The 71128-nt window shown below is 43.8% G+C and overlaps 4 protein-coding genes across 11 annotated transcripts in view; 1 reads left to right on the forward strand and 3 right to left on the reverse strand.

Annotated features, from left to right (window-relative positions):
• Nucleotides 1-4121: 4121 nt before the first annotated feature.
• LOC139377203 (large ribosomal subunit protein eL43) lies at nt 4122-10854 on the reverse strand. Its single transcript, XM_071120204.1, has 4 exons — nt 10727-10854; nt 9024-9152; nt 8818-8900; nt 4122-4278 (listed from the first exon to the last, which is right to left on the reverse strand). Exons 1-4 carry the CDS (start codon nt 10727-10729, stop codon nt 4215-4217), a joined length of 279 nt encoding a protein of 92 aa, XP_070976305.1. The 5' UTR covers nt 10730-10854; the 3' UTR covers nt 4122-4214.
• A 10249-nt stretch (nt 10855-21103) lies between these two features.
• On the forward strand, nt 21104-27477 carry LOC139375768 (cilia and flagella associated protein 410). 3 transcript variants are annotated; one of them, XR_011627844.1, is made up of 8 exons: nt 21104-21528; nt 21625-21643; nt 22290-22336; nt 24250-24479; nt 24642-24822; nt 24911-24992; nt 25831-26625; nt 27202-27477. XR_011627844.1 is itself a non-coding variant. In XM_071117599.1 (7 exons), exons 1-7 carry the CDS (start codon nt 21452-21454, stop codon nt 26095-26097), a joined length of 903 nt encoding a protein of 300 aa, XP_070973700.1. In that variant the 5' UTR covers nt 21122-21451; the 3' UTR covers nt 26098-27477. The 3 variants fall into 3 exon arrangements, 1 of the variants encoding a protein (XP_070973700.1); XR_011627843.1 differs by having other exon boundaries at nt 21129-21528; nt 27177-27477; XM_071117599.1 differs by having other exon boundaries at nt 21122-21528; nt 25831-27477.
• Nucleotides 27433-41344, reverse strand: LOC139375767 (uncharacterized). Of its 6 annotated transcripts, XM_071117594.1 has the most exons (8): nt 40999-41331; nt 40451-40491; nt 38972-39506; nt 38784-38859; nt 38616-38708; nt 38353-38515; nt 33757-33974; nt 27433-28854 (listed from the first exon to the last, which is right to left on the reverse strand). In XM_071117594.1, exons 1-7 carry the CDS (start codon nt 41015-41017, stop codon nt 33771-33773), a joined length of 1131 nt encoding a protein of 376 aa, XP_070973695.1. In that variant the 5' UTR covers nt 41018-41331; the 3' UTR covers nt 27433-28854; nt 33757-33770. The 6 variants fall into 6 exon arrangements, 5 of the variants coding, with proteins under 5 accessions (XP_070973695.1, XP_070973699.1, XP_070973696.1 ...); XM_071117598.1 differs by lacking the exon at nt 40451-40491; XR_011627842.1 differs by lacking the exons at nt 27433-28854; nt 40451-40491 and adding an exon at nt 32181-33028 and having other exon boundaries at nt 33083-33974; nt 40999-41341.
• Nucleotides 41345-48481: 7137 nt separating this feature from the next.
• The window catches only part of LOC139375769 (collagen, type VI, alpha 2), a 38285-nt gene continuing 15638 nt past the window's right edge, over nt 48482-71128 (reverse strand). Inside the window, exons 13-28 of the mRNA XM_071117600.1 lie at nt 70629-70682; nt 70503-70538; nt 70275-70337; nt 70006-70131; nt 69732-69794; nt 68620-68670; nt 67577-67738; nt 67314-67349; nt 66881-66926; nt 61117-61269; nt 60851-60945; nt 58824-59005; nt 58433-58611; nt 58304-58342; nt 54771-55105; nt 48482-49693 (exon numbers count right to left, since the gene is read on the reverse strand). Coding sequence (XP_070973701.1) covers nt 49427-49693; nt 54771-55105; nt 58304-58342; nt 58433-58611; nt 58824-59005; nt 60851-60945; nt 61117-61269; nt 66881-66926; nt 67314-67349; nt 67577-67738; nt 68620-68670; nt 69732-69794; nt 70006-70131; nt 70275-70337; nt 70503-70538; nt 70629-70682 — 1887 coding nt within the window. The 3' untranslated portion in view covers nt 48482-49426. The remainder of the gene's footprint in view (nt 49694-54770; nt 55106-58303; nt 58343-58432; nt 58612-58823; nt 59006-60850; nt 60946-61116; nt 61270-66880; nt 66927-67313; nt 67350-67576; nt 67739-68619; nt 68671-69731; nt 69795-70005; nt 70132-70274; nt 70338-70502; nt 70539-70628; nt 70683-71128) is intronic.

Consider the following 71128-nt stretch of genomic DNA (forward strand, 5'->3'; position numbering starts at 1 on the left):
CAGGGTGATGATAGTTTGTAGAGTGATTACCTTTAAGGGCACGGTGATGATAGTTTATAGAGTGATTTCCTTAAGGGCATGGTGATGATAGTTTGTAGAGGGATTACTTTAATAAGGGCACGGTGATGATAGTTTGTAGAGGGATTACCTTAAGGGCAGGGTGATGATAGTTTGTAGAGGGATTCCCTTAAGGGCAGGGTGATGATAGTTTGCAGAGTGATTACCTTTAAGGGCACGGTGATGATAGTTTGTAGAGTGATTCCCTTAAGGGCAGGGTGATGATAATTTGTAGAGGGATTACCTTTAAGGGCACGGTGATGATAGTTTATAGAGTGATTCCCTTAAGGGCAGGGTGATGATAGTTTGTAGAGTAATTACCTTAAGGGCAGGGTGATGATAGTTTGTAGAGTGATTCCCTTAAGGGCACGGTGATGATAGTTTGTAGAGTGATTACCTTAAGGGTACGGTGATGATAGTTTGTAGAGGGATTACCTTAAGGGCAGGGTGATGATGGTTTGTAGAGCGATTACCTTTAAGGTCCATTGAGGTACTTAACACTGTGTTACGGTCTCCATAATGATTTGATAATTTGTTGCCTGTAAGTTCAATAAATTGGCATAAATGTTTTCGAATAAGTATGTATCATCCTGATTTGGACCATATAGATTAATGAGCCAAATCTCTTTTTCGTCCACTTTCATATTAAAAAAATATCCACCTTCCTTGTGAATCTTTCCTGACTATTTGAACATTCAGATTGACATTTTTGTTAATAAATATCATCACACCTTTTGAGTTCTTTTGTCCAAGACAGAAAATTATTACCCCATTCGTCTAAGGACGTAGAGTGAGTTTCCTGTAAACAACTTTGTCTAAGGACGTAGAGTGAGTTTCCTGTAAACAGTATATGTTATATTCCTTTTACAACCGTTACAACTGGCTATGCTTATTTCACCCCTTACCATAACTAGATACTATTCTCAATCTAAATTGACCATAATTAGTGCTTGTAAAGTTCCTGCCATCAGAGGTATTATGGCGGTCAAAACTAGAGCTTTCAAATGTCTGATATTTAGAATTCAAGAAATATTTGTTTTATTCCGTTGCCTGTTTGCCTGTGAGCCAGTGCCACAGATGGTAGAAAATTGAGACAATATATTATGTGTGTAGCAAATCTGAGTAGGTTGATGTGTATGATATTGGATGTGATATAGTGAGAGTGTGTATGATGTCTGTATAAGAGTAAGACGATAATGTGTGATGTCCAAATAAATAATAACTCTGCCAATTTGCATGGTTGAGTGTCTATGTGTGTATTGCCTTAATATTCATAATTGTAATCCATGTCGTATCACCATCATAGTTGCAGCATAATTACCTTTAACATCATTGAAAAACACATCCCAGCATTTCCATAGCAATTGACGTTTCACATGATCATCAAAGAGACCTTGCATTACTCTGGAGACGGCTTCACTACAGTACAAATGTATTCCGTACAGTATGTTATTATTCCCCAATGCCCCTATTCTGATATCTTCCCCTTGCTTGTTGTAAACATTTATAAACTTGTAGACGAATACATAAAAAATATAGACAAACAAGAAACATGTTAAATTATAAAACAGTTCTCCACAATAGAGAGGGAGAGAAGAAAAAATAGTGCATATAGCCTTAATATTAAATTATACACACACACCTGATCTCGCTCTCTTCAGTCACTCTCTCTTTCTCTCTTCTATTTTTTCTTCTCTCCCTCTCTCTCTATTGTCGAGAACTGTTTTATAATTTAACATGTTTCTTGTTTGTGGCGCTATCTGCTTTGCTTAATATAAGGAATTTTAAATGATTTAACTTATACGTATACTTTTGATACCTAAGTACATTTAGAACCAATACTTTTATAATTTTTCTCAAGTAGTATTTTACTGGGTGACTTCCACTTTTACTTGAGTAACATTTTATTACAGTATCTATACTTTTACTACAGTATGACAATGACAAATATTATTTTCAATGGTGGGGGAGAGCCGAGATGGAGGCACGGTGGCTTCAACATAATGGTGGGGGAGACCCGAGATGGAGGCACGGTGGCTTCAACATAATGGTGGGGGAGAGCCGAGATGGAGGCACGGTGGCTTCAACATAATGGTGGGGGAGAGCCGAGATGTAGGCACGGTGGCTTCAACATAACGGTGGGTGAGAGCCAAGATGGAGGCACGGTGGCTTCAACATAATGGTGGGGGAGAGCCAAGATGGAGGCACCACGCCCCCTATCAGTCATCTAGTGTATACAGTGCCTTCAGAAAGTATTTACACCACTAGACTTTTTCCACACTTTGTGTTACAGTTTAAAATGCATTAAATTGAGATTGTCACACAATACGCCATAAAGTCAAAGTGGAATTATGTTTAGACATTTGTAAAAAATGAATTACAAACTGAAAAGCTGAAAAGTCGTGAGTCAATAATTATTCAATTTGTGCCAAGCTTAAATAAGTTTAGGAGTAAACATTTGCTTAATAAGTCACATACAGATCATTGGAAGGTCGACCAGTGAATTTCAAACGCAGATTCTACCAGACCAGGGAGGTTTTCCAATGCCTCACAAAGGGCACCTATTGGTAGAAATAAAAAAGCAGACAATGAATATCCCTTTGAGCACAGTGAAGTTATTACACTTTGGATGGTGTGTTCACTGGTTCTAACATGTACTGACTCACAGATGTGTTCACTGGTTCTAACATGTACTGACTCACAGATGAATACTTATGTACATTAGATATATTTCATTTAATAAATTGGCCAAAATCGTCTAAAAACACATTTTCACTTTGTCATTATGGGAGTGTGGTGTAGTTGGGTTAGACATTTTGTTGTTGTATCCATTTTGAATTACGGCTATAACTAAATGTGGAATAAGTGTCAATGGCACCTTGATTGAAGGACAGGCTCGTGGTAACGTCTGGAGCAGAATAAGTGGAACGCTATCAAATACAAACACATGGTTTCTATGTGTTTGACACCGTTCCATTAGCGCCGTTCCAGCCATTATTGTGAGCCGTCCTCCACTCAGCAGCCGCCACGGGTCAAGGGTCATGAATACTTTCTCAAGGCACGGTATACAAAATCATTGGCTGGAATAAGGAGGACAGCAGCGTCCCTCCCTGCCCATCCTAGCTCTTCAAAGACCTACATTAACCCCACCTACTTTGAGGAAAAATGTACTTACGACTGATGTGGTTGTCTCACCTTGCTATCTTAAGATAGATGCACTAGCTAAGTGGGTCTGGATAAGTCTGCTAAACGACTCACTAATGTCGTGGCTCTTGAAAGATTATCAACCAACCGAGCCACTGCCTGTTCACCCCGCTATCATCCAGAAGGCGAGGTCAGTACAGGTGAATCAAAGCAGGGACCGAGAGACTGAAGAACAGCTTCTAACTCAAGGCCATCAGACTGTTAAACAGCCACCACTAACATTGAGTGGCTGCTGCCAACACACTGACTCAACTCCAGCCACTTTAATAATGGGAATTGATGTAAAATATATCACTAGCCACATTAAACAATGCCACTTTTATGTTTACATACCCCACATTATTCATCTCATATGTATATACTGTACTCTATACCATCTACTGTATCTTGCCTATGCCGTTCTGTACCATCACTCATTCATATATCTTCATGTACATATTCTTTATCCCTTTACAGTTGTGAAATTGTTAGGTTACGCGTTGGTTATTACGGCATTGTCGTAACTAGAAGCACAAGCATTTTGCATTAACATCTGCTAACCATGTGTATGTGACAAATAAAATTTGATTTAGATAAGTCTGCTAAACGACTCCCTGCTGTAGTGGCTCTGGATCAGTCTACTAAACGACTCCCTACTGTAGTGGCTCTGGATCAGTCTGCTAAACGACTCCCTGCTGTAGTGGCTCTGGATCAGTCTGCTAAACGACTCCCTACTGTAGTGGCTCTGGATCAGTCTACTAAACGACTCCCTACTGTAGTGGCTCTGGATCAGTCTGCTAAAAAAGTGGCTCTGGATCAGAGTCTACTAAAATGTAGAAATAATCAGCAACACAACATAGTAACAGAGACTCAGGCGTTCCTCTCTTGACTGCTTTTTATTGTGGTGGATGTTTGATGAGGCAGCGTCCAGCTCAGGATAAACAACACAACAGTCTGGTCCCTCCAGTAACCCTCTACTGGTCCTTCAGCTCCTTCAGTCTCCTGATGGCCGACTTCACTGTGACTGCAGACGTCGTGCTGGAACACAAAGGGGAACAATGATTCAGTACAGAGAGGAACAAGTTACACTGAACAAAAAAATTAAAGCAACATGTTAAGTGTTGGTCCCATGTTTCATGAGCAAAAAAATCAATCCTGACATTAACTTTACGCACAAAAAGCTCTCGTTTTGGGCACAAATGTGTTTCCATCCCTGTTAGTGAGCATGTCCAAGATAATCCATCCACCTGTCAGGTGTGGCATATCAAGAAACTGATTAAACAGCACCACCATTACACAGGTGCACCTTGTGCTGGGGACAATAAAAGGCCAATCTAAAATGTCCGGTTGTGTCACACAACACAATGCCACAGATTTCTCAAGTTTTGAGGGAGCGTACAATTGGCATGCTGACTACAAGAATGCCCACCAGAACTGTAGCCAGAGAATTGAATGTTAATTGCTTTACCGTAAGCCGACTCCATTGTTTTAGAGAATTTGGCAGTACGGGGTGGGGGGGGGCTGAGCAATGTGTGTGGGTAAATAAAGCCCAACATTCTGATAGGTCCGGCCGCTGGGGAGCCAGGTCCGGCCGCTGGGGAGCCAGACCCAGCCAATGCCCCCCAGGGCACACCCACGGCTGCACCCTTGCCCAGTCATGTGAAATCCATAGACTTAATGAATACATTTCAATTGACTAATTTCCTACATACTGTAACTCAGTAAAAAAAAGTTTAAATTGTTGCGTTATAGTATTGACCTTTTTGAGGAAGTGAACCCTGGAAAAAAAAAATACAAAAATCAGCATTTCTGACCATAGTATTCACGGGTGGAATGGTCCTTATGTCGGGGCACGAATCATTTTTTAAACATTTTTGATACATTTCCCCAAACGTCACATCCGGGCGCATTACCTGCATGGATAGCAACCATTCTATACACTTCCCGCCCGTCCTTGGACACTGTGCTATCTAACCTCCAAACGAGCTTCAATGCCATACAACACTCCTTCCATGGCCTCCCAACTGCTCTTAAACGCTAGTAAAACAAAATGCATGCTTTTCAACCGTTCGCTGCCTGCACCCGCACGCCTGACCAGCATCACCACCCTGGATGGTTCCGACCTTGAATATGTGGACATCTATAAGTACCTAGGTGTCTGGCTAGACTGTAAACTCTCCTTCCAGACTCATATCAAACATCTCCAATCGAAAATCAAATCAAGAGTCGGCTTTCTATTCCGCAACAAAGCCTCCTTCACTCACGCTGCCAAACTTACCCTAGTAAAACTGACTATCCTACCGATCCTCAACTTCGGCGATGTCATCTACAAAATTGCTTCCAACACTACTCAGCAAACTGGATGCAGTCTATCACAGTGCCATCCGTTTTGTCACTAAAGCACCTTATACCACTCACCACTGCAACCTGTATGCTCTAGTCGGCTGGCCCTCGCTACATATTCGTCGCCAGACCCACTGGCTCCAGGTCATCTACAAGTCCATGCTAGGTAAAGCTCCGCCTTATCTCAGTTCACTGGTCACGATGGCAACACCCACCCGTAGCACGCGCTCCAGCAGGTGTATCTCACTGATCATCCCTAAAGCCAACACCTCATTTGGCCGCCTTTCTTTCCAGTTCTCTGCTGCCTGTGACTGGAACGAATTGCAAAAATCGCTGAAGTTGGAGACTCATCTCCCTCACCAACTTCAAACATCAGCTATCTGAGCAGCTAACCGATCGCTGCAGCTGTACATAGTCCATCTGTAAATAGCCCACCCAATTTACCTACCTCATCCCCGTACTGTTTTTATTTATTTTTTGCTCTTTTGCACACCAATATCTCTACCTGTACATGACCATCTGATCATTTATCACTCGTGTTAATCTGCAAAATTGTAATTATTCGCCTACCTCCTTATGCCTTTTGCACACAATGTATATAGACTCTCCTTTTTTTCTACTGTGTTATTGACTTGTTAATTGTTTACTCCATGTGTAACTGTGTGTTGTCTGTTCACACTGCTTTGCTTTATCTTGGCCAGGTCGCAGTTGCAAATGAGAACTTACCTAGCCTACCTGGTTAAATAAAGGTGAAATAAAATGTTTGTTTTTTTAAGTAAGTAGCGTTCGCAGCAGGTGCCAGGATGTGTAGCACACGGATATGTGGTTTACCATCTAGTAGGTAGATACATATAAATAGGATTGACAGCCACCCAAGTTCCCCCCCCCACACGAGTCTAAGCCAGGGGGGGGGGGGGGGGTTCTACTAAACTATATGGAATTGTTTTAAGGTCATTTCGTCTGAATTTTAAGATCCCTTTAGTCTCTGAATGTTCTCGAGTGGCCCAGCCAGAGCCCGGGCTTGAACCCGATCTAACATCTCTGGAAAAACATTCAAATAGCTGTGCAGCAACGCTCCCCATCCACCCTAACAAGGCTTGAGAGGATCTGCAGAGAAGAACAGGAGAAACTCCCCAAATACAGGGGTGCCAAGCTTGTATAATAATGGGGGTCAAGGTAGTTTTGAATGATATGTTTGTCAATGTCAGTAGAGTAGGCTACCCTGTAATGTGTGGTATTAAAACCAAGTTCAACTAACGTCTACAGTCAGTGTAGTAGAATTGCATTTAGTGCGTTTGTGTCACATTTCTCCCCATAGAAAGAAATGGCATATAGCCTAGGCCTTCTCTAAAAGCACTTAACCATGCATTGAACGCCCAGTTAACTTTATTAGCCTAAATCATGGCTCACAAATTATTAGTAGCCTATTCTCATGCATAGAACAAGCCAGCCGACTTGCCTGTGTAAAACAAATAGTTTTGTAGTGGATTTCACAATTGTGCAGCGCCACAGCTAAATGACTGCAGTGGAAACACTGCTAGAACTCAAAACCATTGGCACATCTTTCCTAGGACAAAACACTGAACTGATATGACTGGATAGATGGCGGAGTCCTTCCTACAAAACTTTGAAGGAAAAATGCGCTTCCAAACTATTTCAACAGGGCCCATGACTCCATCTTCTCCCAACAGTCATGTTCCAGAGGTACTGAACAAAAAAACAAGACAATTTCAAAGACTTTACTGAGGTAGGTCATGGAAGGAAATCAGTCAATTGAAGTAAAATTGGGTCCTAATCTACGGATTTCACATGACTGGGCAATACAGATATACATCTGTTGGTCACGGAAACTCTAAGGGTGTGGATCAGAAAACCAGTCAGTATCTGGTGTGACCACCATTTGCCTCGTGCAACGAGACAGACATCTCCTTCTCATTGAGTAGATCAGGCTGTTGATTGTGGTCTGTGGAATGTTGTCCCACTCCTCTTCAATGGCTGTGCGAAGTCGCTGGATATTGGTGGGAACTGGAACACGCTGTCGTACACGTTGATCCAGAGCATCCCAAACATGCTTAACACGTGACATATCTGGTAAGTATGCGGATCGTGGAAGAACTGGGACATTTTCAGCTTCCAGGAATTGTGCCCAGATCCCTGCCACATGGGGCCGTGCATTATCATGATGAAACATGAGGTGATGGTGGCGGATTTTTTCTGACCTTCTCTAAGAAGAGACATGTGAAAACAGCATTAGACTGAGGATGAACAACTGAGGGTGCAGGATTTAGTTCCAGTCCTGCTGTAACACTGTTTCCAGATCGGTGCAGATGACGGACAGGAAGCCACTAAACTATACCATACAGCCTTCCGATTCCCCCCCAGAGCAGCAAGAGGAACCTCTCTACCGTCAAACCCAACACATTAACCCGAGAACTCCCACGAAGCCAATCTCCTTTCTGTCCTGGCACCTCAATGGTGTTATCAGCTTCCTCCTGAAGCTAGGAAAGCAGAGTTCCTGCCCATCTTCCAAAAAGCACACAAAACCCTACCTCTACAAACAGCATGGTAACCCCTCCACCCCCCAGAAAGCCTCTTGGAACAGTCAGGTGCTGCACGTGTTCGTTCACCTCTTACTATGACTGACGTGGATTCCACCTAGCCATCGGAAGATGAACAGGAAGTTGCTCTGGATAGGAGCATCTGCTAAATGACTAAAACTTAAATGTTACCGGCTAGTTCTAGAGGCTGGACAGCAAACAGATCTGAGGGAGAATCAACCAGGGGGTGAAGAACACCTACATACAGTCCAGACCCCGTCACCCACCCACCGCCCAGACCCCCGTCACCCACCCCACAGACCCCCGTCACCCACCCACCAGACCCCCGTCACCCACCCACCGTCCAGACCCCCTCACCCACCCAGCGCCCAGACCCCCGTCACCCAGACCCCCGTCACCCACCCACCGCCCACACACCCCCGTTACCCACCCACCCCCGTTACCCACACACCCCCATTACCCACACACCCCCATTACCCACACACCCCCATTGCCCACACACCCCCATTACCCACACACCGCCCACACACCCCCGTTACCCACACACCCCCGTCACCCACCGCCCACACACCCCCGTCACCCACCGCCCACACACCCCCGTCACCCACCGCCCACACACCCCCGTCACCCACCCCCGTCACCGTCCAGACCCCGTCACCCACACATTGCTACTTACTTGTATGTCCAGGCACCTCCAGCAACAGTCTTCATGCAGGACCCGCAGTGCCAGATACCAACAGCCCTCCTCTTCATCTTAGTCTGAAGATTAAAAACAATTAAGTGCTGTGATTAACTTCCGCATTGTTATAACACATCAGTAACAGTTCTGTGGGACCGCACATCGGTGTACCTGGCTGTATATGTTAGAGGTGTGGACCGTACCTTGCCACAGAAGGAGCAGGTGTACTTGGCGTGCTGGCTGATCTCAATCTTCTTCACCATCTTCCTGAGCGACGCGCCGTAACGCGTGCCATATTTACCCACAATCCCCACCTTCTTGGTGCGCTTAGCCTGAGGAAGACCATCATTAATAAACACAATTATTCATACACAACTCTCTCAAGTTAGCAAATCTCACTTTACTGTGATAGGAAATAGCCCTCCCAAAACGCAGCTAGATATCTAAACAGAGGCAATGCCACAACACAGCTAGATATCTAAACAGAGGCAATGCCACAACACAGCTAGATATCTAAACAGAGGCAATGTCAAACCACCGCTAGATATCTAAACAGAGGCAATGCCAAAACACAGCCAGATATCTAAACAGAGGCAATGCCAAAACACAGCTAGATATCTAAACAGAGGCAATGTCAAACCACCGCTAGATATCTAAACAGAGGCAATGCCACAACACAGCCAGATATCTAAACAGAGGCAATGCCAAACCACCGCTAGATATCTAAACAGAGGCAATGCCAAACCATTCAGCCAGATATCTAAACAGAGGCAATGCCAAACCATTCAGCCAGATATCTAAACAGAGGCAATGCCACAACACAGCTAGATATCTAAACAGAGGCAATGCCACAACACAGCTAGATATCTAAACAGAGGCAATGCCACAACACCACTAGATATCTAAACAGAGGCAATGCCAAACCACCGCTAGATATCTAAACAGAGGCAATGCCAAACCATTCAGCCAGATATCTAAACAGAGGCAATGCCACAACACAGCTAGATATCTAAACAGAGGCAATGTCAAACCACCGCTAGATATCTAAACAGAGGCAATGCCAAACCATTCAGCCAGATATCTAAACAGAGGCAATGCCACAACACAGCTAGATATCTAAACAGAGGCAATGCCAAACCATTCAGCCAGATATCTAAACAGAGGCAATGCCACAACACAGCTAGATATCTAAACAGAGGCAATGCCACAACACCACTAGATATCTAAACAGAGGCAATGCCAAACCACAGCTAGATATCTAAACAGAGGCAATGCCAAACCATTCAGCCAATTTGACTAGCCAAGGACAGTCTCTTCCTAAACAACATTACAGAAGCATAAAGTTAGCGATTAGCCAAGTTGTAAAAGCATGCAATCAACTAGCGCTCCCGTTGACTTCTCGGTTTAAAGGCAGAAGACTAAGACCTCTGACAACCCCACTCGGGAATATCGTTAGTCGCGGTTACCGGTATTTCTCCGAACATTAGCCACGCCGCCTCTAGCGAAAGCAGCGAGGACGGACTGGGAGTTTAGCCTTTCCAGATGAGCATGCTAAAAACAGCCTAGTTGCTTGCTTATAACGAGTTATTGACACGGACCATGATTTGGGTCTGGTGACTGCTGCAATATTACAAAAAACACACTCCCCGCTGTACCGAGTACACCCGGTTTCAGCCAGAAACCTGACACCAAGCCGAAAGCCATGCACGTACTGGGCGGCCATTGCTACGACTTTCAAGTATGCGAACACAAAAAAATGTATATATATTTTGGCATTTTGTTCACAATAATATCTGTAATAATTTGTGGATCTAATTGCGAATTATATATACAGACCACCAGATCAATTATTCGCATTGGATTAGATAGATTGGTGTGGATTAAGACGGGAACATTTTGGGCTCACCATTGTTGCTGAGGAGACGTCGGTCCAAAGAGGAAGAGCTGAGGTCGCAGGCGCACTTTACCCCTGTGGAACGTGTTGCATTGTGGGATGTCGGCGCTGTCCTGGGCCTTTTGAGCCCCAGTTGAGAGGGAAAAGTAGTTACAAATTAAAGGTTTTAAATATTTTAAAATTTAGTTTTGGGTCTGTCTACAAGTGATACATCACTAGAGGAATATAGATCTAGTAAATGTTTTTTGTTTTCCTATAATTAGATAAAAACAGCCAGAGAGTTTCTTGAACCAAATGCAAATAAATTAATAAAATAACCAAACTGTCCATGTACATTATAGCCATAATACACAGGATTCTAATGTTAATAATGTCATAAAAGCTATATGCATGTATACACAGTTGAAGTCAGAAGTTTACATACACCTTAACCAAATACATTTAAACTCAGTGTTTCACAATTCCCGACATTTAATCCTAGTAAAAATTCCCTGTTTTAGGTCAGTTAGGATCACCACTTTATTTTAAGAATGTGAAATGTCACAATAATAGTAGAGATAATTATTTATTTAAGCTTTTATTTCTTTCATCACATTCCCAGTGGGTCAGAAGTTAACATACTCAATTAGTATTTGGTAGCATTGCCTTTAAATTGTTTAACATGGGTCACACATTTTAGGTAGCCTTCCACAAGCTTCCCTCTATAAGTCTTCCAATACCTTGACTTTGTTGGCCTTAAGAAATTTTCCACAACTTTGGAAGTATGCTTGGGGTCATTGTCCATTTGGAAGACCCATTTGCAACCAAGCTTTAACTTCCTGATTGATGTCTTGAGATGTTGCTTCAATATATCCACAATTTTCCTACCTCATGATGCCATCGATTTAGTGAAGTGCACTAGTCCCTCCTGCAGCAAAGCACCCCCACAACATGATGCTGCCACCCCCGTGCTTCAGTGTTGGGATGGTGTTCTTCGGCTTGCAAGCCTCACTGCTTCTTGACACAACGCACATCCAACCCGGAAGCCAGCTGCACCAATCTGTCGGAGGAAACACCGTACACCTGGCGACCTGGTCAGCGTGCACTGCGCCCGACCCGCCACACGAGTCGCTAGTGCGCGATGAGACAAGGATATCCCTGCCGGCCAAACTTTCCCAAACCCGGACGACGCTGGGCAAATTGTGCGTCACCCCATGAACCTCCCGGTCTTGGCCGGCTGTGACGGAACCTGGGCTCGAACCCAGAATCTCTCACCTTAGACCACTGCGCCGTATCTATATCCAAGGCCCCCGGATATAGATACGTTTGTACCTGTTTCCTCCAACATCTTCACAAGGTCCTTTGCTGTTGTTCTGGGATTGATTTGCACTTTTCGCACCAAAGTACATTCATCTTTAGGAGACAGAACACATCTCCTTCCTGAGCGGTATGACGGCTGCGTGGTCCCATGGTGTTTATACTTGCGTGCTATTGTTTGCACCGATAAATGTGTACCTTCGGGCATTTGGAAATTGCTCCCAAAGACGAACCAGACTTGTGGAGGTCTACAATTATTCTTCTGAGGTCTTGGCTGATTTCTTTTGATTTTACCATAATGTCAAGCAAAGAGGCACTGAGTTCGAAGGTAGGCCTTGAAATACATCCACAGGTACACCTCCAATTGACTCAAATGATGTCAATTAGCCTATTAGAAGCTTCTAAAGCCATGACATCATTTTCTGGAATTTTCCAAGCTGTTTAAAGGCACAGTCAACTTAGTGTATGTAAACCTCTGACCTACTGGAATTGTGATACAGTGAATTATAAATCAAATAATCTGTCTGTAAACAATTGTTGGAAAAATGACTTGTGTCATGCACAAAGTAGATGTCCTAACCGACTTGATAAAAATATAGTTTGTTAACAAGAAATTTGTGGACAGTACCGTTCAGTGCTGTGGCTGGACAGGACAATGATAGAGGTTAAACTGTAGGCTCAGTGCTGTGGCTGGACAGGACAATGATAGAGGTTAAACTGGGCTCAGTGCTGTGGCTGGACAGGACAATGATATAGGTTAAACTGGGCTCAGTGCTGTGGCTGGACAGGACAATGATAGAGGTTAAACTGGGCTCAGTGCTGTGGATGGACAGGACAATGATAGAGTTTAAACTGTAGGTTCAGTGCTGTGGCTGGACAGGACAATGATAGAGGTTAAACTGGGCTCAGTGCTGTGGCTGGACAGGACAATGATAGAGGTTAAACTGGGCTCAGTGCTGTGGCTGGACAGGACAATGATAGAGGTTAAACTGGGCTCAGTGCTGTGGCTGGACAGGACAATGATAGAGGTTAAACTGGGCTCAGTGCTGTGGCTGGACAGGACAATGATAGAGGTTAAACTGGGCTCAGTGCTGTGGCTGGACAGGACAATGATAGAGGTTAAACTGGGCTCAGTGCTGTGGCTGGACAGGACAATGATAGAGGTTAAACTGGGCTCAGTGCTGTGGCTGGACAGGACAATGATAGAGGTTAAACTGGGCTCAGTGCTGTGGCTGGACAGGACAATGATAGAGGTTAAACTGGGCTCAGTGCTGTGGCTGGACAGGACAATGATAGAGGTTAAACTGGGCTCAGTGCTGTGGCTGGACAGGACAATGATAGAGGTTAAACTGGGCTCAGTGCTGTGGCTGGACAGGACAATGATAGAGGTTAAACTGGGCTCAGTGCTGTGGCTGGACAGGACAATGATAGAGGTTAAACTGGGCTCAGTGCTGTGGCTGGACAGGACAATGATAGAGGTTAAACTGGGCTCAGTGCTGTGGCTGGACAGGACAATGATAGAGTTTAAACTGGGCTCAGTGCTGTGGCTGGACAGGACAATGATAGAGTTTAAACTGGGCTCAGTGCTTTGGCTGGACAGGACAATGATATAGGTTAAACTGGGCTCAGTGCTGTGGCTGGACAGGACAATGATAGAGGTTAAACTGGGCTCAGTGCTGTGGCTGGACAGGACAATGATAGAGGTTAAACTAGGCTCAGTGCTGTGGCTGGACAGGACAATGATAGAGTTTAAACTGGGCTCAGTGCTGTGGCTGGACAGGACAATGGTAGAGGTTAAACTGGGCTCAGTGCTGTGGCTGGACAGGACAATGATAGAGGTTAAACTGGGCTCAGTGCTGTGGCTGGACAGGACAATGATAGAGGTTAAACTGGGCTCAGTGCTGTGGCTGGACAGGACAATGATAGAGGTTAAACTGGGCTCAGTGCTGTGGCTGGACAGGACAATGATAGAGGTTAAACTGGGCTCAGTGCTGTGGCTGGACAGGACAATGATAGAGGTTAAACTGGGCTCAGTGCTGTGGCTGGACAGGACAATGATAGAGGTTAAACTGGGCTCAGTGCTGTGGCTGGACAGGACAATGATAGAGTTTAAACTGGGCTCAGTGCTGTGGCTGGACAGGACAATGATAGAGGTTAAACTGGGCTCAGTGCTGTGGCTGGACAGGACAATGATAGAGGTTAAACTGGGCTCAGTGCTGTGGCTGGACAGGACAATGATAGAGGTTAAACTGGGCTCAGTGCTGTGGCTGGACAGGACAATGATAGAGGTTAAACTGGGCTCAGTGCTGTGGATGGACAGGACAATGATAGAGGTTAAACTGGGCTCAGTGCTGTGGCTGGACAGGACAATGATAGAGGTTAAACTGGGCCCAGTGCTGTGGATGGACAGGACAATGATAGAGGTTAAACTGGGCTCAGTGCTGTGGCTGGACAGGACAATGATAGAGGTTAAACTGGGCTCAGTGCTGTGGCTGGACAGGACAATGATAGAGGTTAAACTGGGCTCAGTGCTGTGGATGGACAGGACAATGATAGAGGTTAAACTGGGCTCAGTGCTGTGGCTGGACAGGACAATGATAGAGGTTAAACTGGGCTCAGTGCTGTGGCTGGACAGGACAATGATAGAGGTTAAACTGGGCTCAGTGCTGTGGATGGACAGGACAATGATAGAGGTTAAACTGGGCTCAGTGCTGTGGCTGGACAGGACAATGATAGAGGTTAAACTGGGCTCAGTGCTGTGGATGGACAGGACAATGATAGAGGTTAAACTGGGCTCAGTGCTGTGGATGGACAGGACAATGATAGAGGTTAAACTGGGCTCAGTGCTGTGGATGGACAGGACAATGATAGAGGTTAAACTGGGCTCAGTGCTGTGGACAATGATAGAGGTTAAACTGGGCTCAGTGCTGTGGCTGGACAGGACAATGATAGAGGTTAAACTGGGCTCAGTGCTGTGGCTGGACAGGACAATGATAGAGGTTAAACTGGGCTCAGTGCTGTGGCTGGACAGGACAATGATAGAGGTTAAACTGGGCTCAGTGCTGTGGCTGGACAGGACAATGATAGAGGTTAAACTGGGCTCAGTGCTGTGGCTGGACAGGACAATGATAGAGGTTAAACTGGGCTCAGTGCTGTGGCTGGACAGGACAATGATAGAGGTTAAACTGGGCTCAGTGCTGTGGCTGGACAGGACAATGATAGAGGTTAAACTGGGCTCAGTGCTGTGGCTGGACAGGACAATGATAGAGGTTAAACTGGGCTCAGTGCTGTGGCTGGACAGGACAATGATAGAGGTTAAACTGGGCTCAGTCCTGTGGCTGGACAGGACAATGATAGAGGTTAAACTGGGCTCAGTGCTGTGGCTGGACAGGACAATGATAGAGGTTAAACTGGGCTCAGTGCTGTGGCTGGACAGGACAATGATAGAGGTTAAACTGGGCTCAGTGCTGTGGCTGGACAGGACAATGATAGAGGTTAAACTGGGCTCAGTGCTGTGGCTGGACAGGACAATGATAGAGGTTAAACTGGGCTCAGTGCTGTGGCTGGACAGGACAATGATAGAGGTTAAACTGGGCTCAGTGCTGTGGCTGGACAGGACAATGATAGAGGTTAAACTGGGCTCAGTGCTGTGGCTGGACAGGACAATGATAGAGGTTAAACTGGGCTCAGTGCTGTGGCTGGACAGGACAATGATAGAGGTTAAACTGGGCTCAATGCTGTGGCTGGACAGGACAATGATAGAGGTTAAACTGGGCTCAGTGCTGTGGCTGGACAGGACAATGATAGAGGTTAAACTGGGCTCAGTCCTGTGGCTGGACAGGACAATGATAGAGGTTAAACTGGGCTCAGTGCTGTGGCTGGACAGGACAATGATAGAGGTTAAACTGGGCTCAGTGCTGTGGCTGGACAGGACAATGATAGAGGTTAAACTGGGCTCAGTGCTGTGGCTGGACAGGACAATGATAGAGGTTAAACTGGGCTCAGTGCTGTGGCTGGACAGGACAATGATAGAGGTTAAACTGGGCTCAGTGCTGTGGATGGACAGGACAATGATAGAGGTTAAACTGGGCTCAGTGCTGTGGCTGGACAGGACAATGATAGAGGTTAAACTGGGCTCAGTGCTGTGGCTGGACAGGACAATGATAGAGGTTAAACTGGGCTCAGTGCTGTGGCTGGACAGGACAATGATAGAGGTTAAACTGGGCTCAGTGCTGTGGCTGGACAGGACAATGATAGAGGTTAAACTGGGCTCAGTGCTGTGGCTGGACAGGACAATGATAGAGGTTAAACTGGGCTCAGTGCTGTGGCTGGACAGGACAATGATAGAGGTTAAACTGGGCTCAGTGCTGTGGCTGGACAGGACAATGATAGAGGTTAAACTGGGCTCAATGCTGTGGCTGGACAGGACAATGATAGAGGTTAAACTGGGCTCAGTGCTGTGGCTGGACAGGACAATGATAGAGGTTAAACTGGGCTCAATGCTGTGGCTGGACAGGACAATGATAGAGGTTAAACTGGGCTCAGTGCTGTGGCTGGACAGGACAATGATAGAGGTTAAACTTGTGATGTTAAACTGCACGCTATTATTTCCGAACGGTTTGGAGCACAGTTGAAAAGTTAACGTGCTGACTGGAATACATTTCAATGCGTGAGATGTAAGAGTTGTCATACTGGAGAAATATGAAATTGAATGGAGAGTGTGTGTGCATTAGTGGTTGCGTATGTTTGTGTATGTATGTGATTATGTGTGTGTGTGTGTGTGTGTGTGTGTGTGTGTGTGTGTGTGTGTGATTATGTGTGTGTGTGTGTGTGTGTGTGTGTGTGTGTGTGATTATGTGTGTGTGTGTGTGTGTGTGTGTGTGATTATGTGTGTGTGTGTGTGTGTGTGTGTGTGTGTGATTATGTGTGTGTGTGTGTGTGTGTGTGTGTGTGTGTGTGTGTGTGTGTGTGTGTGTGTGTGTGTGATTATGTGTGTGTGTGTGTGTGTGTGTGTGTGTGTGTGTGTGTGTGTGTGTGTGTGTGTGTGTGTGTGTGTGTGTGTGTGTGTGTGTGTGTGTGTGTGTGTGTGATTATGTGTGTGTGTGATTATGTGTGTGTGTGTGTGTGTGTGTGTGTCTATAGGAGAGATCACCATTATGTCACAAAAGCAAAAGTTCCGGGTGCATGGTCCTCTACGTGGTTCTCTCCGTGGTCCTCTACGTGGTTCTCTACGTGGTCCTCTACGTGGTTCTCTCCGTGGTTCTCTACGTGGTTCTCTGCGTGGTTCTCTCCGTGGTTCTCTGCGTGGTTCTCTCCGTGGTTCTCTACGTGGTTCTCTCCGTGGTCCTCTGCGTGGTTCTCTACGTGGTTCTCTCCGTGGTTCTCTCCGTGGTCCTCTGCGTGGTTCTCTGCATGGTTCTCTCCGTGGTTCTCTGCGTGGTTCTCTCCGTGGTCCTCTGCGTGGTTCTCTGCATGGTTCTCTCCGTGGTTCTCTGCATGGTTCTATGCATGGTTCTCTCTGTGGTTCTCTCCATGGTTCTCTCCAAGGTTCTTGCATGGTTCTCTCCATGGTTCTATGCATGGTTCTCTCTGTGGTTCTCTGCATGTTTCTCTCCGTGGTTCTATGCATGGTTCTCTCCGTGGTTCTCTGCATGGTTCTTTCCGTGGTCCTCTGCATGGTTCTCTCCATGGTTGTGCCACAGAGTTTCTAAACCTCTTTGGCTGTGCTCTGTATTTACAAATCAGTAATTTTACTGTAGTTGACAGTTCAGTAAGGAGCCGGCCAAATAGACTTTCCAACAACATGAATCACTGTAAATGTCAGTGCTATTTCATGGTGTAATCTCAGAATGATCCAACAGAGGGCGGTAATGAGACACTACATCCATTACCTGGCTTTTTTATTTTACCTTTATTTAACTTGGCAAGTCAGTTAAGAACAAATTCTTACTTACAATAACTGCCTAGGAACAGGGGGTTAACTGCCTTGTTCAGGGGCAGAACGATAAATTTTTACCTTATCAGCTCGGGTAGTCGATCTCACAACCTTTCAGTTACTGGCCCAACGCTCTAACCACTAGGCTACCTGCCTCCCCTACACTCTAACCACTAGGCTTCCTGTCGCTCCTACACTCTAACCACTAGGCTACCTGCCTCCCCTACACTCTAACCACTAGGCTTCCTGTCGCTCCTACACTCTAACCACTAGGCTACCTGCCGTCCCTACACTCTAACCACAAGGCTACCTGCCTCCCCTACACTCTAACCACTAGGCTACCTACCGCCCCTACACTCTAACCACTAGGCTACCTACCACCCCTACACTCTAACCACTAGGCCAACTGCTGCCCCTACACTCTAACCACTAGGCTACCTGCCGGCCCTACACTCTAACCACTAGGCTACCTGCCGTCCCTACACACTAACCACTAGACTACCTGCCGCCCCTACACTCTAACCACTAGGCTACCTGCCGCCCCTACACACTAACCACTAGACTACCTGCCGCCCCTACACTCTAACCACTAGGCTACCTGCCGCCCCTACCCTCTAACAGAACAAGCGAATCAAATGATTTATCCATACGGGGTAAATGGCCAAAACCATTCTCATCTGCACCATGAACTGTAGCTAAGCGAATGCATATGCTTGGCATGGCAGGGCGTGTATAATTTGGCTCCAACGTATTTTGAAATGTGGTTAAGTTTCTCTATAATTTAGCCTAACAGGGTGGAAATGTATGAGTGGTGAATATAGACTAACAACATGGAACATGGACACATAGATACATCTGTTTATATATATATGTACCTATGGTTTCCCACCAAAGAAATGATGACACTTCCTGAATGTGGTGTCATTGTAGGAAGTGGTTGTTTTCTTACAGGAGAATTACAACACTTCCTGAATGTGGTGTCATTGTAGGAAGTGGTTGTTTTCTTAAAGGAGAATTACAACACTTCCTGAATGTGGTGTCATTGTAGGAAGTGGTTGTTTTCTTAAAGGAGAATTACAACACTTCCTGAATGTGGTGTCATTGTAGGAAGTGGTTGTTTTCTTAAAGGAGAATTACAACACTTCCTGAATGTGGTGTCATTGTAGGAAGTGGTTGTTTTCTTAAAGGAGAATTACAACACTTCCTGAATGTGGTGTCATTGTAGGAAGTGGTTGTTTTCTTAAAGGAGAATTACAACACTTCCTGAATGTGGTGTCAGTGTAGGAAGTGGTTGTTTTCTTAAAGGAGAATTACAACACTTCCTGAATGTGGTGTCAGTGTAGGAAGTGGTTGTTTTCTTAAAGGAGAATTACAACACTTCCTGAATGTGGTGTCAGTGTAGGAAGTGGTTGTTTTCTTAAAGGAGAATTACAACACTTCCTGAATGTGGTGTCAGTGTAGGAAGTGGTTGTTTTCTTAAAGGAGAATTACAACACTTCCTGAATGTGGTGTCAGTGTAGGAAGTGGTTGTTTTCTTAAAGGAGAATTACAACACTTTCTGAATGTGGTGTCAGTGTAGGAAGTGGTTGTTTTCTTAAAGGAGAATTACAACAAACTAACACGGTGGAAAGTCAAAGACACATGAAAGCTTAAATAAAACAATAAATACAATCATCATGAAAGGAATATAGTTAATGAGAGAGAATTGAACTAGGACTATAAAATAATGAAGAATAAATATATATATATATATTATGGCTTGTATTTCTCGTGGAAGGTGATGAATAAAAATGCCTACATCCACTGGAAAAAAAGAGTCTAAATATCAAGATCCATATTTTAGTGTTTTTAAGGTAAAGGACACCTGACCTTTTGGAATACACATTTTACACTAAATAAGAAGTTACATTTCCTGGGGATAGAAGAGGCATTGCATAGTCAGATAACCTATACATGCATGTTGCACAGCCGGAGGGTGAATATCAGATAAGTAAAAATACGGTGAGATAATTGTCGCTCTTTTACTAAATGGAACAAATTAGCCATCTATCCAACATTGCACCTTTGGCTAGCTGGCTGGCCGGCTGTCTGTCTAGCTGGCCGGCTGTCTGGCTGGCTATGTGGAAGGTTGCCAGCTTGTAGTCAGTCCTATAAAACCCAGAAATGAGTTCGTTCTGGTTCGTTCAGCCATCCCCATTAGAAAAATTAATGGCAAAAAAAATGGTTTTGGAATAAACACAGAAAATAAGGTCTGTATCAGACCTCCTGTATTTACCAGACACCTATAGGTTAGTGTTCTGTATCAGATCTCCTGTATTTTCGTGTTTCCACTCACTACCAAATATGGTGATGAGAGGAACCCCAGTGGCCCGCAGTAGGAGAAGATGGAGCGAGATGGATTATGGCCGAAATTCTGCACATTTTCTCATTGATGAAACATTTGATCTCCATACAGTTTTCTGTTACTGAAACTAGAATTTGTTATGAACGGAGTGGACTCCGTTTTGTAGACTTTACCCGTAGCCAAAGTTTTTATTTATTTAAATGCGTTGTTTAGGAGGAGTGCAAAGGCACATTTAGTTATTGCACACGCACACTTCATAGAGTAAGCTTTCCATTACGGAAATATGCAGATACATTTTTTTTTCTTTATCCTTATTATTATTAAGGAAATCGAGCAGCACATTCTCCCATTTTAAAAAAAATAAACTCATCAAGAATATTAACAATTATAAAACGATGAATATCATTCCATATATATATATATATTTACATGTAGACACTTCCAAAATAAATGCAAAATTGTTTCTGGATGCTCAACACAAAAAGTACAGTTTGTAAAAAATAAAATCCCTTGTGAAAGTCAGGGTATGATGTCGCGTTGTCAGGACGCTCCGACTCGCGCATCGTGTTTAACCTCTAACAAGGCAGACATGTCCGAGTTTCCTCGATCCGACTGGCACGTCGACAAAACCTCACTGTTTTCCTCGAAAGTACGTACATGTCACGATTACAAAACGATACGAGATTACAGAGAACAATTTAATTATCTCACATCACGGTAAAAAAAATAAATAATAATATATATATCCATAATGTTGTTGTTGGCGGAAGTCTACTGTTGTGTGTTTTTGAGGAAGCGCCCAACGGTCTCCATGGAGGACTCGCCATGTCCCAGAATGCACCGCGGGACCCACTGACGACGCAGGACCCCTCCTCCCATTTCTTCTAAAGTACATCTGTTATATGTGACACCTTTCCATCTGCTCTTTGTGAGTGTGAGAGTGGAAATGGTTAACCGGATGGTAACGTCCGGTAACGTCGGTAACTACAGACGCCACGGTAGCCCGCCCGTTCACAGTACACACACACAGGCGTTACTGGTCTGGTAGGTGTGCTGTGTAGCTATAAATGATCTGATGGGAGCTGCATTGCCACGATACTTTAGTTTGGATCGATAATTGGTTATTAGAGACTCGTATAATCACCCACAACACGTCTGCAGTATGAAGCTAACACGGAAGTTGGTCCTGGCCAAAGCCAAGGCCTCGGATCTGGACAGTGTGAAGAAACTCAACTGCTGGTAGGTGGGAGGCTAGATGGGTTAGCTAACTATCCTATAGTTAGTGGACCGTCCTCATTTCTCTAATGTGTCCAATGTTTTGTCTTTCCCTTTCAGGGGCTGCAACTTGACAGATGTGAGTATGTGTATTCTCAATTTCTATGTTTGTTTTTAGCTGTTCTGGGTTGACAGAATATAATTTTAATATCCCATGTTTAAGTGGTTAGCTAGCTAACTAGTTAGCTTTGTCTCAACTCTAAAGTTCTTCCTTCCTTCTCTATCTCTCTCCTCCATCCGTCCTCTCTCTCTCCTCCCCCTCTCCATCCTCTCCCCCCCCCTCTCTCTCTCCCCCCCCCCCCTCTCTCTCTCCCCCCCCTCCTCTCTCTCTCCCCCCCTCCTCTCTCTCTCCCCCCCTCCTCTCTCTCTCTCCCCCCCTCCTCTCTCTCCCCCTCTCTCTCTCTCTCTCCCCCCTCCTCTCTCTCTCTCCCCCCTCCTCTCTCTCTCTCCCCCCCCCTCTCTCTCTCTTCAATCCATCTTCTCTCTCCTCCCTCTCTCTCTCCTCCATCCATCCTCTTTCTCCATCCTCTCTCTCCATCTGTCCTCTCTCTCCTACATCCATCCTCTCCTCCCACTCTCCTCCCTCTCGCTCTCTCCTCCCTCTCTCTCTTTTTCCTCCATCCTCTCTCCTCCCTCTCTCCATCCTATCTCTCTATCCATCCTTTCTCTCTCCTCCCTCTATCCATCCCTCCTATTTCTCCTCCCTCTATCCCTCCTCTCTCTAGATCTCCATATTTACCCAGATACCCCACATCGAGGTCCTGACTCTCAGGTTGGCTGTCTATATACACACACACACACACACACACACACACACACACACACACACACACACACGGTGAATGTATTACGCTGTTACGGTGAATGTATTACCGCCATGATGGCAGTCAAATTCCATGTGACCATTTAGTAACAGTAATTAGGCTTCTCCAAGCTCTGATGCTGCTGATGGTCATTAGTAGCCTACCAAACTTGCTACCTGCCTGGTACTCAGAACTCTATTATCCCTCGAATCACTCTGACATCAATGTAAATGTAATGGAAAATCTAATCAAACACTTCATGAGAGCCCATGAGCTTATGTTGCACAATATTTCTATAGGCTATGCAATTGGGTGAGAAAACAGAGTGATGGCCTCTATTAAAAAGAGGAGGATCCAATCAGCTTTCTATAGGCTAGGCCTACTATATTTATTTCTCAACTTTCCTAATATTAAGCACATTGCTTCCCTTTACAACAAGAGTATAGCCTACCTTGCTGGCATGAAAATGAATCACGGGGAAAAGTGTCCTCCATTTGCTATTTAAGGGCATAGATGACATTTATTTTTTCCCGCTGCCCCTGTTCTGAGACATGTGCATGATAATGGTCCATTCTAAATCAAAACAAATTTCACACATATTATTTAGTATATTTAAAGGCAATAATAAATCAAGAATAGTCTGATGGCTGACAATATTATCCTATCACTTGTGAATTATATATTTTATTTAACCTTTATTTAACTAGGCAAGTCAGTTAAGAACAAATTCTTATTTACAATGACGGCCTACACCGGCCAAACCCGGACGACGCTGCGCCAATTGTGCACCGCCCTATGGGACTCCCAATCACGGCCGGTTGTGATACAGCCTGGAATCGAACCAGGCTCTGTAGTGATGTCTCTAGCACTGAGATGCAGTGCCTTAAACCGCTGCGCCACTCGGGAGCAGATAACGTTTGTATCACAACTAAAGTGGCCAAATAACTTCTTAAAATGAAGCACATTAATCTGCTTTACAAGGGGTGTAGAGCCTAACTACATACATAAGTAGCACGAGAGTTTCATGTTTGGGGGAAGATCATTTTAGCCATAAAAATGCACCTTTATAATAAAAGCATTACATGCATAAGTGCATTTGCGATCACCTTTGACACGGGTGTTTTCCTGCTAATTGAACATTCGCGCTTATAGCCTTCTCCTGTGTGCACATTGCTGAGCTTATAATGTGAAGAAGTAGCCTAATAATTTATTAACGTTTTAAGCTAAACGTTCTGATCTGTTGCGTCAGCCTCACTGCATATAAAAGGTGTGTTGATGCTAGTGGTTGTATTAATGTGGGATCTATCGCATCCCACAACTGTCCCAGACTATGTTTGGAATATTTCTTTCTGGCATAGAATAGGTCGACTGTTGTACTATGGCGGATAGTAGATTGACATTGGCTAGTGATTTTGCTGTTCGTTAGGCCTACTCATCTTGTTGGACAGTTCATCCAATATCTTCAATATGCACCTCGGAATTGGATAAGGACACGTGCAGTTGTGTCTGTCTTCACTTGTAGCCTGTGAGATCACGTGACGGATGTGAGTGAGAGGTGCTTCGGCACGCAGCCAGGAGAAGGGAATTATGAATATTATATTCAGCCGAAAGGCACAACGGCCACTGGCCCGCAAAAGGCATGTATTTTAGGGGGCATTACGACCACACAAAGGGGATGCCGACGTGAAATTCGAGGCATTATCAAGTGCTTGTCAAATTGGGACTGATGAAGTCACAGCCGGCCGTCATTGTAAATAAGAATTTGTTCTTAACCTGACTTGTTTAGTTAAATAAAGGTTCAATGTAACACTACGCTGCCTGCTGTGCATATGATAAATCAACCTTGACGACACCCTACATTAACCAGGTCCTCTCTCTCCAGTGTGAACTCCATCTTGTCCCTGTCATCTCTGTCGGGCTGTGTGTGTCTGAGTGAGTTGTACCTCAGACGGAACCTCATCCCTTCTCTCTCAGAGCTCTCCCATCTCCGCCCCCTCACACGCCTACGAGTGCTCTGGTTGGCTGAGAACCCCTGCTGCGGAACAGTCCCCAGCCAATACCGTCTCAACGTGCTGCGATGCCTGCCACGCCTACACAAACTGGACAACCAGGGTCAGTTGTCTTCAGCTGTGACAATGTTTGTGTTTTGGGGAAGTATGCTTCAAGTACTTATATCCTCAAGCCGTAGGGGTCCGATTTAGGTTTTGGGCTGTTGCAACTGTGTGTGTAGTAACGTGTGTGTGTGTGTGTGTACTAACGTGTGTGTGTGTCCAGTGGTGACAGAGGAGGAGCTTGTTTTCGCTCTCAACGAGGGAGAGGAGATAACCACACCCCCTGCCGCCGCCCAGAAGCAGTTCTCGACCAGTGGCCAGCCGGAGAACGTCAGCTCCACCAATGGACAGACAGAGGCGGAATCAGAGAACGACCCCCTAAACTACAGTATGGAGGAGACCAAGTAAGACCCGCCCCCTCACAACATTACACACCTTTAACCCTGTCTCCTAAACCCTGTCTCCTAAACCCTGTCTCCTAACCCTCTACAGTAAGATCCGGGAACAGTTGGGGATGAAGCCTATTCCTAGAGACAAGTTCTCCTCCCCATCACCTCGACCTGCAGCTAGGAAGGTAATAGACACTGCTCTGCTACCCAGACAACACTGCTCTGCTACCCAGACAACACTGCTCTGCTACCCAGACAACACTGCTCTGCTACCCAGACAACACTGCTCTGCTACCCAGACCCACCTCTGCTACCCAGATAACACTCCTCTGCTACCCAGACCCACCTCTGCTACCCAGACAACACTCCTCTGCTACCCAGACCCACCTCTGCTACCCAGACCCACCTCTGCTACCCAGACAACACTCCTCTGCTACCCAGACCCACCTGCTACCCAGACAACACTCCTCTGCTACCCAGACAACACTCCTCTGCTACCCAGACCCACCTCTGCTACCCAGACCCACCTCTGCTACCCAGACCCACCTCTGCTACCCAGACAACACTCCTCTGCTACCCAGACAACACTCCTCTGCTACCCAGACAACACTCCTCTGCTACCCAGACAACACTCCTCTGCTACCCAGACAACACTCCTCTGCTACCCAGACAACACTCCTCTGCTACCCAGACAACACTGCTCTGCTACCCAGACAACACTGCTCTGCTACCCAGACAACACTCCTCTGCTACCCAGACCCACCTCTGCTACCCAGACAACACTCCTCTGCTACCCTCCTCTGCTTCCCAGACCCTCCTCTGCTTCCCAGACCCTCCTCTGCTACCCAGACCCTCCTCTGCTACCCAGACAACACTCCTCTGCTGTCTACACACTAACTATTTGGTGATGGGGTCTTCCATTCATACTATGGCTTCATTCATGTATTTCAAATGTGTGTATGTGTGTATGTAGGTATGTACTGTTTGTAGGTATGTATTGATGATGTGTGTGTGTGTTTCCAGTCCCACACTCTGGAGGCAGTGCTGATGCTGTTGAAAGATCTGGAGGAGGAGGAGCTACGCATCGTTCACATGGCAACCCAGAACAGACAGCTTCGATCACACACACACCCCAAGCTCACACACACACTGCAGGGAGATGGAACCATCGACACACACACACTGCAGGGAGATGGATCCATCGACACACACACACTGCAGGGAGATGGAACCATCGACACACACACACTGACAAACTCCAGAGAGAGAACGACCGACATCGAGCACTGACACACACACACTCCCATTGACTTTAAACACTAACGCAACCACCCAACACTGAGGTAGACACACAAGTCATGTTTATGCTCCGTGACCAGAGGGAGAGGTAAGGGTTCACATGCTCCCCTAGGTACAGATCTAGGATCAGCTTCCCCTCCCCCAATCCTAACCTTCACCATTAGTGGGGGGAAATGCAAAACGGACCCAAGATCAGCGTCTAGGGACTTTACCCTACTCCAGGCTCACACACCCACCAAACCTTGGTACACACAGGCTTCAGTATTGTTGTGACAGGCTTTTAGCCAAATAGAGGAGACTGAAGGGAGAAGTCAGAGCTAATCGTTGTCGCTATCTATTCTCTAGCAGCATGTCGCTATCTATTTCCTAGCAGCATGTCGCTATCAATTCACTAGCAGCGCGTCGTTATCAAATCCCTAGCAGCACGTCGTTATCAAATCCCTAGCAGCACGTCGCTATCAAATCCCTAGCAGCACGTCGCTATCAAATCCCTAGCAGCACGTCGCTATCAAATCCCTAGCAGCACGTCGCTATCAAATCCCTAGCAGCACGTCGTTATCAAATCCCTAGCAGCACGTCGCTATCAAATCCCTAGCAGCACGTCGCTATCAAATCCCTAGCAGCACGTCGCTATCAAATCCCTAGCAGCACGTCGTTATCAAATCCCTAGCAGCACGTCGCTATCAAATCCCTAGCAGCACGTCGCTATCAAATCCCTAGCAGCACGTCGCTATCAAATCTCTAGCAGCACGTCGCTATCAAATCCCTAGCAGCACGTCGTTATCAAATCCCTAGCAGCACGTCGCTATCAAATCCCTAGCAGCACGTCGCTATCAAATCCCTAGCAGCACGTCGCTATCAAATCCCTAGCAGCACGTCGCTATCAAATCCCTAGCAGCACGTCGCTATCAAATCTCTAGCAGCACGTCGCTATCAAATCCCTAGCAGCACGTCGCTATCAAATCTCTAGCAGCACGTCGCTATCAAATCCCTAGCAGCACGTCGCTATCAAATCTCTAGCAGCACGTCGCTATCAAATCTCTATCAGCGCGCCGCTATCTATTCTCTAGCAGCGCGTCGCTATCAAATCCCTAGCAGCACGTCGCTATCAAATCTCTAGCAGCGCGTCGCTATCAATTCCCTAGCAGCGCGTCGCTATCAATTCCCTAGCAGCGCGCCGCTATCTATTCTCTAGCAGCGCGCCGCTATCTATTCTCTATCAGCGCGCCGCTATCTATTCTCTAGCAGCGTGTCGCTATCTATTCTCTAGCAGCGCGTCGCTATCTGCCTTTCCTTAATCAGTGAATGAGTGTGTTTGCAAACTGCTTTGTGTAAATAAAGAGACACTTTAATGCATAAAAAAAAAATAAACTAAATTTAAGAGTTGACAACATACATGCATACAACAGTTTATGTACACTGAACCAAAAAATATATAAATGCAACATGTAAATGTTGGTCCCATGTTTAATGAGCTGAAATAAAAGATCCCAGACATTTTCCATATGCACTAAAAGCTTATTTCTCTCATTTTGTGCACAAACTTTGTTTACTTCCCTGTTAGTGAGCTTTTCTCCTTTGCCAAGATAATACATCCACCTGACAGGTGTGGCATATCAAGAAGCTGATTAAAAAGCATGATCATTACACAGGTGCACCTTGTGCTGGGGACAATAAAAGGCCACTCTAAAATGTGCAGTTTTGTCACATGACACAATGCCAAACGTCTCAAGTTGAGGGCGCGCGCAATTGACATGTTGACTGCAGGAATGTCCACCAGAGCTGTTACTAGAGAATTTGTTAATTTCTCTACCATAAGCCGCCTTCAACATCGTTTTAGACGATTTGGCAGTACGTCCAACTGGCCTCACAAATGCAGACCACGTGTAACCACGCCAACCCAGGATCTCCACATTCAACTTTGTCACCCGCGGGATCCTCTGAGACCAGCCACCCAGACAGCTGATGAAACTGTGGGATCGTCTGAGACCAGCCACCCAGACAGCTGATGAAACTGTGGGATCGTCTGAGACCAGCCACCCAGACAGCTAAGAATGAGTCAGTTGGACATTTGATTTGGACATTTGGACATTTGATTTCCATAAGGGGGGGGGGGGGGGCATGTTCTGTTTTTTACTGGACCTCCTATGGGGATATATGTGTAAATCATGTTTTATACATTCAATAAATTGTATTCGTCACGGTGTTGGAACCCGGCATAAGCTTATTTTTATAACGAAAACATCAGTAGCCTAAACATCATTACAAGTGCTAAGTGTGCTTAATAACAGTGAAAATCATCCCAAAAGCAATAATGGCATAATGAGAGCCTGGTTCCTCTCTAGGTTTATTCCTAGATTCCTGCCTTTCTAGGGAGTTTTTCCTAGCCACTGTGCTTCTACATCTGCATTACTTGATGTTTGGGGTTTTTCGCTGGGTTTCTTTATAAACACTTTGTGACATTAGCTGATGTAAAAAGGGCTTTATAAATACATTTGATTTGAATACAAGTGTTGATATGATAGCAGTCAGTTGGAGCATGTCACATGAACAACGAAAGCTGTTGTGTTGCTGATTTAGTTTCTTGCTGGAGGTGTAGGGCCGGCTCCCTCAATGATGACATTTTGTGCTGATAATAGCCTGTAGAATTCTCCTGTTTCTTTTGGTGGTGGTGTGGGCACCTGCTCAAGGAACACAGTTCTGGCTTTATTGCGCTCAGGCCTCAGAGGTGTAAGTTCAGGTTGAGGCCTAGAATCAGAAGAATACTCATCAGAGATGTCACTATGATTAATTTCTTCCTCACCATCGGAGGAGTCGTTTTCATTCACATTTTGTAGCAATGCTAATGAGTGCATCCATTCGTCTTGGTCTTCTTGCAGTGGTGATTTTAGCATGTAAATCTTGGTGGGGAATTTAAAAAAAAAAAAAGTTTTAGATGCATGCCAGCAAAGCCACAACACAATTCTAAACAATACATTAATTGCACTATAACGGTGTCCAAAAACTGTTAGGGCCAACATAAAGCTGTCCCAACAGCAGAGCTTTATTTTCAGTACCAAGGAGTGAATCCTTACCACTGCTACACCTGGCTATCAGCGGAGCCTTGTCTGGCAGCAAAACATTCAGCCTCATTTACTGCCTTTTAAAAAAATATAGCTGATATGGCTGACTTGCTTTATCAAATGTGGTTTCTACTGACAATTGAGATGTACAAACTCGAGAGGACGACGAGCAGATAAGAGGCAATCCGTAATTTTGATTAAGACAATGAGCGAGCTAGGAATGACGTAGTCAATATAACTATTTGTTCAGCACTTTTGAAAAGTACAGCGACATAATTCAGCACATGGGCCGTTCTTACAGTGTCCTCCCTGTACACCAAGTCAGAACTGTAGGATATGTAAGCAGACAATGACAGCTCTAACAATATTCAATGATGACATTTCTCTAAAACAGGCTATAGGCTACATGTCCACCACCAAGTCAGAACAGTAGGCGAAATTAAGAGGGGAAAAAGTGAGCAAAACACAAGGTGAGTCCAAAAATGTATTGTATGCTGCTGCATAAATGATGTAATGTGCCAGGAAGATATGTAAACTGTAGCAAAGAAAGTAATACTAAGTGTATGTTGTGAAGTAAGCTGTCGATAGCCCATGTGCCTCACCCTAATAATGGGGTCCTAATAAGTGACCACAAATGGAGGTCACACCAGATACTGACTGGTTTTCTGATCCAAGCACCTACCTTTTTTTGAGGATATCTGTATTTCCAGTCATGTGACATCCATAGATTAGGGCCTAATGAATATATTCCCAGTCATGTGAAATCCATAGATTAGGGCCTAATGAATGTATTTCCAGTCATGTGAAATCCATAGATTAGGGCCTAATGAATGTATTTCCAGTCATGTGAAATCCATAGATTAGGGCCTAATGAATGTATTTCCAGTCATGTGACATCCATAGATTAGGGCCTAATGAATGTATTTCCAGTCATGTGAAATCCATAGATTAGGGCCTAATGAATGTATTCCCAGTCATGTGAAATCCATAGATTAGGGCCTAATGAATGTATTTCCAGTCATGTGACATCATAGATTTGGGCCTAATGAATGTATTCCCAGTCATGTGAAATCCATAGATTAGGGCCTAATGAATGTATTTCATTTGACTGATTTCCTCATAAATCAAATCTTTGAAATTGTTGCATGTTGAGTTTATCGTTGTGCTACTATTTCCTTTTATTTTTAGCAATTATTTTCTTAATTTAGAACTCTGCATTATTGGGAAAGGGCTAGTAAATAAGCATAAAGTCTACACCTGTTGTATTCGGGGCATTTCACGGTAAGTCTACACCTGTTGTATTCGGGGCATTTCACGGTAAATCTACACCTGTTGTATTCGTGGCATTTCACGGTAAGTCTACACCTGTTGTATTCAGGGCATTTCACGATAAGTCTACACCTGTTGTATTCAGGGCATTTGACTAATATAATGTTATTTGGTTGTGTGGAACAGCTCACCAAAGACAGAAAGCGGTAGGAAAGATGTTCCAAGTTATTATATCTACCAGTAAATGCGAAGCCAAGAATGGCTATGCAAACCATATCAAAAAGTTCAAAGTCTTGGTTGAATATTTGCGAATGTGAAATTCAGTCATCATGTAATAGCCTACTTTGTAAATCTGACATTTCCTCTAGGCTCTTTGGCGCTTGAAAAGTCATTGGCATTATGGTAACCGATTTAGAAGTTCTACTGCTATTCTGTGATTTCATTTCTGATCAGTTTTCATGAAAAATATAGCGGCTTTGGTTTGCTTCCTGATGTTTCATTTGAAGGGTGTTGCGCTATTCTGTTGCACTATTCTGTTAAACTAGTCTGTTGCACTATTCTGTTAAACTAGTCTGTTGCACTATTCTGTTAAACTAGTCTTTTGCACTATTCTGTTAAGCTAGTCTGTTGCGCTATTCTGTTAAGCTAGTCTGTTGCGCTATTCTGTTGCGCTATTCTGTTGCACTATTCTGTTGCGCTATTCTGTTAAACTAGTCTTTTGCACTATTCTGTTAAGCTAGTCTTTTGCGCTATTCTGTTAAGCTAGTCTTTTGCGCTATTCTGTTGCGCTATTCTGTTAAGCTAGTCCTTTGCGCTAGTCTTTTGCGCTAGTCTTTTGTGCTTGACAAACACACTAATGAACTATGCCCATGTGGTAGTAGTCAGTCTGACACAAACACACTAATGAACTATGTCCATGTGGTAGTAGTCAGTTCATTAGTGTGTTTGTGTCAGACTGACTACTACCACATGGACAGAGGTCATTAGTGTGTTTGTGTCAGGACTGACAAGCCACATCTTTAGTGTGTTTGTATCAGACTGATTAGCCACCCTTCCTGCAGGCTCATCCTGACATGATCCTCCTCCCTCATGTGGTACCCAGGATGAGCCTGCAGGAAGGGTACCACATGAGGGAGGAGGATGTCTTCCCTGTAACGCACAGCGTTGAGATTGCCTGCAATGACAACAAGCTCAGTCTAATAATGCTGCGACACACCGCCCAAGACCATGACGGACCCTCCAAATCGATCCCGCTCCAGATTACAGGCCTCGGTGTAACGCTCATTCCTTCAACGATAAATGCGAATCCGAACATCAGCCCTGGTGAGACAAAACCATGACTCGTCAGTGAAGAGCACTTTTTGCCAGTCCTGTCTGGTCCAGCGACGGTGGGTTTGTGTCCATAGGCAACATTGGGTCATGACAATGCCACCAGCCACACTGTTCGTTCTGTGCGTGATTTCCTGCAAGACAGGAACGTCAGTGTTCTGCCATGGCCAGCGAAGAGCCCAGATCTCAATCCCATTGAGCACGTCTGGGACCTGTTGGATCGGAGGGTGAGGCCTAGGGCCATTCCCACCAGAAAGGTCGGGAACTTGCAGGTGCCTTGGTGGAAGAGTGGTGTAACATCTCACAGCAATAACTGGCAAATCAGGTGCAGCTGGTGGCCACACCAGATTCTGACTGTTACTTTTGACCCCCCTTTGTTCAGGGACACATTATTACATTTCCGTTAGTCACGTCTGTGGAACTTGTTCAGTTTATGTCTCAGTTGTTGAATCTTATGTTCATACAAATATTTACACATGTTAAGTTTTCTGAAAATAGACACAGTTGACAGTGAGAGGACGTTTCTTTTTTTGCTGAGTTTATGTCAGATGTCAACCCAGGATAGTATTATTTCCCATTCGGGCCAGTAGCTTTCAGTTGGCACTAGCAAATTCATCGCAATGTCAAGCCTTGGTCAATATTCAAAAAGCATCTCTGAATAGGAGTGCTGATCTAGGATCAGGACCCCCTGTCCCTTCATTCTGAATAGAATCAGGACCCCCTGTCCCTTCATTCTGAATAGAATCAGGACCCCCTGTCCCTTCATTCTGAATAGAATCAGGACCCCCTGTCCCTTCATTCTGAATAGAATCAGGACCCCCTGTCCCTTCATTCTGAATAGGATCAGGACCCCCTGTCCCTTCATTCTGAATAGAATCAGGACCCCCTGTCCCTTCTGAATAGGATCAGGACCCCCTGTCCCTTCATTCTGAATAGAATCAGGACCCCCTGTCCCTTCTGAATAGGATCAGGACCCCTTGTCCCTTCATTCTGAATAGAATCAGGACCCCCTGTCCCTTCATTCTGAATAGAATCAGGACCCCCTATCCCTTCTGAATAGGATCAGGACCCCCTGTCCCTTCTGAATAGGATCAGGACCCCCTGTCCCTTCATTCTGAATAGAATCAGGACCCCCTGTCCCTTCTGAATAGGATCAGGACCCCCTGTCCCTTCATTCTGAATAGGACCAGGACCCCCTGTCCCTTCATTCTGAATAGGACCAGGGCCCCCTGTCCCTTCATTCTGAATAGAATCAGGACCCCCTGTCCCTTCTGAATAGGATCAGGACCCCTGTCCCTTCTGAATAGGATCAGGACCCCTGTCCCTTCATTCTGAATAGAATCAGGACCCCTGTCCCTTCTGAATAGGATCAGGACCCCCTGTCCCTTCTGAATAGGATCAGGACCCCCTGTCCCTTCATTCTGAATAAGACCAGGGCCCCCTGTCCCTTCATTCTGAATAGGACCAGGGCCCCCTGTCCCTTCATTCTGAATAGAATCAGGACCCCTGTCCCTTCTGAATAGGATCAGGACCCCCTGTCCCTTCTGAATAGAATCAGGACCCCCTGTCCCTTCATTCTGATCTGGTCCTAGATCAGCAGTCCTATTCTGAGGTTTATGAATACGGGCCAGATCAGTAGAGGGCACTGTCCCAGCTGTGTCTGGTAGTAGAGACCTCATCTCTGAACAGAAGAGATACAATAAAATAACATGTATTCTTCAGTGTGAAATAAACAGGGAAGATCTGATACAGATAACTAACTTCAACAGAAACATGACAATGAGGCTGATTATTATTTACATTCAAAACTAGATTCAACTAGTATAAGAGACACTGTGTAAATAGTAACTCCATGCACGTCCCCTCTAATGGAAGAGATATGATGGTAACTCCCTCCAGCCATGCTTGAAGGAGAACAAACTGAGCAGAATCAGGTAGAGAATTGACAAACAATCAAGGATGGCAATAAAGAACATATTTGGAATCTGACAGTGATGTCATCAGTCATGTGTGTGTTTCCCTGACGACACGGCTGCGGTTGGCATGGAGCTGAGCCAGCTGGGATCTGAAGCCGCCGCTCTTCTTCCTGGGCTCCTCCTCCTGTGGGGGCATGGCCTCCGGCTGAGTTTCCATGGTAACGGTGGAGGGGACCACCTGGAAGGTGAGGACCCTGCGTGTACGCTCCAGACCGCTGTCATCACTGTTCTCCTGCAGGTCACAACATACACAATGGAGCGGTAACGCTAACCGCTAGGGATGGGGTTATGAAATCATTTCACTATCCAAACAGTATCACAAATGTGCGTCGGATATCCAGAATAAAAATTTATTAATTAAAAACCGTTTGTAACCTGAGCACTGCTGCACTCGGAGGAGGCTAGTGCTCTATTGCTGCGGAGGTGCTGGTGAGATGGGAGCAAGTAGACGGAGGCAGAGAGAGAAGCTACTGGGCTACAGCCAAGACGACCTCACATGTAGTGTATGTTGTGACCAGCAGGAGAACAGTGTGTGTATACAGATTGTATGTAGGCTTGTCTCCCATATGAACCTGCCCTTAGTGTCAGACTGGGTTCAAATGACCTCTGGTTCTTTTTTTTCCTGTATTTGTCTGGTATGGTGTGCATGTATGTACAGTTGAAGTCGGAAGTTTACATACACTTAGGTTGGAGTCATTAACTTGTTTTTCAACAACTACACAAATTTCTTGTTAACAAACTATAGTTTTGGTAAGTTGGTTAGTACATCTGCGTTGTGCATGACCCCCATTCATTTTTCCAACAATTGTTTACAGACAGATTATTTCACTTATAATTCACTGCATCACAATTCCAGTGGATCAGAAGTTTACATACACTAAGTTGACTGTGCCTTTAAACAACTTGGAAAATTCCAGAAAATGATGTCATGGCTTTAGAAGCTTCTGATAGACTAATTGACATCATTTGAGTCAATTGGGGGTGTACCTGTGGATGTATTTCAATGTCTACCTTCAAACTCAGTGCCTCTGATTGACATCATGGGAAAATCAAAAGAAATCAGCCAAGACCTCAGAAAAAACATTGAAGTCTGTTTCATCCTTGGAAGAAATTTCCAAAAGCCTGAAGGTACCACGTTAATCTGTTTAAACAATAGTACAGAAGTATAAACACCATGGGACCACGCAGCCGTCATACCGCTCAGGAAGGAGACGCGTTCTGTCTCCTAGAGATGAACGTACTTTGGTGCGAAAAGTACAAATCAATCCCAGAACAACAGCAAAGGACCTTTTGAAGATGCTGGAGGAAACAGGTACAAAAGTATCTATATCCACAGTAAAACGAGTCCTATATCAACACAACCTGAAAAAAAAATCCAGACTACGGTTTGCAACTGCACATGGGGACAAAGATAGTACCTTTTGGAGAAATGTCCTCTGGTCTGATGAAACAAAAATAGAACTGTTTGGCCATAATGATCATCGTTATGTTTGGAGGAAAAAGGGGGAGGCTTGCAAGCCGAAGAACACTATCCCAACCGTGAAGCACGGTGGTGGCAGCATCATGTTGTGCGGGTGCTTTGCTGCAGGAGGGACTGGTGCACTTCACAAAATAGATGATATCATGAGGATGGAAAATTATGTGTATATATTGAAGCAACATCAAGACATCAGTCAGGAAGTTAAAGCTTGGTCGCAAATGGGTCTTCCAAATGGACAACGACCCCAAGCATACTTCCAAAGTTGTGGCAAAATGGCTTAAGGACCACAAAGTCAAGGTATTGGAATGGCCATCACAAAGCCCTGACCTCAATCCTATAGAAAAATTGTGGGCAGAACTGAAAAAGCGTGTGCGAGCAAGGAGGCCTACAAACCCGACTCAGTTACACCAGCTCTGTCAGGAGGAATGGGCCAAAGTTCACCCAACTTATTGCGGGAAGCTTGTGGAAGGATTCCCGTAACATTTGACCCAATTTAAACAATTTAAAGGCAATGCTACCAAATACTAATTGAGTGTATGTAAACTTCTGACCCACGGGGAATGAGATGGAAGAAATAAAAGCTGAAATAAATAATTCTCTCTACTATTATTCTTACATTTCACATTCTTAAAATAAAGTGATGATCCTAACTGACCTAAGACAGGGAATTTATACTAGGATTAAACATCAGGATTTGTGAAAAACTTACTTTAAATGTATTTGGCTAAGGTGTATGTAGACTTCTGATTAATTAATTAATGTAGCACCCACAATGTTATTCATCAGGTCATGGGCTGGAGTAGCTATTTAGCTAGCTAAGCTAATTGAGGCCACATTTTGTACTTTCTCCACAACCCCATACAGATAACACAACAGCCTACATGTTGGTGCTCGTTGCTCCTCACACTCAACGTCAACAAAACTAAGGAGATGATTGTGGACTTCAGGAAACAGCAGAGGGAACACCCCCCTATCCACATCGATGGAACAGTAGTGGAGAGGGTAGCAAGTTTTAAGTTCCTCGGCATACACATCACAGACAAACTGAATTGGTCCACTCACACAGACAGCATCGTGAAGAAGGCGCAGCAGCGCCTCTTCAACCTCAGGAGGCTGAAGAAATTCGGCTTGTCACCAAAAGCACTCACAAACTTCTACAGATGCACAATCGAGAGCATCCTGGCGGGCTGTATCACCGCCTGGTATGGCAACTGCACCGCCCTCAACCGTAAGGCTCTCCAGAGGGTAGTGAGGTCTGCACAACGCATCACCGGGGGCAAACTACCTGCCCTCCAGGACACCTACACCACCCGATGTCACAGGAAGGCCATAAAGATCATCAAGGACATCAACCACCCGAGCCACTGCCTGTTCACCCCGCTATCATCCAGAAGGCGAGGTCAGTACAGGTGCATCAAAGCTGGGACCGAGAGACTGAAAAACAGCTTCTATCTCAAGGCCATCAGACTGTTAAACAGCCACCACTAACACTGAGTGGCTGCTGCCAACACACTGACACTGACTCAACTCCAGCCACTTTAATAATGGGAATTGATGGGAAATGATGTAAATATATCACTAGCCACTTTAAACAATGCTACCTTATATAATGTTACTTACCCTACATTATTCATCTCATATGCATACGTATATACTGTACTCTATATCATCGACGGTATCCTTATGTAATACATGTATCACTAGCCACTTTATACTATACTATGCCACTTTGTTTACATACTCATCTCATTTGTACATACTGTACCCGATACCATCTACTGTATCTTGCCTATGCTGCTCTGTACCATCACTCATTCATATATCCTTATGTACATATTCTTTATCCCCTTACACTGTGTACAAGACAGTAGTTTTGGAATTGTTAGTTAGATTACTTGTTATTACTGCATTGTCGGAACTAGAAGCACAAGCATTTCGCTACACTCGCATTAACATCTGCTAACCATGTGTATGTGACAAATAAAATTTGATTTGATTTGATAAGGATTTGTAGCCATTTAACTCCATCTTGCATTGCCTTCGTGAACTGTCACTCCACTTGCGACACATTGAGTCTCTTTGCTGCTTTGATTGGCCAACATAAACAACAAGCTAGACAGGAGAAGGCTACCGGACTTTTTATATACATGTACCTCATACAAACTACACTGAAAAGTCTGTGATTTTATTAACTTAATCATTTCAAATGTCATTGTATATCCCTGTATGTAACAATGTCACATGGATATTAGAATTTCATTTAGACAACACTGGCCTTTGATAACACTGGCCTTTGATAACACTGGCCTTTGATAACACTGGCCTTTGATAACACTGGCCTTTAATAACACTGGCCTTTGATAACACTGGCCTTTGATAACACTGGCCTTTGATAACACCGGTCTTTGTTATCAAAGACCGGTGTTATCAAAGACCGGTGTTATCAATGGCCGGTGTTATCAAAGGCCGGTGTTATCAAAGGCCAGTGTTATCAAAGGCCAGTGTTATTAAAGGCCAGTGTTATCAAAGGCCAGTGTTATCAAAGGCCAGTGTTATCAAAGACCAGTGTTATTAAAGACCAGTGTTATTAAAGACCAGTGTTATTAAAGACCAGTGTTATTAAAGACCAGTGTTATTAAAGACCAGTGTTATCAAAGACCAGTGTTATCAAAGGCCAGTGTTATCAAAGGCCAGTGTTATCAAAGGCCAGTGTTATTAAAGGCCAGTGTTATTAAAGGCCAGTGTTATTAAAGGCCAGTGTTATTAAAGGCCAGTGTTATTAAAGACCAGTGTTATTAAAGACCAGTGTTATTAAAGGCCAGTGTTATCAAAGGCCAGTGTTATCAAAGGCCAGTGTTATCAAAGGCCAGTGTTATTAAAGGCCAGTGTTATTAAAGACCAGTGTTATTAAAGGCCAGTGTTATTAAAGGCCAGTGTTATTAAAGGCCAGTGTTATTAAAGGCCAGTGTTATTAAAGGCCAGTGTTATTAAAGACCAGTGTTATTAAAGACCAGTGTTATTAAAGACCAGTGTTATTAAAGACCAGTGTTATTAAAGACCTATACATTTGATTTGTTCACAGAAGCGCTAGATAGAACTTTGTGAAATAACGCAAATCTGGGCTACCTACCGCCTTTCCATCAGGATCACTATGGACAGCGCTGCTATGGAGACCACTGCAGTTGAGACTATTGCTTTGGATGCATGTTCCCGCCTTCTGACGACTTCCTCTGGACCTCTTCTTCCTCTTCCTCCCTCTGCTCACAGCCTGGTTCTCATATCTCCTCAGGTTCCTACACACAAGGTGTTTGTTACTTCAGTGAGTGAGTGTGTGTGTGTGTTAAATTGAACCTTTATTTAACCGTGTTACCTTCGGTTGTGAGTGTGTGTTACCTCTGTAGGAAAATGTGTGGTCTGGAGCAGGCTGGCTGTTCTCCCCTGGTCTGCTCTCTGTGTCTAATCCGGCCCAGATGGATCCACAGCCTCCTGATAGCAACAGCAGTACTGTGGGTTACTTACTTACTTACACACACACCACACACACACATTCCTCTCTCTTACCCTTTAATGTTCTGTGGTCTTCTGGGTGTCCACTTCTTCATGAGAACCCATTGGTCACATGACAAGGAAGTGGGATCTGATAGACCAATCAGAGAGAAGGTCTATTAGAATCAGACATCTGCTCAGTAGGTTTGTTTTGCTCGGTACAGGACTTCTCTGACAGGGTGGGTGTGTTTGTGTGTATTCACCGTTGTCTGTTAGTTTGTCCAGCGGAGTGGGTCTTCCCCTCTGGGCTTCTCTGTGAAGTCTCTGACATGTCAAACACAGACCAGGGGGAAGAGTTAGTGGAGTGCCTTGAACCATGAAGGAGGGGCCAGAGACAATGCTGTCCAATGAGCAGCAGGATTCAGCGTCTGACTCTACGCCTCTTTCCGTCTGCCCCGTCACCTTTCCACCAATCACAGCCTTCCCCTGGCTGACTGACAGCTCTAGCGGTGGTGACCCACATTCTGAGACACTGTGGTTTCCATGGTGATGGTCAATCAGGTCATGATCCGTGGCCTCATCTGAGATCACGATGCTTGAGTCAGCAGAGTCCCAGTCGGGCCCTGTCCCTTCACCCTGCCCTCGCCGCCTACTACTACTCCTCCTCCTCCTCGTCATCCCCGGCTGGGCAGCAGGGTCACTGGAGCCCCAGGCTTCAGAGGCCTTGTTGGAGGCTGAGCGACTCAGTCTGGATGGACGCATGGAGCTTCCCCACCTCACACAATACTGCAGATTCAGCTGCAACACAGGGAGATCTTTACACACACAAACCCTGCAGATTCAGCTGCAACACAGGGAGAGCATTACACACACAAACCCTGCAGATTCAGCTGCAACACAGGGGGATCACACCGCCTTGTTCTGGACCAGAACAAAAAGGTCTGAAGGAGAAGTAGCTAAATAGCTAGTTGCCATTTCAGACAGAAGATGTGGTATATTACATGTAAAAAAAATATATAAGGCTATGTTTATATGACCCCCTTTCAAACAGTCCCTTATTTACCACTTTCTTGCAGGTATACCCCTTTTATACATATCAGTGGGTAACTAGCAGATTGGGAGGGGTGTTGTTAAAGTAACGGCCCAGTGTTTCCAGATTTCTATGAAATATGACCTATAATTAATTACAATACCAAAAAATCATTGTTTTTCATTTCAAATTAGGGAGGTGTTTTAAACAATGGAAGTGTAAAACATCCACCTGCAAAAAAACAGAACCATTCTCACAGACCCAATTTCTGTATAATGGTTACAGGGTCTGAAAATGCAGCAATCTTGACTAGTTCTTTAGGTGGGTTTTAAATGTGTCATGTTTTTCTTTCGTCTTACCACTATCCCTTTCAATTACACAAAAAAGCAGCCATAAATTTGTGGGATTTTGGTATGTGTATGAAAGGGATATAGTTAAAGACAACGATTTGTGAACTTTGCCTGGTGAAAAGCGATATCCCAAGTATAAATACTGTAAAGTACACACACTAAAGGGTAAAACAATGTTGAGTAAAAGGGTTTAGAAATGTGCAAACTTCAAGGTGTTGGGGATCAACGAAGAGGAACTTCTGCTGTCATGACTTACCAGGACCACCTATTCAGATGTGCCTTTTGTTAACTAAACAAGGTGTTAAATGGAGGTGAAAAGGAGACACGAGTGGTACTTTAATGTTGTGCTTCTAGCTGCCTACCCTGATGTAGCCACCGGTCTCACCTCCTTGACTTCCTTGGTCTGTCGAATATTGAGACCTGTGAATAAAAGGACCAACTGTTTGCTGCCTAACTAGCTATTGCCACTAACGTTACTTCCGTCTGTTGTTGTTGCTAACATACTGCTAGCTAACTAGCTATTGCCACTAACGTTACTTCCGTCTGTTGTTGTTGCTAACATGCTGCTAGCTAACTAGCTATTGCCACTAACGTTACTTCCGTCTGTTGTTGTTGCTAACATGCTGCTAGCTAACTAGCTATTGCCACTAACGTTACTTCCATCTGTGGTTGTTGCTAACATGCTGCTAGCTAGCTAAGGTAAATGACTGCACTGAAATCTTACCAGCTAGCTACAACAAATGTCCGAGCCAAACCAAATGATCTGCCTGGGACAGGTACAACACAACCTACAAAAACCTATACAGTAGCTAGTTAACTAAGCTAACTCAGTTAGCTAACTGTTTGTTGTGTTTATGTTAGCCATCAGCGTCAAAACAGTTACTGTATTAGCTGGCTAAAAGTTACTTACTGAGTCTCAAAATGTTCATAGTCTATCCGCTTAGAAAGAATCATCTCCGTGGTCTCCTGCTTTGAGCTTTTGCTAACTACCGTAACTAGATGTTTGAAAGTAACGGACGGCGAAGGAAAGCGGATTTCGGTTAGGACCGAAGCAGATTTCGGTTAGGATCGAGGCATATTTCGGTTAGGATCGAGGCAGATTTCGGTTAGGATCGAGGCAGATTTCGGTTAGTTTCGAGGCAGATTTCGGTTAGCTTCGAGGCAGATTTCGGTTAGTTTCGAGGCAGATTTCGGTTAGCTTCGAGGCAGCAACAACTCACCTCTCTCGCGCAAAACTCACATCAAACTTCAGCACATGCGCACGGGTGACGTGTTGTTCGCCAACGAAAGGCTCTTTTTTTTTTGAACGGTTCTTTCTATGAACTTCGAGAACCGAATAGCATTGTGTGAAAGAGCCGTTCATTCGAATCTGCATTCTACTGCTTTTTCAGCTAAAAAAACAAACAATGTTTTTCTGCAGATAAATTACAACATAGGTATCTAAAGTGGGCGAATTTCTGCAACTGCAGAAACAATAAATTGTGTCGAGAGCGTGTCAATATGGTCCACTCTTGATTTTTTTTATGCATAAAAACAGATGCACAATCGAGAGCATCCTGTCTTCAACTGCACCGCCCTCAACCTCAAGGCTCTCCAGAGGGTGGTGCGGTCTGCACAACGCATCACCGGGGGCAAACTACCTGCCCTCCAGGACACCTACACCCCCCAATGTCACAGGAAGGCCAAAAAGATAATCAAGGACAACAACCACTGCCTGTTCACCCTGCTATCATCCAGAAGGTGAGGTCAGTACAGGTGCATCAAAGCAGGGACCGAGAGACTGAAAAACAGCTTCTATCTCAAGGCCATCAGACTGTTAAACAGCCACCAGTAACTCAGATTTATACATCCGATGAAATATCGGTCTCATTGTTCCGTCTGTGACCGTACTGTGCTAGCCCTGTGCAGTGAGTGTGGTGCTCCTGTAGAAATGGCTGTGACAACATGTCCGGTATAACCAACGAGGTATAGGATGAGAGGCCCAAGATAGAAGTGCATGCAAGTAATTTCTTATGATTTGTTCGGAATTTGAAGAAAATTGAGCTAATTCGTGGATAAAAGTGGACCTTAACAGTGAATGATATCCAGGTAATTGAGTGTGAATGATCACTAGTGCGGTGGTTGCTGGTGGACCCGGGGTCACAACAGACAAGGAAGAAAATATAACATACTATGAGGGCCTCCCGAGTGGCCCAGTAGTACATATTATGAGGGCTTCCCGAGTGGCCCAGTAGTACATATGAGGGCCTCCCGAGTGGCCCAGTAGTACATATGAGGGCCTCCCGAGTGGCCCAGTAGTACATATTATGAGGGCTTCCCGAGTGGCCCAGTAGTACATATTATGAGGGCCTCCCGAGTGGCCCAGTAGTACATATTATGAGGGCCTCCCGAGTGGCCCAGTAGTACATATTATGAGGGCCTCCCGAGTGGCCCAGTAGTACATATTATGAGGGCTTCCCGAGTGGCCCAGTAGTACATATTATGAGGGCCTCCCGAGTGGCCCAGTAGTACATATTATGAGGGCCTCCCGAGTGGCCCAGTAGTACATATTATGAGGGCCTCCCGAGTGGCCCAGTAGAATATATTATGAGGGCCCCCTGAGTGGCCCAGTAGTACATATTATGAGGGCTTCCCGAGTGGCCCAGTAGTACATATGAGGGCCTCCCGAGTGGCCCAGTCCCGAGTGGTGACGTCACAGGAAGGCCAAAAAGATCATCAAGGACAACAACCACTGCCTGTTCACCCTGCTATCATCCAGAAGACGAGGTCAGTACAGGTGCATCAAAGCAGGGATCGAGAGATTGAAAAACAGCTTCTATCTCAAGGCCATCAGACTGTTAAACAGCCACCACTAACATTGAGTGGATGCTGCCATACATGTAAAAAAATTATCACTAGCCACTTTAAACAATGCCACTTAATATCATGTTTACATACCCTACATTACTTATCTCATATGTATATACTGTACTCTATACCATCTACTGCATCTTGCCTATGCCGTTCTGTACCATCACTCATTCATATATCTTTATGTACATATTCTTCATTCCTTTACACTTGTGTGCTTAACCTTTTTGGGATAGGGGGCAGCATTTTCACTTTTGGATGAATAGCGTGCCCAGAGTGAACTGCCTCCTACTCTGTCCCAGATGCTAATATATGCATATTATTATTACTATTGGATAGAAAACACTCTGAAGTTTCTAAAACTGTTTGAATGATGTCTGGGCTCACGAGACCTCTTTGAGTCAGTGGTCTGGCAGAGATCCTTGGTCTCCCGACAGAGTTACCTCTCATTCCATTGCTTCTCTGAAGACAAAGGAATTCTCCGGTTAGAACATTTTTGATGTTTTATGTTAGAAACATCCTAATGATTGATTCCATACATCGTTTGACATGTTTCTAAAGGACTGTAATGGAACTGTTAGAGATTTTGTCTGGATGAAATGCTCGCGTCTCATGAAGATGGATTATGGGCTGAACACGCTAACAACAAGTGGCTATTTGGACATAAATGATGGAACTTTATGGAACAAATCAATGGGATTTCTGGGAGTGCCTTCTGATGAAGATATTTATGGTGTTGTTTCTATATTTGTTGATTCCAAAATGGCGGATATTCCTCTGGCTGTTTTGGGCTCTGAGCACCGTTCTCAGATTATGCTTTTTCCGTTTTTTGAAATCTGACACAGCGGTTGCATTAAGGAGAAGTCTATCTTTAATTCTGTGAATAACACTAGTACCTTTTACCAATGTTTATTATGAGTATTTCTGCAAAATCACTGGATGTTTTGGAAAACATTACTGCACGTAAGGCGCCAATGTAAACTGATATTTTAGGATATAAATATGCACAATATCGAACAAAACATACATGTATTGTGTAACGTGATGTCCTATGAGTGTCATCTGATGAAGATCATCAAAGGTTAGTGATTAATTTGATCTATATTTCTGCTTTTTGGCTGTGTGTTTTTCGACTTGGCTATGACCTAACATGTTGTGCTTTTGCTGGAAAGCATTTTTTAAATCGGACACGATGGGTAGATTAACAAGATGTTTTTCTTTCATTTGCTGTATTGGACTTGTTAATGTGTGAAAGTTACATATTTCCCCAAAATATTTTAGAATTTCGAGCGCAGCGGAATGTTGTTTCGCTAGTGGAACCCCTGCGCTAGAAAGGATAAGGTAGTAGTTGTGGAATTGTTAGGTTAGATTACTCGTTGGTTATTACTGCATTGTCGGAACTAGAAGCACAAGCATTTCGCTACACTGGCATTAACATCTGCTAACCACGTGTATGTGACAAATGACATTTGATTTGATATGATCAAAGGATCAGAGAAATGAATCTGGTACTGAAAGCATAAGCTATATAGCACTGCAATGCATAAAATGTGGTGAGCAGTTGACTCAAAGAGAAAGAAAGACAATAGTTGAACAGTTTTGAACAAATGCATTTCTTCCAAAATTAAGGAGAAGCAAAACAAAAATAGAGAGATTGTCCTTTTTTTCACTTTCAGTTTCACTTACTTAGCTAGCTAGTTTCGCCTACTGAAACACCCTGCTCAAACAGAGGGATGCTATGTTAGCTAGCTGGCTATAACAGAGGGATGCTATGTTAGCTAGCTGGTTATAACAGAGGGATGCTATGTTAGCTAGCTGGCTATAACAGAGGGATGCTATGCTAGCTAGCTGGCTATAACAGAGGGATGCTATGTTAGCTAGCTGGCTATAACAGAGGGATGCTATGTTAGCTAGCTGGCTATAACAGAGGGATGCTATGTTAGCTAGCAGGCTATAACAGAGGGATGCTATGTTAGCCTCAAATTTGTCTCTTGACCTGTGTGCACCTACGTTGTAAACTTTCATTCATAGACCAGGTTGTAGCAACCTCATGAAGAGTACAGGGAAAATTACAGTATCAGATGGGATGCGTCTGAATCCACCGCATCTGCCTACGTAACACTTCCTGCATCTGCCTATGTAACACTTCCTGCATCTGAGGTGAAAGGTGACAGAGCTAGAGCTGTGTTTGTCAGACCGCCTATGTAACACTCCCGGAATCTGCCTATGTAACACTTCCTGCATCTGCCTATGTAACACTTCCTGAATCTGCCTATGTAACACTTCCTGAATCTGCCTATGTAACACTTCCTTCATCTGCCTATGTAACACTTCCTGAATCTGCCTATGTAACACTTCCTTCATCTGCCTATGTAACACTTCCTGCATCTGCCTATGTAACACTTCCTGAATCTGCCTATGTAACACTTCCTGCATCTGCCTATGTAACACTTCCTGAATCTGCCTATGTAACACTTCCTTCATCTGCCTATGTAACACTTCCTGAATCTGCCTATGTAACACTTCCTGCATCTGCCTATGTAACACTTCCTGAATCTACCTATGTAACACTTCCTGAATCTGCCTATGTAACACTTCCTGCATCTGAGGTGAAAGGTGACAGAGCTAGAGCTGTTTTGTCAGACCGCCTATGTAACACTCCCTGAATCTGCCTATGTAACACTTCCTGCATCTGCCTATGTAACACTTCCTGAATCTGCCTATGTAACACTTCCTGAATCTGCCTATGTAACACTTCCTTCATCTGCCTATGTAACACTTCCTGAATCTGCCTATGTAACACTTCCTTCATCTGCCTATGTAACACTTCCTGAATCTACCTATGTAACACTTCCTGAATCTGCCTATGTAACACTTCCTGCATCTGCCAAGGTAACACTTCCTGCATCTGCCTATGTAACACTTCCTGAATCTACCTATGTAACACTTCCTGAATCTGCCTATGTAACACTTCCTGAATCTGCCTATGTAACACTTCCTGCATCTGCCTATGTAACACTTCCTGAATCTACCTATGTAACACTTCCTGAATCTGCCTATGTAACACTTCCTGCATCTGAGGTGAAAGGTGACAGAGCTAGAGCTGTGTTTGTCAGACCGTGAGACATTTCCAAAAATCTGTCTTCTCACAAAATCATCTGTAGAGTCAGAACGGTTTGACAAAATACAATATTATGACCACTCTATGGAAAGATGAGACTCTCACGAACACGATGGTGTTGTCCACAGCTTGAAGTCCTGAGTGGCGCAGCGGTCTGAGGCAGCGGTCTGAGACAGCGGTCTGAGGCAGCGGTGCAGCGGTCTGAGGCGGCGGTCTGAGGCGGCGGTCTGAGGCGGCGGTCTGAGGCAGTGGTCTTAGGCAGCGGTCTGAGGCAGCGGTGCAGCGGTCTGAGGCAGCGGTGCAGCGGTCTGAGGCAGCGGTCTGAGGCAGCGGTCTGAGACAGCGGTCTGAGGCAGCGGTGCAGCGGTCTGAGGCAGCGGTCTGAGGCAGCGGTCTGAGGCGGCGGTCTGAGGCGGCGGTCTGAGGCAGTGGTCTTAGGCAGCGGTCTGAGGCAGCGGTGCAGCGGTCTGAGGCAGCGGTGCAGCGGTCTGAGGCAGCGGTCTGAGGCAGCGGTCTGAGACAGCGGTCTGAGGCAGCGGTGCAGCGGTCTGAGGCAGCGGTCTGAGGCAGCGGTCTGAGGCGGCGGTCTGAGGCGGCGGTCTGAGGCAGTGGTCTTAGGCAGCGGTCTGAGGCAGCGGTGCAGCGGTCTGAGGCAGCGGTGCAGCGGTCTGAGGCAGCGGTCTGAGGCAGCGGTCTGAGACAGCGGTCTGAGGCAGCGGTGCAGCGGTCTGAGGCAGCGGTCTGAGGCAGCGGTCTGAGGCGGCGGTCTGAGGCGGCGGTCTGAGGCAGCGGTCTGAGGCAGCGGTGCAGCGGTCTGAGGCAGCGGTCTGAGGCAGCGGTCTGAGGCAGCGGTCTGTAGTTCCTGGTTCGATTCCAGGCTGCATCACAGCCGGCCGTGAATGGGAGTCCTATTGGGCGGCGTCGTCCAAGTTTGGCCCGGGGTAGGCCGTCATTGTAATTAAGAATTTGTTCTTAGCCGACTTGCCTCATTAAATAAATATAAATAAAGTCGGTACAGCCGATCTGCCAACTTCTGTCTATAGCGAACAGTTTGGGTTACACACTAACATGACCCCTCTGTGGAAGGGTGGGACTCTCTGTAATGCTCCGGGTGTCGTGGGTGTGGAGTCAAACGCAGGAGACAGAGAGTGCAATGCTGTGCGTTTTTAATAGCACCAACGCACCACAGGGTGCTCACAATAGTAACGGCCCCAAACACAGGGAATGAAAATGTACAACGGAAAATGCACGACCAGGCACTAACACGTACCTCTACAACAGAGCCGAAGGTTACACTGAAATAATCCCGCACAACAACCAGGCGGGCCGGCTGTCTAATAAAGACAAACTAATTATACATAAACAGGTGCTACCACTAAACATACAAGGAGGGGGAGGAAAGACAATCAGTGGCAGCTAATAGGCCGGTGACGACGACCGCCAAGCGCCACCCGCCCGGGAAGGGGAACCACCCTCGGCCGGACTCGTGACACTCTCACATACAGTACCAGTCAAAGTGTGGACATACCTACTCATTCCAGGGTTTTTCTTTATTTGAACTGTTTTCTGCATTGTAGAATAATAGTGAAGACATCAACACTATGAAATAACACATTATGGAATCATGTCGTGACAAAAAAGTGTTCTTTATATTTGAGAATGTAGCCACCCTTTGCCTTGATGACAGCTTTGCATTCTCTCAACCAACTTCATGAGGTAGTCACCTGGAATGCATTTCAATTAACAGGTGTGCCTTGGTAAAAGTAAATTTCTGGAATTTCTTTCCTTAATGCATTTGAGCCAATCCGGACAACAGGCCCTCCGATTTGACACACTGTCTGAGAAGTAGTTGGTGAACCAGGCGAGGCAATCATTTGAGAAACCAAGGCTGTCGAGTCTGCCGATAAGAATGTGGTGATTGACAGAGTCGAAAGCCTTGGCCAGGTCGATGAATACGGCTGCACAGTAATGTCTCGTATCGATGGTGGTTATGATATCGTTGAGGACCTTGAGCGTGGGTGCGGTGCACCCGTGATCAGCTCGGAAACCAGATTGCATTGGTGTGGGGTGGTGTGTTGTTGTGGGTGGTGTGGCGAGGTGTGTAGGGGTGGGGAAGTGTGGTGTGTTGATGTGGTGTGGTGGTGTGTTCTGGTGTCTTGTGGTGTGTTCTGGTGTCTTGTGGTGTGTTCTGGTGTCATGTGGTGTGTTGTGGTGTTTTGTGGTGAAGATACTCCAATATCCAGAGAATAAGTATTTAATTGACAACAGCAACCCAGGTCTGGTAAACCTCCAGACAGGATACATATGGTTCACAGCTAACAAATTAAAACCAGGTGCAGATGCGCACGCGCACACACACACACACACACACACACACACACACACACACACACACACACACACACACACACACACACACAGGTCTGGTTACACCACAGCTGGCTTTATTACATCATTTTCAGTTTACAACAAATGCATTTCAGTGTGATTTGTGTGTGTGTTTGAGTTTCTGTGTGTGTGTGTGTGTGTGTGTGTGTGTTGGGTATAGGTGTAGGTGTGTTGGATATATGTAACTACCGATCTGTGTGTGTGTGTGTGTGTATGTGTGTGTGAGAGAGATGTCTAAATGACTGATCTAGAATAATAACAGATAAGAGACACTTTCACTGAAATTAAAAACTATAAAACTTGTTTGAAAACATAACGACTTTGTAAGTCAAAGCCTTTTTAAACTTAAGACTGTTTGAAAAGTTAAGACTTTGAAAAGTTAAGACTGTTTGAAAAGTTAAGACTGTTTGAAAAGTTAAGACTGTTTGAAAAGTTAAGACTTTGAAAAGTTAAGACTGTTTGAAAAGTGAAGACTGTTTTGCGAGACATTGACACTGTGTGTAACTCCTTCCACTAGAATATCACATTTAGTGTAAAATACAAACGTACTGATATAGGCCTCACAGAGAGGGATCTCTTATAGAAAAACACAAAAATCAACAACAACAACAACAATTGACCTACAGCTGTAACATTGTACACATTCAATATCAGTAACTCTCTGATAAGAGAGGCTTTGGTTGTTTGTGCTTATCTAGTTAATGGTGGAATCTGTCATTTAACTAATTTAAAAGATTCAACAATCTGGAGGCTCTTGTGTCTTTCGGACGAGCTAGAAGTTTAGCTTCCAAGTTTTGCCATTTTGCTAAAACCTGGAAAATCACAGAGCACCATATGACTTTAATTCAAAACCCAGAGAACACCCTTTTGTTTATTTTTCATAACTGAAAAGATTCTTACGGACTACAGCTTTAACAGCTAGTTAGAACACAGCTGGTTAGCTCTAACGAGCTGGTTAGCTGCTTAGCTGGTTAGCTGGTTAGCAGACCCAGCGGATGAAGCGTTCAAGGAATGTGGGTTTCCCCAGCGTGGCGTAGTCCTCTCCTCTAAAGATGGCTGACGTGTCTCCCAGGGCAACCTTCCTCAGCACTTCCTGGTCCGTGTCGGTCCCCATGGCGATCACCGTGGGAATGCCCTCGGCCCGCCGCATGGCTGAGACACCCTCCTCCAGGCTGTCGCCCGCGGTGATGCCGTCGGTGATAAAGACGAAGGACAGTTCAGCGTTACGACGTGCCAGGCGGCTTCCCTGTAGACCACACAGAGACAGTACAGTTATAGAGCGGTAGGACTGCCAGGAGGCTTCCCTGTAGACCACACAGAGAGACAGTACAGTTATAGAGCGGTAGGACTGCCAGGAGGCTTCCCTGTAGACCACACAGAGAGACAGTACAGTTATAGAGCGGTAGGACTGCCAGGAGGCTTCCCTGTAGACCACACAGAGAGACAGTACAGTTATACCGCATTAGGACTGCCAGGAGGCTTCCCTGTAGACCACACAGAGACAGTACAGTTATACAGCGTTGGGAGTATTGAAAACAGTGAGAGGGTGCTGGAGTATTGAAAACAGGAGAGGGTGCTGGAGTATTGAAACCTGGGGAGGGTGCTGGAATATTGAAAGCAGGGGAGGGTGCTGGAGTATTGAAAGCAGGGGAGGGTGCTGGAATATTGAAACCTGGGGAGGGTGCTGGAGTATTGAAAGCAGGGGAGGCTGCTGGAGTATTGAAAACAAGAGAGGGTGCTGGTGTATTTAAACCTGGGGAGGGTGCTGGAGTATTGAAAGCAGGGGAGGGTGCTGGAGTATTGAAAACAGGGGAGGGTGCTGGAGTATTGAAACCTGGGGAGGGTGCTGGAATATTGAAAACAGGGGAGGGTGCTAGAGTATTGAAAACGGGAGGGTGCTGGAGTATTGAAAACAGAGGAGGGTGCTGGAGTATTGAAAACAGAGGAGGGTGCTGGAGTATTGAAAACAGGGGAGGGTGCTGGAGTATTGTTAACAGGGGAGGGTGCTGGTAAATTGAAACCCGGGGAGGGTGCTGGAGTATTGAAAACAGGGGAGGGTGCTAGAGTATTGAAAACAGGGGAGGGTGCTGGTGTATTGAAACCTGGGGAGGGTGCTGGTGTATTGAAACCTGGGGAGGGTGCTGGAGTATTGAAAACAGGGGAGGGTGCTGGTGTATTGAAACCTGGGGAGGGTGCTGGAGTATTGAAAGCAGGGGAGGCTGCTGGAGTATTGAAAACAAGAGAGGGTGCTGGTGTATTTAAACCTGGGGAGGGTGCTGGAGTATTGAAAACGGGAGGGTGCTGGAGTATTGAAAACAGAGGAGGGTGCTGGAGTATTGAAAACAGGGGAGGGTGCTGGAGTATTGTTAACAGGGGAGGGTGCTGGTAAATTGAAACCCGGGGAGGGTGCTGGAGTATTGAAAACAGGGGAGGGTGCTGGAGTATTGAAAACAGGGGATGGTGCTGGTGTATTGAAAACAGGGGAGGGTGCTAGAGTATTGAAAGCAGGAGAGGGTGCTGGAGTATTGAAAGCAGGGGAGGGTGCTGGAATATTGAAACCTGGGGAGGGTGCTGGAGTATTGAAAACAAGAGAGGGTGCTGGTGTATTTAAACCTGGGGAGGGTGCTGGAGTATTGAAAACGGGAGGGTGCTGGAGTATTGAAAACAGAGGAGGGTGCTGGAGTATTGAAAACAGGGGAGGGTGCTGGAGTATTGTTAACAGGGGAGGGTGCTGGTAAATTGAAACCCGGGGAGGGTGCTGGAGTATTGAAAACAGGGGAGGGTGCTGGAGTATTGAAAACAGGGGATGGTGCTGGTGTATTGAAAACAGGGGAGGGTGCTAGAGTATTGAAAGCAGGAGAGGGTGCTGGAGTATTGAAAGCAGGGGAGGGTGCTGGAATATTGAAACCTGGGGAGGGTGCTGGAGTATTGAAAGCAGGGGAGGCTGCTGGAGTATTGAAAACAAGAGAGGGTGCTGGTGTATTTAAACCTGGGGAGGGTGCTGGAGTATTGAAAGCAGGGGAGGGTGCTGGAGTATTGAAAACAGGGGAGGGTGCTGGAGTATTGAAACCTGGGGAGGGTGCTGGAATATTGAAAACAGGGGAGGGTGCTAGAGTATTGAAAACGGGAGGGTGCTGGAGTATTGAAAACAGAGGAGGGTGCTGGAGTATTGAAAACAGAGGAGGGTGCTGGAGTATTGAAAACAGGGGAGGGTGCTGGATTATTGAAAACAGGGGAGGGTGCTGGATTATTGAAAACAAGGGAGGGTGATGGAGTATTGAAAACAAGGGAGGGTGCTGGTGTATTGAAAACAAGGGAGGGTGCTGGAGTATTGAAACCTGGGGAGGGTGCTGGAGTATTGAAAACAGGAGAGGGTGCTGGTGTATTGAAACCCGGGGAGGGTGCTGGAGTATTGAAAACAGGGGAGGGTGCTAGAGTATTGAAAGCAGGGGAGGGTGCTGGAATATTGAAAACAGGAGAGGGTGCTAGAGTATTGAAAACAGGGGAGGGTGCTGATGTATTGAAACCTGGGGAGGGTGCTGGACTATTGAAAACGGGAGGGTGCTGGTGTATTGAAACCTGGGGAGGGTGCTGGAATATTGAAAACAGGGGAGGGTGCTAGAGTATTGAAAACAGGGGAGGGTGCTAGTGTATTGAAAACAGGGGAGGGTGCTAGAGTATTGAAAACAGGAGAGGGTGCTGGATTTTTGAAACCTGTGGAGGGTGCTGGAGTATTGAAAACAGGGAAGGGTGCTGGAGTATTGAAACCTGGGGAGGGTGCTGGACTATTGAAAACAGGGGAGGGTGCTAGAGTATTGAAAACGGGAGAGGGTGCTGGAATATTGAAAACAGGGGAGGGTGCTGGAGTATTGAAAACAGGGGAGGGTGCTAGAGTATTGAAAACAGAGGAGGGTGCTGGAGTATTGAAAACAGGGGAGGGTGCTGGAGTATTGTTAACAGGGGAGGGTGCTGGTAAATTGAAACCCGGGGAGGGTGCTGGAGTATTGAAAACAGAGGAGGGTGCTGGAGTATTGAAAACAGGGGATGGTGCTGGTGTATTGAAAACAGGGGAGGGTGCTAGAGTATTGAAAGCAGGGGAGGGTGCTGGAGTATTGAAAACAAGGGAGGGTGCTGGAGTATTGAAACCTGGGGAGGGTGCTGGACTATTGAAAACAGGGGAGGGTGCTAGAGTATTGAAAACGGGAGAGGGTGCTGGAATATTGAAAACAGGGGAGGGTGCTGGAGTATTGAAAACAGGGGAGGGTGCTAGAGTATTGAAAACAGGAGAGGGTGCTGGAATATTGAAACGTGTTTAGGGTGCTGGAGTATTGAAAACAGGGGAGGGTGCTGGAGTATTGAAAACAAGGGAGGGTGATGAAGTATTGCAAACAGGAGAGGGTGCTGGAATATTGAAACCTGTGGAGGGTGCTGGATTATTGAAAACAGGGGAGGGTGCTGGATTATTGAAAACAAGGGAGGGTGATGGAGTATTGAAAACAAGGGAGGGTGCTGGTGTATTGAAAACAAGGGAGGGTGCTGGAGTATTGAAACCTGGGGAGGGTGCTGGAGTATTGAAAACAGGAGAGGGTGCTGGTGTATTGAAACCTGGGGAGGGTGCTGGAGTATTGAAAACAGGGGAGGGTGCTAGAGTATTGAAAGCAGGGGAGGGTGCTGGAATATTGAAAACAGGAGAGGGTGCTAGAGTATTGAAAACAGGGGAGGGTGCTGATGTATTGAAACCTGGGGAGGGTGCTGGACTATTGAAAACGGGAGGGTGCTGGTGTATTGAAACCTGGGGAGGGTGCTGGAATATTGAAAACAGGGGAGGGTGCTAGAGTATTGAAAACAGGGGAGGGTGCTAGTGTATTGAAAACAGGGGAGGGTGCTAGAGTATTGAAAACAGGAGAGGGTGCTGGATTTTTGAAACCTGTGGAGGGTGCTGGAGTATTGAAAACAGGGAAGGGTGCTGGAGTATTGAAAACAGGAGCGGGTGCTGGAATATTGAAACCTGGGGAGGGTGCTGGAGTAGTGAAAACAGGGGAGGGTGCTAGAGTATTGAAAACAGGAGAGGGTGCTGGAATATTGAAACATGTGGAGGGTGCTGGAGTATTGAAAACAGGGGAGGGTGCTGGAGTATTGAAAACAAGGGAGGGTGATGGAGTATTGAAAACAAGGGAGGGTGCTGGTGTATTGAAAACAAGGGAGGGTGCTGGAGTATTGAAACCTGGGGAGGGTGCTGGAGTATTGAAAACAGGAGAGGGTGCTGGTGTATTGAAACCTGGGGAGGGTGCTGGAGTGTTGAAAACAGGGGAGGGTGCTGGAGTATTGAAAGCAGGGGAGGGTGCTGGAATATTGAAAACAGGGGAGGGTGCTAGAGTATTGAAAACAGGGGAGGGTGCTGATGTATTGAAACCTGGGGAGGTTGCTGGAGTATTGAAAACGGGAGGGTGCTGGTGTATTGAAACCTGGGGAGGGTGCTGGAATATTGAAAACAGGGGAGGGTGCTAGAGTATTGAAAGCAGGGGATGGTGCTCGAGTATTGAAAACAGGGGAGGGTCTTAGAGTATTGAAAACAGGGGAGGGTGCTGGTGTTTTGAAACCTAGGGAGGGTGCTGGAGTATTGAAAGCAGGGGAGGGTGCTGGAATATTGAAAACAGGAGAGGGTGCTGGAGTATTGAAAACAGGAGAGGGTGCTGGATTTTTGAAACCTGTGGAGGGTGCTGGATTATTGAAAACAGGGGAGGGTGCAGGTGTATTGGAAACTGGGGAGGGTGCTGCAGTATTGAAAACAGGGGAGGGTGCTGGAATATTGAAAACAGGAGAGGGTGCTGGAGTATTGAAAACAGGAGAGGGTGCTGGATTTTTGAAACCTGTGGAGGGTGCTGGATTATTGAAAACAGGGGAGGGTGCAGGTGTATTGGAAACTGGGGAGGGTGCTGGAGTATTGAAAACAGGGGAGGGTGCTGGAGTATTGAAAACAGGGGAGGGTGCTAGAGTATTGAAAACAGGAGAGGGTGCTGGAATATTGAAACCTGTGGAGGGTGCTGGATTATTGAAAACTGCGGAGGGTGCTGGAGTATTGAACAGGGGAGGGTGCTAGAGTATTGAAACCTGGGGAGGGTGCTGGAATATTGAAAACGGGAGGCTGCTAGAATATTTAAAACGGGAGGGCCATCATTTTGACCCCATCTTAATGAGATATTTTTAATGTTTATATAATTTGTTTTGAGAATACAATGTAGCTCAGTATTTGAATGATTTATTTCATTCAGGGGTTTTTGCTCGTCTTTATCAGGGGTGCCATTAATGAAGGATCTGACTACCTGTGACATCACCAGGTTGTTGACAGCGTGTATGATGGCGCTGCCGAGAGAGGAGGCGGAGTCCATGTAGCTCATCCCTGCCAGCGAATCAGCGATCACCGTCAGATTGTGCGTGAGCGAAAACTCCACCCTCTGTTCTGACTGGCCGCCGTACTGCAGCAGGGCCACGCGGGCGTTCCTGTCGTCTGATTGGCCGTTGGCCAACGTGAGGCGGCGCGCCACATTCTCGATGAACTCCTTGGCTCGGCGGTGGTTCTCCACTCCCATCCTCTCTGACCCGTCCAGCATGAACACAAGGTCCACAGGGCGCTGGACACAGCTGGCCACCGCTGGTTCTGAAACACACACACACACACGTTGACACGTTGAAGAGACACACGTTGAAGAGACACACACAGCTATTGGATAAACATTTGTGTATTTTCATCTATTATCGTATGAATCTGTTATTATAGAATGTATATGTTATAGTATGTATATGTTATAGTATGTATCTGTTATAGTATGTATCTGTTATAGTATGTATCTGTTATAGTATGTATCTGTTATAGTATGTATCTGTTATAGTATGTAATTGTTATAGTATGTATCTGTTATTATAGTATGTATCTGTTATAGTATGTATCTGTTATAGTATGTATCTATTATTATAGTATGTGTCTATTATTATAGTATGTATCTATTTTAATATGTATATATTATAGTATGTATCTGTTATAGTATGTATCTATTATTATAGTATGTATCTGTTAAAGTATGTATCTGTTATTATAGTATGTATCTGTTATAGTATGTATCTGTTATAGTATGTAATTATTATAGTATGTATCTGTTATTATAGTATGTATCTGTTATAGTATGTATCTATTATAGTATGTATCTGTTATAGTATGTATATGTTATAGTATGTATATTTTATTATAGTATGTATCTGTTATAGTATGTATATTTTATTATAGTATGTACCTGTTATAGTATGTATCTGTTATAGTATGTATCTGTTATTATAGTATGTATCTGTTAAAGTATGTATCTGTTATAGTATGTATCTATTATTATAGTATGTATCTGTTATAGTATGTATCTATTATTATAGTATGTATCTGTTATAGTATGTATCTATTATAGTATGTATCTATTATTATAGTATGTATCTGTTATAGTATGTATCTATTATAGTATGTATCTGTTATAGTATGTATCTGTTATAGTATGTATCTGTTATAGTATGTAATTATTATAGTATGTATCTGTTATTATAGTATGTATCTGTTATAGTATGTATCTATTATAGTATGTATCTGTTATAGTATGTATATGTTATAGTATGTATCTGTTATAGTATGTATATTTTATTATAGTATGTACCTGTTATAGTATGTATCTGTTATAGTATGTATCTGTTATTATAGTATGTATCTGTTAAAGTATGTATCTGTTATAGTATGTATCTATTATTATAGTATGTATCTGTTATAGTATGTATCTATTATTATAGTATGTATCTGTTATAGTATGTATCTATTATAGTATGTATCTATTATTATAGTATGTATCTGTTATAGTATGTATCTGTTAAAGTATGTATCTGTTATAGTATGTATATATTATTATAGTATGTATCTGTTATAGTATGTATCTATTATTATAGTATGTATCTGTTATAGTATGCATCTATTATAGTATGTATCTGTTATAGTATGTATCTTTTATTATAGTATGTATCTGTTATAGTATGTATCTATTATTATAGTATGTATCTGTTAAAGTATGTATCTGTTATAGTATGTATCTATTATTATAGTATGTATCTGTTAAAGTATGTATCTGTTATAGTATGTATCTATTAAAGTATGTATCTGTTATAGTATGTATCTGTTATAGTATGTATCTGTTATAGTATGTATCTATTATTATAGTATGTATCTATTATTATAGTATGTATCTGTTAAAGTATGTATCTATTATTATAGTATGTATCTGTTAAAGTATGTATCTATTATTATAGTATGTATCTGTTATAGTATGTATATATTATAGTATGTATCTGTTATAGTATGTATATATTATAGTATGTATCTGTTATAGTATGTATCTGTTATAGTATGTATATATTATAGTATGTATCTGTTATAGTATGTATATATTATAGTATGTATCTGTTATAGTATGTATCTATTATTATAGTATGTATCTGTTATAGTATGTATCTGTTATAGTATGTATCTGTTAAAGTATGTATCTGTTATAGTATGTATCTATTATTATAGTATGTGTCTATTATTATAGTATGTATCTATTGTTATAGTATGTATCTGTTATAGTATGTATCTGTTATAGTATGTATCTGTTATAGTATGTATATATTATTATAGTATGTATCTGTTATTATAGTATGTATCTGTTAAAGTATGTATCTGTTATAGTATGTATCTATTATTATAGTATGTATCTGTTATAGTATGTATCTATTATTATAGTATGTATCTGTTATAGTATGTATCTGTTATAGTATGTATCTGTTAAAGTATGTATCTGTTATAGTATGTATATATTATAGTATGTATCTGTTATAGTATGTATCTGTTAAAGTATGTATCTATTATAGTATGTATCTGTTATAGTATGTATCTATTATTATAGTATGTATCTGTTATAGTATGTATCTGTTAAAGTATGTATCTATTATTATAGTATGTATCTGTTATAGTATGTATCTGTTAAAGTATGTATCTATTATTATAGTATGTATATATTATAGTATGTATCTGTTATAGTATGTATCTATTATTATAGTATGTATCTATTATAGTATGTATCTGTTATAGTATGTATCTATTATTATAGTATGTATCTGTTATAGTATGTATCTATTATTATAGTATGTATCTGTTATAGTATGTATCTGTTATAGTATGTATCTGTTATAGTATGTATCTGTTATAGTATGTATCTGTTAAAGTATGTATCTGTTATAGTAGGTATATATTATTATAGTATGTATCTGTTATAGTATGTATCTGTTATAGTATGTATCTGTTATAGTATGTATCTGTTATAGTATGTATCTGTTATAGTATGTATCTGTTATAGTATGTATCTGTTAAAGTATGTATCTGTTAAAGTATGTATCTGTTATAGTATGTATCTGTTAAAGTATGTATCTGTTATAGTATGTATCTGTTATAGTATGTATCTGTTATAGTATGTATCTGTTATAGTATGTATCTGTTATAGTATGTATCTGTTAAAGTATGTATCTGTTATAGTAGGTATATATTATTATAGTATGTATCTGTTATAGTATGTATCTGTTATAGTATGTATCTGTTATAGTATGTATCTGTTATAGTATGTATCTGTTATAGTATGTATCTGTTATAGTATGTATCTGTTATAGTATGTATCTGTTAAAGTATGTATCTGTTAAAGTATGTATCTGTTATAGTATGTATCTGTTAAAGTATGTATCTGTTATAGTATGTATCTGTTATAGTATGTATCTGTTATAGTATGTATCAGAATGATCTTACCAGTTTTACAGGGAAGGTCAGGACACACGATCACAGGGTCTAAGAGAGAAGTATTCATCATTTATCTCTGTTATACAAGTACTATGTGTACAAGAGAATGTGTGTGTTTAGGTGTGTGTGTGTGTGTACCTGGGCAGAGCACGGTCTCTATCTTGTCGATGAACTCCTCTGCCACCAGATCAGCGAAGCGCCTCATCCCCAGCACCCTACCGTCTCTCTGACAGGCTATACTCTTCAGGCTCTCATTCTCCTCTATCTGGTCAAACATGTCCCCTATACCTATAGCGCTCACGTCCACACTGGGGTCGCTGCTCACACACACACACACACACACACACACACACACACCCACACACACACACACACACAAATCATAAGATAGGTGGCACACACAGCTGATAAAACATGTGTCCCCCCTCGACACACACACACACACACACACACACACACACACACACACACACACACACACACACACACACACACACACACACACAGCTCCAGCTCCCGGGTCTGGTACCTGCAGAGGTATGTGAGCAGTGAGTCATCGTCCCTGGGGTCGAACCGTCCGTCTGTGATGACCACCACGGTGACGTTGGCTTTAGCTCGGCGGCTGTCCTTGATCAAGTGGTCGTAGGCATACTTCAGCGCTGACGGGGTCCACGTCCCCCCGGCTATCCACTCCAGACGCTTCACCGCATCCTACAGACAGACGGACAGGGTGGGAAGGTGTTAGCCCACTGAGCTCGGGGAGTTAATGCAAGTCTTCAGGTCTCATCCTGCAAAGGGTCGGGCCGAGAGAGGGCGGGGGTGTGGGTGTTTATGTCTCAGTCTGGGTTCGAAGGTCAAACTCAGGCGATCTGAACACCACAAGACTGTGTCGCCCGCTGAGCTAAAGCCTTGGCATTAACTCGGGGAGCTAATACAAGTCTTCAGTTGTCAGGTAATGTTAGACTTGTGTGTCGCTCCACTTCAAGACAGACAGGGAGTCACATATTGTTGGTATATAGTTTATTATTATTATATTACTTTGAGGTAGAGGTCACATATTATGGGTATATAGTTTATTATTATTATATTACTTTGAGGTAGAGGTCACATATTATTGGTATATAGTTTATTATTATTATATTACTTTGAGGTAGAGGTCACATATTATTGGTATATAGTTTACTATTATTATAGTACTTTGAGGTAGAGGTCACATATTATTGGTATATAGTTTATTATTGTTATTATTGTTATAGTACCTTGAAGTAGGACGATTAAATCCTATATGCTAATCGTCCTCCTAAAGGTAGGCTAAATCCTATATGCTAATCGTCCTCCTACGGCTAAATCCTATATGCTAATCGTCCTCCTACGGCTAAATCCTATATGCTAATCGTCCTCCTACGGCTAAATCCTATATGCTAATCGTCCTCCTACGGCTAAATCCTATATGCTAATCGTCCTCCTAAAGGTAGGCTAAATCCTATATGCTAATCGTCCTCCTACGGCTAAATCCTATATGCTAATCGTCCTCCTACGGCTAAATCCTATATGCTAATCGTCCTCCTACGGCTAAATCCTATATGCTAATCGTCCTCCTACGGCTAAATCCTATATGCTAATCGTCCTCCTACGGCTAAATCCTATATGCTAATCGTCCTCCTAAAGGTAGGCTAAATCCTATATGCTAATCGTCCTCCTACGGCTAAATCCTATATGCTAATCGTCCTCCTACGGCTAAATCCTATATGCTAATCGTCCTCCTAAAGGTAGGCTAAATCCTATATGCTAATCGTCCTCCTACGGCTAAATCCTATATGCTAATCGTCCTCCTAAAGGTAGGCTAAATCCTATATGCTATATGCTAGTGTCCACGCGTTTTCCTTTTCAATGATGATCACATTTTTTGATTGCACCTCGACTCCACTTCTTTTCTATTTATTTTTTTATTGAACCTTTATTTAACTTTACATTATCAATATGTATTTACAGACACAGTAGTAAACTATAGTCTAATAGTCTCAAATTAATTCCCTAGGAAATATAACTGCCAGTGATTCGTAGGCAGCCTACTCTATTTCAATGAGAGGAGCCCAACTAGGAGAGGAGAGGTAGCCGCAGCAGAGGTTGAAGCAGCGAATGCTGAGTGTGAATAAGGTGACAAAGGTTTTAATACAAAAGGCTAACGGCGTTTCCAAATTATCTGCGGGACAACAAAAAATATTTAACTCCCAAAGACAAATGTCTGACCCGCTCGCTCGCCGGCAGTGTGAAAAATGCAGAGCGCGCTACAATGAGTTCTGTCGGACCCACCAGGCAGCCCTCTACCTTGAAGCCACAATTGGGGCGGCAGGGTAGCCTAGTGGTTAGAGCGTTGGACTAGTAACCGGAAGGTTTCAAGTTCAAACCCCCGAGCTGACAAGGTACAAATCTGTCGTTCTGCCCCTGAACAGGCAGTTAACCCACTGTTCCTAGACCAGTTAACCCACTGTTCCTAGACCAGTTCATGTTCCTAGGCCGTCATTGAAAATAAAAAATAAATAAAAATTCACATACCTTGAAGGCAGACAGGGAGTCGATCTTGGAGTCATTGAGCCTGATGGCCTGGAAGGTTCCACTGTGACTGTACTGTACCACCCCCACTCTGGTACCTGCGGAGTATGCCGGAGTCACCAGGGAGAAAAAACACTTTACATTCTACACAATCGGTACTAGCAGGAGAAGTTATCTGGGTGTAAAAAAAATGAAATGTTTTGAGTGATCAGAATCTGAACTAACACCGCACAAATAAGCCTATAGTCGTAGTGTGTGTGTGTGTGTACCTGTCTCTGAGTTGGGGTCCTTGGCCATAGATCCCAGTCTGTTGATGGTGTTGATCACAAAGTTCTTCTCCAGAGTGAAGTTGGCGAGACCAACGGACTCTGAGCTGTCAATCACAAACACGATGTCCAGCGCCCCACACCGCTTCTCACAGTCTGCACGGACAACACAGTACAGGGGTTAACGGTGTGTTCGTCTGCTTTCTCACAGTCTGCACGGACAACACAGTACAGGGGTTAATGGTGTGTTCATCTGCTTTCTCACAGTCTGCACGGACAACACAGTACAGGGGTTAATGGTGTGTTCATCTGCTTTCTCACAGTCTGCACGGACAACACAGTACAGGGGTTAATGGTGTGTTCATCTGCTTTCTCACAGTCTGCACGGACAACACAGTACAGGGTTACAGGGGTTAATGGTGTGTTCGTCTGCTTTCTCACAGTCTGCACGGACAACACAGTACAGGGGTTAACGGTGTGTTCGTCTGCTTTCTCACAGTCTGCACGGACAACACAGTACAGGGTTACAGGGGTTAATGGTGTGTTCGTCTGCTTTCTCACAGTCTGCACGGACAACACAGTACAGGGGTTAACGGTGTGTTCGTCTGCTTTCTCACAGTCTGCACGGACAACACAGTACAGGGTTACAGGGGTTAATGGTGTGTTGGTCTGCTTTCTCACAGTCTGCACGGACAACACAGTACAGGGGTTAACGGTGCTTAGCGACTGCCGCTTCTTCTTTGTTCGGCTCATGTTACGTTAATTACGCTAACCACTATTATTGAGTCCATGCAACTTATTATGCAAAATGTTTACTCCTGAACTCATTTAGGCTTACCATAACAAAGGGGTTGAATACTCATTGACTCAAGATATTTCAGCTTTTAATGTTACATTTTTTTTTCTCTACAAACATAATTCCACTTTGACATTATGGGTTATTGTGTGTAGATCAATGACACAAATTCTCAATTGAATCCATTTTAAATTCAGGCTGTATCACAACTAAATGTGGAAAAAGTCAAGGGCTGTGACTTGTTTCTGAAGGCTCTGTAGTCCATGAGTTTGGTGATATTTGAAGGTAATTGAAGGGAGTTTTAAACCGAGTGATAAACTGGTTGGTATTTTCACCATTTTAAGTAATAGAGGTTCACTAGGATGCTAATGGTTTTACATGTAAGCAAAGTGAACAAGATGGCACACAAACTATTTTTTTTAGCTCCTATTGGGTTTATTTTCTATAAACGAAGGCTCAGTTAACTTCAGCTAAAATATGTACATATGCAAAGTGAAGATAGAATGTGTTAAACATGTTTATTTGTAAGAAAATAGCATTTAACAGTTCGCTAGCATTATGCTAACAGGAAATGTGTTTTGCTAAGCGCTAGCTAGCTCTAGGCTATTGGGTTTCCGGGATCCTTGTCGCATGTGTTGGTTAATAATGGGACGTTTCTAGCGTTGTTTAACACAAAGCCGTGTGTAGCTTTATGGAAATTGACACCGCTAGTACACTGAGCTCTCTATAATGTAATGTTAACCCTTATGGTCCAATTTGACGGTTTTACAGGACAAATAGCTGTTGTTGTTATACACTCGCTTCTATACTGATTGAATAGTCTTAGGTAATACGCACTAGTTATTTGACTGTTACTGAGAGGTAATTAGCGGATTCTGCAGATGTATGGAGATAGGGGCATGCTGTCCGGTCCTCTGACAGTCTCTATGGGGGTGCCACAGGGTTCAATTCTCGGGCCGACTCTTTTCTCTGTATATATCAATGATGTTTCTCATGCTGCGGGCGATTCCCTGATCCACCTCTACGCAGACGACACCATTCTATATACTTCCGGCCCGTCCTTGGACACTGTGCTATCTAACCTCCAAACGAGCTTCAATGCCATACAGCACTCCTTCCGTGGCCTCCAACTGCTCTTAAACGCTAGTAAAACCAAATGCATGCTTTTCAACCGTTCGCTGCCTGCACCCGCACGCCTGACCAGCATCACCACCCTGGATGGTTCCGACCTTGAATATGTGGACATCTATAAGTACCTAGGTGTCTGGCTAGACTCTAAACTCTCCTTCCAGACCCATATCAAACATCTCCAATCGAAAATCAAATCAAGAGTCGGCTTTCTATTCCGCAACAAAGCCTCCTTCACTCACGCCGCCAAACTTACCCTAGTAAAACTGACTATCCTACCGATCCTCGACTTCGGCGATGTCATCTACAAAATTGCTTCCAACACTCTACTCAGCAAACTGGATGCAGTTTATCACAGTGTCATCCGTTTTGTCACTAAAGCACCTTATACCACCCACCACTGCGACTTGTATGCTCTAGTCGGCTGGCCCTCGCTACATATTCGTCGCCAGACCCACTGGCTCCAGGTCATCTACAAGTCCATGCTAGGTAAAGCTCCGCCTTATCTCAGTTCACTGGTCACGATGGCAACACCCACCCGTAACACGCGCTCCAGCAGGTGTATCTCACTGATCATCCCTAAAGCCAACACCTCATTTGGCCGCCTTTCGTTCCAGTTCTCTGCTGCCTGTGACTGGAACGAATTGCAAAAATTTGGAGAATTTTATCTCCCTCACCAACTTCAAACATCTGCTATCTGAGCAGCTAACCGATCGCTGCAGCTGTACATAGTCTATTGGTAAATAGCCCACCCATTTTCACCTACCTCATCCCCATACTGTTTTTATTTATTTATTTTTCTGCTCTTTTGCACACCAATACCTGTACATAACCATCTGATCATTTATCACTCCAGTGTTAATCTGCATAATTGTAATTATTCGCCTACCTCCTCATGCCTTTTGCACACAATGTATATAGACTCCCCTTTTTTCTACTGTGTTATTGACTTGTTAATTGTTTACTCCATGTGTAACTCTGTGTTGTCTGTTCACACTGCTATGCCTTATCTTGGCCAGGTCGCAGTTGCAAATGAGAACTTGTTCTCAACTAGCCTACCTGGTTAAATAAAGGTGAAATAAAATTTTAAAAAAATAGCTTTTTGAACTTGACGCCTTCATTTTTTGGAATGTGAAAAATACTACAATGCACTTGTAATGACAAAACATGAAAAAAATAAAACTACTGTAAAATGTAATACATTTTGGAGTAATACTAATACTGAAATTAATATTAATACTGAAATTAATATTAATACTGAAATTCATACTAATACTGAAATTAATACTAATACTACAATTAATGCTAATACTAAAATTAATATAAATACTGAAATTCATACTAATACTAAAATTAATATAAATACTGAAATTCATATTAATACTAATTCTGAAATTAATATTAATACTGACATTAATACTAATACTAAAATTAATATTAATACTGAAATTCATACTACTGGTAAAATTAATATAAATACTGAAATTAATGCTAATACTAAAATGTATATAAATACTGAAATTCATACTAATACTGAAATTAATATAAATACTGAAATTCATACTAATACTGAAATTAATGCTAATACTAATACTGAAATGTATATTAATACTAATTCTGAAATTAATGCTACTACTAAAATTAATATAAATACTGAAATTGGGGGCTGTGCTTTGGCAAAGTGGGTGGGGTTATATCCTTCCTGTTTGGCCCTGTCCGGGGGTGTCCTCGGATGGGGCCACAGTGTCTCCTGACCCCTCCTGTCTCAGCCTCCAGTATTTATGCTGCAGTAGTTTATGTGTCGGGGGGCTAGGGTCAGTTTGTTATATCTGGAGTACTTCTCCTGTCCCATTCGGTGTCCTGTGTGAATCTAAGTGTGCGTTCTCTAATTCTCTCTTTCTCTCTTTCTCTCTCTCGGAGGACCTGAGCCATAGAACCATGCCCCAGGACTACCTGACATGATGACTCCTTGCTGTCACCAGTCCACCTGGCCGTGCTGCTGCTCCAGTTTCAACTGTTCTGCCTTATTATTATTCGACCATGCTGGTCATTTATGAACATTTGAACATCTTGGCCATGTTCTGTTATAATCTCCACCCGGCACAGCCAGAAGAGGACTGGCACCCCACATAGCCTGGTTCCTCTCTAGGTTTCTTCCTAGGTTTTGGCCTTTCTAGGGAGTTTTTCCTAGCCACCGTGCTTCTACACCTGCATTGCTTGCTGTTTGGGGTTTTAGGCTGGGTTTCTGTACAGCACTTTGAGATATCAGCTGATGTACGAAGGGCTTTATAAATACATTTGATTTGATTTGATTTGAAATTAATGCTAATACTAAAATTAATATAAATACTGAAATTCATACTAATACTGAAATGAATGCTAATACTAATACTGAAATGTATATTAATACTAATACTGAAATTCATACCAATACTAATACTGAAATTAATACTAATACTGAAATTCATACTAATACTAATACTGAAATTAATACTAATACTGAAATTAATACTAATACTAATACTGCAATTAATACTAATACAGAAATTCATACTAATACTAATACTGAAATTAATACTAATACTGAAATTAATACTAATACTGACATTAATACTAATACTGAAATTAATACTAATACTGAAATTCATACTAATACTGAAATTAATACCAATACTGAAATTAATACTACTACTGACATTAATACTAGTACTGAAATTCATACTAATACTGAAATTCATACTAATACTGAAATTAATACTAATACTGAAATTCATACTGATACTGAAATGAATACCAATACTGAAATTAATACTAATACTGAAATTCATACCAATACTAATACTGAAATTCATACTAATACTGAAATTCATAGTAATACTAATGCTGAGATTACTACTGAAATTAATACTAATACTGGAACTAATATTAATACTGAAAATCATACTAATACGAATACTGAAATTAATGCTAATACTAATATGAATACTAATACTAATACTGAAATTAATATGAATACTGAAATTCATACTAATACTAATACTGGAATTAATATTAATACTGAAATTCATACTAATACTGAAATTCATATTAATACCAATACTGACATTCATATTAATACCAATACTGAAATTAATACTAATACTGAAATTAATACTAATACTGGAATTCATACTAATACTAATACTGAAATTACTACTGAAATTACTACTAATACTGAAATTATTATTAATGCTGAATTTCATACTAATATGAATACTGAAATTAATACTGAAATTAATACTAATACTGCAATTAATACTAATACTAATATCAATATTTCTACTGAAATTCATACTAATATGAATACTGAAATCAATACTGAAATTAATACTAATACTGAAATCAATACTAATACTAGTACTGAAATCAATATTACTACTGAAATTCATACTAATACGAATACTGAAATAAATACTGAAATTAATACTAATACTGAAATTCATACTAATATTGCCATTAATGCTAATACTGCAATTAATGCTAACACTGGAATTAATACTACCACTGAAATTAGTGCTAATACTAATATTGATACTAATACTGAAATTAATACTAATACCGAAATTCATACTAATACTAATACTGCAATTCATACTAATGCTGAAATTAATACTAATACTGACATTAATACTAATACTGAAATTCATACGGAAATTAATACACTACTGAAATTAATGAATACTAATATTAATACCAATATTAATACTAATACTAATACTGAACACTAAGTTTTGTTCGCCTCATCATTTCAGGCTGTTGTGTGTGTGTTTTGTGTGAATGTGTGTGTGTGTCTGAATAACTCACCACAGCAGCCACAGGTCTCTCTGATGTAGTTCATAACATCACATTCCTACAATGAAAACATCACATTTCATCACAAGACCTTTCTCTGAGAGGGATGACAAAAGAGGGATAGAGGGGATTGAGAGGATAGAGGAATGGAGAGAGAGGGATAGAGGGGAGAGAGGGATAGAGGGGATTGAGGGACAGGGAGAGGGGAGAGAGGGATAGAGGGATAGGGGATAGAGGGATAGGGGGGATAGATGGATAGAGGGGATAGATGATAGGGGGGATAGAGTGAGGGGGGATAGATGGATAGAGGGGGAGAGGGATAGAGGGGGAGAGGGATAGGGGGGATAGATGGAGAGGGGATAGAAGGGTAGAGGGGATAGATTGGGTAGAGGGAGAGGGGATAGAGGAGTAGAGTGAGAGGGGATAGAGGGATAGAGGTTCTTACTGTTAGGCCGGGATCTCCCTCAGGACCTGGATCTCCCTGTAGAGAGAAAGGAGATGCTTTCATACACAGATTATAACACACACACACACACACTCAAACACACTCACTCACTCGAACACACTCACACACTCGAACACACTCAAACACACACACGCCGTGTGGAAGTACTGTCTGTGTGTGTATGTGTGTGTGTGTGTATGCGTGTGTGTGTGTGTGTCTGTGTGTGTGTCTGTGTGTGTGTGCGTGGGTGCTTGTGTACGTACATCTCGTCCACCCACTCCTCTTGGTCCTCTGAATCCAGGTTCTCCCTGAGGCCCTGGTTCTCCCTCCTCTCCAGAGGTTCCCTTTCCCCCTGGTCCTCCCTTGGGGCCACAGTCTCCTCTGCCTCCTCTGGGCCCTGGACCGCCCTTCTCCCCACGTTCACCCTGAATACACACAGGGTCAGACGGTGTGTTAGAGAGAGTGTTAGGGAGTGTGTGTGTGTCAGGGAACCATCCTACTCAATAAACTATACTAAATATATTCAAGCTGTAAAGAGCTGCTATTTTTTAAACTTCCTGTTTTGCCATTTCTGAATGTGTTATTCAATTTGTTTCTATGTGCTATAGTAGTAAAAGCCAAATTCTACGTTCTTTCAAATATTTTATATCTATTTATATCTACAGAGGTCCTGAAATCCAAATCAAATGGCTAAATGTTAAAAACAATTCCATATGTTATCTTAGTAGATATTGCAATCTAAGGGCGTATTTAATAAAAATAAGGCCTATTGAGTCCAAGTTAAAAACAGGGACAAAGTAAGCTACTGTTTTTGAGGCTGACTTCTTTGCCTCATGATTTGACAAATCGCGCACAATTTCTCTGTGTTTCACACCAGAGTGCATCACTCCCGACAGACACAAGCAAAAACTCTTTCCATAAATGTCTTTAAGCACAAGCTGTCAGAGCAGTTTACAGATCACTGCACCTGTAAACAGCCCATCTGTCTACCTCATCCCCATATTGTATTTATTTATTTATTTATTTATTTAGCACCCCAGTGTCTCTACCTGCACATTCATCTTCTGCCAATCTACCATTCCAGACTGAAGCCTCCGAACACCTCAACTTATACCTCATTCAATCACCGCTGTGATCCCTTCCCAACACTAAGTAGCCTTCTCATTCCCATTCCTGCTTTGTCATCTCCGTGCAGTCCTCGCCTATACTGTGGTTCTCCCATCCTTGTAAATTGCTCAAGTCACCAGCCTCCACTGGTGTGTGTGTGTGTGTGTGTGTGTGTGTGTGTGTGTGTGTGTGCGCGTACCGTTGGTCCTCTTGGTCCTGGGTAACTGAAGCCAGCTCTTCCCACGTCGCCCTACAGCAGCACAGAAATCAATCGATCAGTACAGAGATCAATCAATCACAACACAGTCAAAACAGTCACATTAGGGTTCCCAAACTCGGTCCTGGGTCCGTCTGGGGGCATGTTTTGGTTTTAACCCTTAACACTCCACATATGATTCAAATGATCAATAGCTTGATGATTAGTTGATCATTTGAATCAGCTGTGTAGTGCTAGGGACAAAAACCCAAAACATGCCCCCCTCGAGGTCCCGATAACTGAGTTTGGGGAACCTCCTGCATTAAAGATAGAGTCACAGCCATTCATGAAGTCAACAGCAATATCAGGTTGACTTCCACAACAGCTAGAAGATCGTTAAACTTCTCTGTTGTCTTTTGCATCTCACTCATCTGTAACATCTGCAGTTCATCCTGCTCCTCGTCACTGAGTCTCAGACAAACACACACACACAACTACACACACACTCAGACAGACACACACAACTACACACACACTCAGACAAACACACACACAACTACACACACACTCAGACAAACACACACACAACTACACACACACTCAGACAGACACACACAACTACACACACTCAGACAAACACACACACAACTACACACACACTCAGACAAACACACACACAACTACACACACACTCAGACAAACACACACACACAAACTACACACACACTCAGACAAACACACACAACTACACACACACTCAGACAAACACACACACACAAACTACACACACACTCAGACAAACACACACACACACAACTACACACACACTCAGACAAACACACACACAACTACACACACACTCAGACAAACACACACACACAAACTACACACACTCAGACAAACACACACACAACTACACACACACTCAGACAAACACACACACAACTACACACACACTCAGACAAACACACACACACAAACTACACACACACTCAGACAAACACACACACACACAACTACACACACACTCAGACAAACACACACACAACTACACACACACTCAGACAAACACACACACACAAACTACACACACACTCAGACAAACACACACACACCTTTGGTCCTGCCAGGCCGGGGTCTCCTCTCGGTCCGGCATCACCGGGGTCCCCACGGGTACCCTGTTACACAGATAGTGGTTACCATAGCAACATTATGATGCCATCCCCGTGGTTACTGTAAATTGCCACCATATCACCATAACATAACCATGTACACACACACACACACACACACACACACACACACACACACACACACACACATACAGGAACACAAGAACATTAGGAAAGCATTGTGATCGGACTGGTAAAGCTATGATCTGTGACCTACGTTCTTCCCTGCCGCTCCTGAAGTACCGGGGGGCCCGCGTGGCCCCGGGAGTCCGTTGTCCCCCTTGGTTCCTTTGTTTCCTACTTCACCTGGCAGTCCTCTCAGCCCCTCAGGTCCTGCCTCGCCCTGAAACACAGAAGGACAACACAGGCAGGTAGGGTGTGTCTGTAAGGTGTGTCTGTGTCTGAGCGAGTGAAAGTGTGTGTGTGTGTGTGTGTGTGTACGTGTGCGTGTGAGAGCAAGTGTGTGTGAGCGATGTTGTGTCATACCTTGTCTCCTTTAACTCCGTCTGGTCCCGGGGTCCCCTTTGACCCAAAGTCTCCTCTTCTCCCCTACAAACACAACAACCCAACAACCATTAGAGAAACATTACACAACCGTTAAGAGACAGAAACCATTAGACTATGGCCACGACGTTCAGACAATATTGAGACACAGAGCTAGTTTCCCTAGAACACGTTGCCTGTGGCATCATGCAGAGTTTCAGAGGGTCTCACCAGTTCTCCCTTGTCTCCTGGGCCTCCAATAGTTCCCTAGAAGAGACACACAAACGATTATCTGACATACAGTATTTTACATTGTTGTGCCAGTTAGAGTGTTGTAGTATGTGTGGAGCTTCTTACTGGTGTTCCTTTGGCTCCAGGGAAGCCAGGCGAGCCGGGACTCCCTCTCTCACCCTGAGGAGGAGGAAGACAACAAGGTTATTTACCCTTTGACCTCTAACTTTGACCTCTAACCTTTCTATCGGGTGTTGGGGAATAATCAGAATTGGTTTGTAACATAGGTAAGATGTTTTATATTCTTCATATGTTTATAAGTTACTTCTCATCAGAATGTTTATTTTTGTATAATACTGTGGCGGGGTTGCAGTATCTGTTCTCTGTCAGGACTAGGTTATTTGGGCCGCAGAGAGGGGAGAAACAAGCGTGCATCTCTTGGCTCCACAATGTCTGTGTGCCAGTCAGTGTGTCTCTGTGATCTTGTCAAGATAGGATGGATTTGATATATGCCTGTTGATATGGAGGATTGGTTTATGGTTCTGAGTTTGAGAAAATGACATAGTTTAGGAGACAAAGCTGAACGATAAATTATGGCCAATGCTGTCTGGCTATGTGTGTCTTTG

This window comes from Oncorhynchus clarkii, chromosome 20 (assembly GCF_045791955.1).
Source record: "Oncorhynchus clarkii lewisi isolate Uvic-CL-2024 chromosome 20, UVic_Ocla_1.0, whole genome shotgun sequence".
Classification (NCBI taxonomy): Eukaryota; Metazoa; Chordata; class Actinopteri; order Salmoniformes; family Salmonidae; genus Oncorhynchus; species Oncorhynchus clarkii.

What these genes read in the sequence shown, in the direction of transcription:
- LOC139377203 (XM_071120204.1), bottom strand. An exon ending in CCTGCTCCTTCTGTGGCAAG is followed by an intron (nt 8,901 to 9,023) that starts GTACGGTCCACA and finishes TTTAATCTTCAG; the next exon opens with ACTAAGATGAAGAGGAGGGC. An exon ending in GGAGGTGCCTGGACATACAA is followed by an intron (nt 4,279 to 8,817) that starts GTAAGTAGCAAT and finishes TTTGTGTTCCAG; the next exon opens with CACGACGTCTGCAGTCACAG.
- LOC139375767 (XM_071117593.1), bottom strand. Translation starts at nt 41,042, where the DNA reads ATGATTCTTTCTAAGCGGATAGACTATGAACATTTTGAGACTCA. An exon ending in TATGAACATTTTGAGACTCA is followed by an intron (nt 40,509 to 40,998) that starts GTAAGTAACTTT and finishes TTTTATTCACAG; the next exon opens with GTCTCAATATTCGACAGACC. An exon ending in CCACACATTTTCCTACAGAG is followed by an intron (nt 38,516 to 38,615) that starts GTAACACACACT and finishes CCTTGTGTGTAG; the next exon opens with GAACCTGAGGAGATATGAGA.
- LOC139375768 (XM_071117599.1), top strand. Translation starts at nt 21,452, where the DNA reads ATGAAGCTAACACGGAAGTTGGTCCTGGCCAAAGCCAAGGCCTCGGAT. An exon ending in ACACAAACTGGACAACCAGG is followed by an intron (nt 24,480 to 24,641) that starts GTCAGTTGTCTT and finishes GTGTGTGTCCAG; the next exon opens with TGGTGACAGAGGAGGAGCTT. An exon ending in CTCGACCTGCAGCTAGGAAG is followed by an intron (nt 24,993 to 25,830) that starts GTAATAGACACT and finishes GTGTGTTTCCAG; the next exon opens with TCCCACACTCTGGAGGCAGT.